The sequence below is a fragment of the Heptranchias perlo genome, unplaced genomic scaffold (genome assembly GCF_035084215.1).
Source record: "Heptranchias perlo isolate sHepPer1 unplaced genomic scaffold, sHepPer1.hap1 HAP1_SCAFFOLD_85, whole genome shotgun sequence".
In the NCBI taxonomy this organism is placed as follows: domain Eukaryota; kingdom Metazoa; phylum Chordata; class Chondrichthyes; order Hexanchiformes; family Hexanchidae; genus Heptranchias; species Heptranchias perlo.
The window spans coordinates 1237928-1309821 of NW_027139887.1; positions in this window are offsets into that span (position 1 = coordinate 1237928).

A 71894-nucleotide genomic window follows, 5' to 3' on the forward strand; every position below is an offset into this window, starting at 1 on the left:
TCTTCAAAGAAAAAAGATTTTATCTTCAAATACAAGAACTTTTCGTGGTTTTGTTGGTTTTCAGCAAATGAACATATTTCAGCGAGCTGGGAGTTTTTTCCTGAATAGAGTAAGATTTTATCTTAAAATACAAGAGCTTTTCGTGGTTCTTGTCAATTTTTGTTGGTTTTCATCTAATGAACTTATTTCAGTCAGCTAGATCTTTCTTCGTCAAAGCAAAAAGATTTTATCTTCAAATACAAGAACTTTTCGTGGTTTTGATGGTTTTCAGCAAATGAACATATTTCAGCGAGCTGGAAGTTTTTTCTTTAATAGCGTAAGATTTTATCTTAAAATACAAGAACTTTTCGTGGTTCTTGTCAATTTTTGTTGGTTTTCATCTAATGAACTTATTTCAGTCAGCTAGATCTTTCTTCTTCAAAGCAAAAAGATTTTATCTTCAAATACAAGAACTTTTCGTGGTTTTGATGGTTTTCAGCAAATGAACATATTTCAGCGAGCTGGAAGTTTTTTCCTGAATAGAGTAAGATTTTATCTTAAAATACAAGAACTTTTCGTGGTTCTTGTCAATTTTTGTTGGTTTTCATCTAATGAACTTATTTCAGTCAGCTAGATCTTTCTTCTTCAAAGCAAAAAGATTTTATCTTCAAATACAAGAACTTTTCGTGGCTTTGATGGTTTTCAGCAAATGAACAGATTTCAGTGAGCTGGAAGTTTTTTCTTTAACAGCCTAAGATTTTATCTTAAAATACAAGAACTTTTCGTGGTTCTTGTCAATTTTTGTTGGTTTTCATCGAATGAACTTATTTCAGTCAGCTGGATCTTTCTTCGTCAAAGCAAAAAGATTTTATCTTCAAATACAAGAACTTTTCGTGGTTTTGATGGGTTTCAGCAAATGAACATATTTCAGCGAGCTGGAAGTTTTTTCCTTCATAGAGTAAGATTTTATCTTAAAATACAAGAACTTTTCGTGGTTCTTGTCAATTTTTGTTGGTTTTCATCTAATGAACTTATTTCAGTCAGCTGGATCCTTCTTCTTCAAAGAAAAAAGATTTTATCTTCAAATACAAGAACTTTTCGTGGTTTTGTTGGTTTTCAGCAAATGAACATATTTCAGCGAGCTGGGAGTTTTTTCTTCAATAGCGTAAGATTTCATCTTAAAATACAAGAACTTTTCGTGGTTCTTGTCAATTTTTGTTGGTTTTCATCCAATGAACTTATTTCAGTCAGCTAGATCTTTCTTCTTCAAAGCAAAAAGATTTTATCTTCAAATACAAGAACTTTTCGTGGTTTTGATGGTTTTCAGCAAATGAACATATTTCAGCGAGCTGGAAGTTTTTTCCTGAATAGAGTAAGATTTTATCTTAAAATACAAGAACTTTTCGTGGTTCTTGTCAATTTTTGTTGGTTTTCATCTAATGAACTTATTTCAGTCAGCTGGATCTTTCTTCTTCAAAGCAAAAAGATTTTATCTTCAAATACAAGAACTTTTCGCGGTTTTGTTGTTTTTCAGCAAATGAACATATTTCAGCGAGCTGGGAGTTTTTTCTTTAATAGAGAAAGATTTTATCTTAAAATGCAAGAACTTTTCGTGGTTCTTGTCAATTTTTGTTGGTTTTCATCTAATGAACTTATTTCAGTCAGCTAGATCTTTCTTCTTCAAAGCAAAAAAGATTTTATCTTCAAATACAAGAACTTTTCGTGGTTTTGATGGTTTTCAGCAAATGAACATATTTCAGCGAGCTGCAAGTTTTTCCCTGAACAGAGTAAGATTTTATCTTAAAATACAAGAACTTTTCGTGGTTCTTGTCAATTTTTGTTGGTTTTCATCTAATGAACTTATTTCAGTCAGCTAGATCTTTCTTCTTCAAAGAAAAAAGATTTTATCTTCAAATACAAGAACTTTTCGTGGTTTTGTTGGTTTTCAGCAAATGAACATATTTCAGCGAGCTGGGAGTTTTTTCTTTAATAGCGTAAGATTTTATCTTAAAATACAAGATCTTTTCGTTTTTCTTGTCAATTTTTGTTGGTTTTCATCTCATGAACTTATTTCAGTCAGCTAGATCTTTCTTCTTCAAAGCAAAAAGATTTTCTCTTCAAATACAAGAACTTTTCGTGGTTTTGATGGTTTTCAGCAAATGAACATATTTCAGCGAGCTGGAAGTTTTTTCCTGAACAGAGTAAGATTTTATCTTAAAATACAAGAACTTTTCGTGGTTCTTGTCAATTTTTGTTGGTTTTCATCTAATGAACTTATTTCCGTCAGCTAGATCTTTCTTCTTCAAAGCAAAAAGATTTTATCTTCAAATACAAGAACTTTTCATGGCTTTGATGGTTTTCAGCAAATGAACAGATTTCAGCGAGCTGGAAGTTTTTTCTTTAATAGCCTAAGATTTTATCTTAAAATACAAGAACTTTTCGTGGTTCTTGTCAATTTTTGTTGGTTTTCATCGAATGAACTTATTTCAGTCAGCTAGATCTTTCTTCTTCAAAGCAAAAAGATTTTATCTTCAAATGCAAGAACGTTTCGTGGTTTTGATGGTTTTCAGCAAATGAACAGATTTCAGCGAGCTGGAAGTTTTTTCTTTAATAGAGTAAGATTTTATCTTAAAATACAAGAACTTTTCGTGGTTCTTGTCAATTTTTGTTGGTTTTCATCTAATGAACTTATTTCAGTCAGCTGGATCTTTCTTCTTCAAAGCAAAAAGATTTTATCTTCAAATACAAGAACTTTTCGTGGTTTTGATGGTTTTCAGCAAATGAACAGATTTCAGCGAGCTGGAAGTTTTTTCCTTAATAGAGTAAGATTTTATCTTAAAATACAAGAACTTTTCGTGGTTCTTGTCAATTTTTGTTGGTTTTCATCTAATGAACTTATTTCAGTCAGCTAGATCTTTCTTCTTCAAAGCAAAAAGATTTTATCTTCAAATACAAGAACGTTTCGTGGTTTTGATGGTTTTCAGCAAATGAACAGATTTCAGCGAGCTGGAAGTTTTTTCTTTAATAGCCTAAGATTTTATCTTAAAATACAAGAACTTTTCGTGGTTCTTGTCAATTTTTGTTGGTTTTCATCTAATGAACTTATTTCAGTCAGCTGGATCTTTCTTCTTCAAAGCAAAAAGATTTTATCTTCAAATACAAGAACTTTTTGTGATTTTGATGGTTTTCAGCAAATGAACATATTTCAGCGAGCTGGATGTTTTTTCCTGAATAGAGTAAGATTTTATCTTAAAATACAAGAACTTTTCGTGGTTCTTGTCAATTTTTGTTGGTTTTCATCTAATGAACTTATTTCAGTCAGCTAGATCTTTCTTCTTCAAAGAAAAAAGATTTTATCTTCAAATACAAGAACTTTTCGTTGTTTTGTTGGTTTTCAGCAAATGAACATATTTCAGCGAGCTGGGAGTTTTTTCTTTAATAGCGTAAGATTTTATCTTAAAATACAAGAACTTTTCGTGGTTCTTGTCAATTTTTGTTGGTTTTCATCCAATGAACTTATTTCAGTCAGCTAGATCTTTCTTCTTCAAAGCAAAAAGATTTTATCTTCAAATACAAGAACTTTTCGTGGTTTTGATGGTTTTCAGCAAATGAACATATTTCAGCGAGCTGGAAGTTTTTTCCTGAATAGAGTAAGATTTTATCTTAAAATACAAGAACTTTTCGTGGTTCTTGTCAATTTTTGTTGGTTTTCATCTAATGAACTTATTTCAGTCAGCTAGATCTTTCTTCTTCAAAGCAAAAAGATTTTATCTTCAAATACAAGAACTTTTCGCGGTTTTGTTGTTTTTCAGCAAATGAACATATTTCAGCGAGCTGGGAGTTTTTTCTTTAACAGAGTAAGATTTTATCTTAAAATACAAGAACTTTTCGTGGTTCTTGTCAATTTTTGTTGGTTTTCATCTAATGAACTTATTTCAGTCAGCTAGATCTTTCTTCTTTAAAGCAAAAAGATTTTATCTTCAAATACAAGAACTTTTCGTGGTTTTGATGGTTTTCAGCAAATGAACATATTTCAGCGAGCTGGAAGTTTTTTCCTTAATAGAGTATGATTTTATCTTAAAATACAAGAACTTTTCGTGGTTCTTGTCAATTTTTGTTGGTTTTCATCGAATGAACTTATTTCAGTCAGCTAGATCTTTCTTCTTCAAAGAAAAAAGATTTTGTCTTCAAATACAAGAACTTTTCGTGGTTTTGTTGGTTTTCAGCAAATGAACATATTTCAGCGAGCTGGGAGTTTTTTCTTTAATAGCGTAAGATTTTATCTTAAAATACAAGAACTTTTCGTGGTTCTTGTCAATTTTTGTTGGTTTTCATCGAATGAACTTATTTCAGTCAGCTAGATCTTTCTTCTTCAAAGCAAAAAGATTTTATCTTCAAATACAAGAACGTTTCGTGGTTTTGATGGTTTTCAGCAAATGAACAGATTTCAGCGAGCTGGAAGTTTTTTCTTTAATAGAGTAAGATTTTATCTTAAAATACAAGAACTTTTCGTGGTTCTTGTCAATTTTTGTTGGTTTTCATCTAATGAACTTATTTCAGTCAGCTGGATCTTTCTTCTTCAAAGCAAAAAGATTTTATCTTCAAATACAAGAACTTTTCGTGGTTTTGATGGTTTTCAGCAAATGAACAGATTTCAGCGAGCTGGAAGTTTTTTCCTTAATGGAGTAAGATTTTATCTTAAAATACAAGAACTTTTCGTGGTTCTTGTCAATTTTTGTTGGTTTTCATCTAATGAACTTATTTCAGTCAGCTAGATCTTTCTTCTTCAAAGCAAAAAGATTTTATCTTCAAATACAAGAACGTTTCGTGGTTTTGATGGTTTTCAGCAAATGAACAGATTTCAGCGAGCTGGAAGTTTTTTCTTTAATAGCCTAAGATTTTATCTTAAAATACAAGAACTTTTCGTGGTTCTTGTCAATTTTTGTTGGTTTTCATCTAATGAACTTATTTCAGTCAGCTGGATCTTTCTTCTTCAAAGCAAAAAGATTTTATCTTCAAATACAAGAACTTTTTGTGATTTTGATGGTTTTCAGCAAATGAACATATTTCAGCGAGCTGGATGTTTTTTCCTGAATAGAGTAAGATTTTATCTTAAAATACAAGAACTTTTCGTGGTTCTTGTCAATTTTTGTTGGTTTTCATCTAATGAACTTATTTCAGTCAGCTAGATCTTTCTTCTTCAAAGCAAAAAGATTTTATCTTCAAATACAAGAACTTTTCGTGGTTTTGATGGTTTTCAGCAAATGAACATATTTCAGCGAGCTGGAAGTTTTTTCCTGAATAGAGTAAGATTTTATCTTAAAATACAAGAACTTTTCGTGGTTCTTGTCAATTTTTGTTGGTTTTCATCTAATGAACTTATTTCAGTCAGCTAGATCTTTCTTCTTCAAAGAAAAAATATTTTATCTTCAAATACAAGAACTTTTCGTGGTTTTGTTGGTTTTCAGCAAATGAACATATTTCAGCGAGCTGGAAGTTTTTTCCTGAATAGAGTAAGATTTTATCTTAAAATACAAGAACTTTTCGTGGTTCTTGTCAATTTTTGTTGGTTTTCATCCAATGAACTTATTTCAGTCAGCTAGATCTTTCTTCTTCAAAGCAAAAAGATTTTATCTTCAAATACAAGAACTTTTCGCGGTTTTGTTGTTTTTCAGCAAATGAACATATTTCAGCGAGCTGGGAGTTTTTTCTTCAACAGAGTAAGATTTTATCTTAAAATACAAGAACTTTTCGTGGTTCTTGTCAATTTTTGTTGGTTTTCATCGAATGAACTTATTTCAGTCAGCTTGATCTTTCTTCTTCAAAGCAAAAAGATTTTATCTTCAAATACAAGAACGTTTCGTGGTTTTGATGGTTTTCAGCAAATGAACAGATTTCAGCGAGCTGGAAGTTTTTTCTTTAATAGAGTAAGATTTTATCTTAAAATACAAGAACTTTTCGTGGTTCTTGTCAATTTTTGTTGGTTTTCATCTAATGAACTTATTTCAGTCAGCTGGATCTTTCTTCTTCAAAGCAAAAAGATTTTATCTTCAAATACAAGAACTTTTCATGGTTTTGATGGTTTTCAGCAAATGAACAGATTTCAGCGAGCTGGAAGTTTTTTCCTTAATAGAGTAAGATTTTATCTTAAAATACAAGAACTTTTCGTGGTTCTTGTGAATTTTTGTTGGTTTTCATCGAATGAACTTATTTCAGTCAGCTGGATCTTTCTTCTTCAAAGAAAAAAGATTTTGTCTTCAAATACAAGAACTTTTCGTGGTTTTGTTGGTTTTCAGCAAATGAACATATTTCAGCGAGCTGGGAGTTTTTTCTTTAATAGCGTAAGATTTTATCTTAAAATACAAGAACTTTTCGTGGTTCTTGTCAATTTTTGTTGGTTTTCATCTAATGAACTTATTTCAGTCAGCTAGATCTTTCTTCTTCAAAGCAAAAAGATTTTATCTTCAAATACAAGAACTTTTCGCGGTTTTGTTGTTTTTCAGCAAATGAACATATTTCAGCGAGCTGGGAGTTTTTTCTTTAACAGAGTAAGATTTTATCTTAAAATACAAGAACTTTTCGTGGTTCTTGTCAATTTTTGTTGGTTTTCATCTAATGAACTTATTTTAGTCAGCTCGATCTTTCTTCTTCAAAGCAAAAAGATTTTATCTTCAAATACAAGAACTTTTCGTGGTTTTGATGGTTTTCAGCAAATGAACATATTTCAGCGAGCTGGAAGTTTTTTCCTTAATAGAGTAAGATTTTATCTTAAAATAAAAGAACTTTTCGTGGTTCTTGTCAATTTTTGTTGGTTTTCATCTAATGAACTTATTTCAGTCAGCTAGATCCTTCTTCTTCAAAGAAAAAAGATTTTATCTTCAAATACAAGAACATTTCGTGGTTTTGTTGGTTTTCAGCAAATGAACATATTTCAGCGAGCTGGGAGTTTTTTCTTTAATAGCGTAAGATTTCATCTTAAAATATAAGAACTTTTCGTGGTTCTTGTCAATTTTTGTTGGTTTTCATCTAATGAACTTATTTCAGTCAGCTAGATCTTTCTTCTTCAAAGCAAAAAGATTTTATCTTCAAATACAAGAACTTTTCGTGGTTTTGATGGTTTTCAGCAAATGAACATATTTCAGCGAGCTGGAAGTTTTTTCCTGAATAGAGTAAGATTTTATCTTAAAATACAAGAACTTTTCGTGGTTCTTGTCAATTTTTGTTGGTTTTCATCTAATGAGCTTATTTCAGTCAGCTGGATCTTTCTTCTTCAAAGCAAAAAGATTTTATCTTCAAATACAAGAACTTTTCGCGGTTTTGTTGTTTTTCAGCAAATGAACATATTTCAGCGAGCTGGGAGTTTTTTCTTTAACAGAGTAAGATTTTATCTTAAAATACAAGAACTTTTCGTGGTTCTTGTCAATTTTTGGTGGTTTTCATCTAATGAACTTATTTCAGTCAGCTGGATCTTTCTTCTTGAAAGAAAAAAGATTTTATCTTCAAACACAAGAACTTTTCGTGGTTTTGTTGGTTTTCAGCAAATGAACATATTTCAGCGAGCTGGGAGTTTTTTCTTTAATAGCGTAAGATTTTATCTTAAAATACAAGAACTTTTCGTGGTTCTTGTCAATTTTTGTTGGTTTTCATCTCATGAACTTATTTCAGTCAGCTGGATCTTTCTTCTTCAAAGCAAAAAGATTTTATCTTCAAATACAAGAACTTTTCGTGGTTTTGATGGTTTTCAGCAAATGAACATATTTCAGCGAGCTGCAAGTTTTTTCCTTAATAGAGTAAGATTTTATCTTAAAATACAAGAACTTTTCGTGGTTCTTGTCAATTTTTGTTGGTTTTCATCTAATGAACTTATTTCAGTCAGCTAGATCTTTCTTCTTCAAAGAAAAAAGATTTTATCTTCAAATACAAGAACTTTTCGTGGTTTTGTTGGTTTTCAGCAAATGAACATATTTCAGCGAGCTGGGAGTTTTTTCTTTAATAGCGTAAGATTTTATCTTAAAATACAAGAACTTTTCGTGGTTCTTGTCAATTTTTGTTGGTTTTCATCTCATGAACTTATTTCAGTCAGCTGGATCTTTCTTCTTCAAAGCAAAAAGATTTTATCTTCAAATACAAGAACTTTTCGTGGTTTTGATGGTTTTCAGCAAATGAACATATTTCAGCGAGCTGGAAGTTTTTTCCTGAATAGAGTAAGATTTTATCTTAAAATACAAGAGCTTTTCGTGGTTCTTGTCAATTTTTGTTGGTTTTCATCTAATGAACTTATTTCAGTCAGCTAGATCTTTCTTCTTCAAAGCAAAAAGATTTTATCTTCAAATACAAGAACTTTTCGTGGCTTTGGTGGTTTTCAGCAAATGAACAGATTTCAGCGAGCTGGAAGTTTTTTCTTTAATAGCCTAAGATTTTATCTTAAAATACAAGAACTTTTCGTGGTTCTTGTCAATTTTTGTTGGTTTTCATCGAATGAACTTATTTCAGTCAGCTGGATCTTTCTTCGTCAAAGCAAAAAGATTTTATCTTCAAATACAAGAACTTTTCGTGGTTTTGATGGTTTTCAGCAAATAAACATATTTCAGCGAGCTGGAAGTTTTTTCTTTAATAGCGTAAGATTTTATCTTAAAATACAAGAACTTTTCGTGGTTCTTGTCAATTTTTGTTGGTTTTCATCTAATGAACTTATTTCAGTCAGCTAGATCTTTCTTCTTCAAAGCAAAAAGATTTTATCTTCAAATACAAGAACTTTTCGTGGTTTTGATGGTTTTCAGCAAATGAACATATTTCAGCGAGCTGGAAGTTTTTTCCTGAATAGAGTAAGATTTTATCTTAAAATACAAGAACTTTTCGTGGTTCTTGTCAATTTTTGTTGGTTTTCATCTCATGAACTTATTTCAGTCAGCTAGATCTTTCTTCTTCAAAGCAAAAAGATTTTATCTTCAAATACAAGAACTTTTCGTGGCTTTGATGGTTTTCAGCAAATGAACAGATTTCAGTGAGCTGGAAGTTTTTTCTTTAATAGCCTAAGATTTTATCTTAAAATACAAGAACTTTTCGTGGTTCTTGTCAATTTTTGTTGGTTTTCATCGAATGAACTTATTTCAGTCAGCTGGATCTTTCTTCGTCAAAGCAAAAAGATTTTATCTTCAAATACAAGAACTTTTCGTGGTTTTGATGGGTTTCAGCAAATGAACATATTTCAGCGAGCTGGAAGTTTTTTCCTTAATAGAGTAAGATTTTATCTTAAAATACAAGAACTTTTCGTGGTTCTTGTCAATTTTTGTTGGTTTTCATCTAATGAACTTATTTCAGTCAGCTAGATCCTTCTTCTTCAAAGAAAAAAGATTTTATCTTCAAATACAAGAACTTTTCGTGGTTTTGTTGGTTTTCAGCAAATGAACATATTTCAGCGAGCTGGGAGTTTTTTCTTCAATAGCGTAAGATTTCATCTTAAAATACAAGAACTTTTCGTGGTTCTTGTCAATTTTTGTTGGTTTTCATCTAATGAACTTATTTCAGTCAGCTAGATCTTTCTTCTTCAAAGCAAAAAGATTTTATCTTCAAATACAAGAACTTTTCGTGGTTTTGATGGTTTTCAGCAAATGAACATATTTCAGCGAGCTGGAAGTTTTTTCCTGAATAGAGTAAGATTTTATCTTAAAATACAAGAACTTTTCGTGGTTCTTGTCAATTTTTGTTGGTTTTCATCTAATGAACTTATTTCAGTCAGCTGGATCTTTCTTCTTCAAAGCAAAAAGATTTTATCTTCAAATACAAGAACTTTTCGCGGTTTTGTTGTTTTTCAGCAAATGAACATATTTCAGTGAGCTGGGAGTTTTTTCTTTAATAGAGTAAGATTTTATCTTAAAATGCAAGAACTTTTCGTGGTTCTTGTCAATTTTTGTTGGTTTTCATCTAATGAACTTATTTCAGTCAGCTAGATCTTTCTTCTTCAAAGCAAAAAAGATTTTATCTTCAAATACAAGAACTTTTCGTGGATTTTGATGGTTTTCAGCAAATGAACATATTTCAGCGAGCTGCAAGTTTTTCCCTTAACAGAGTAAGATTTTATCTTAAAATACAAGAACTTTTCGTGGTTCTTGTCAAGTTTTGTTGGTTTTCATCTAATGAACTTATTTCAGTCAGCTAGATCTTTCTTCTTCAAAGAAAAAAGATTTTATCTTCAAATACAAGAACTTTTCGTGGTTTTGTTGGTTTTCAGCAAATGAACATATTTCAGCGAGCTGGAAGTTTTTTCCTTAATGGAGTAAGATTTTATCTTAAAATACAAGAACTTTTCGTGGTTCTTGTCAATTTTTGTTGGTTTTCATCTAATGAACTTATTTCAGTCAGCTAGATCTTTCTTCTTGAAAGAAAAAAGATTTTATCTTCAAATACAAGAACTTTTCGTGGTTTTGTTGGTTTTCAGCAAATGAACATATTTCAGCGAGCTGGGAGTTTTTTCTTTAATAGCGTAAGATTTTATCTTAAAATACAAGATCTTTTCGTGGTTCTTGTCAATTTCTGTTGGTTTTCATCTCATGAACTTATTTCAGTCAGCTCGATCTTTCTTCTTCAAAGCAAAAAGATTTTATCTTCAAATACAAGAACGTTTCGTGGTTTTGATGGTTTTCAGCAAATGAACAGATTTCAGCGAGCTGGAAGTTTTTTCTTTAATAGAGTAAGATTTTATCTTAAAATACAAGAACTTTTCGTGGTTCTTGTCAATTTTTGTTGGTTTTCATCTAATGAACTTATTTCAGTCAGCTGGATCTTTCTTCTTCAAAGCAAAAAGATTTTATCTTCAAATACAAGAACTTTTCGTGGTTTTGATGGTTTTCAGCAAATGAACAGATTTCAGCGAGCTGGAAGTTTTTTCCTTAATAGAGTAAGATTTTATCTTAAAATACAAGAACTTTTCGTGGTTCTTGTCAATTTTTGTTGCTTTTCATCCAATGAACTTATTTCAGTCAGCTGGATCTTTCTTCTTCAAAGCAAAAAGATTTTATCTTCAAATACAAGAACTTTTCGTGGTTTTGATGGTTTTCAGCAAATGAACAGATTTCAGCGAGCTGGAAGTTTTTTCCTTAATAGAGTAAGATTTTATCTTAAAATACAAGAACTTTTCGTGGTTCTTGTCAATTTTTGTTGGTTTTCATCTAATGAACTTATTTCAGTCAGCTAGATCTTTCTTCTTCAAAGAAAAAAGATTTTATCTTCAAATACAAGAACTTTTCGTGGTTTTGTTGGTTTTCTGCAAATGAACATATTTCAGCGAGCTGGGAGTTTTTTCTTTAATAGAGTAAGATTTTATCTTAAAATACAAGAACTTTTCGTGGTTCTTGTCAATTTTTGTTGGTTTTCATCTAATGAACTTATTTCAGTCAGCTGGATCTTTCTTCTTCAAAGAAAAAATATTTTATCTTCAAATACAAGAACTTTTCGTGGTTTTGTTGGTTTTCAGCAAATGAACATATTTCAGCGAGCTGGAAGTTTTTTCCTGAATAGAGTAAGATTTTATCTTAAAATACAAGAACTTTTCGTGGTTCTTGTCAATTTTTGTTGGTTTTCATCCAATGAACTTATTTCAGTCAGCTAGATCTTTCTTCTTCAAAGCAAAAAGATTTTATCTTCAAATACAAGAACTTTTCGCGGTTTTGTTGTTTTTCAGCAAATGAACATATTTCAGCGAGCTGGGAGTTTTTTCTTTAACAGAGTAAGATTTTATCTTAAAATACAAGAACTTTTCGTGGTTCTTGTCAATTTTTGTTGGTTTTCATCTAATGAACTTATTTCAGTCAGCTTGATCTTTCTTCTTCAAAGCAAAAAGATTTTATCTTCAAATACAAGAACGTTTCGTGGTTTTGATGGTTTTCAGCAAATGAACAGATTTCAGCGAGCTGGAAGTTTTTTCTTCAATAGAGTAAGATTTTATCTTAAAATACAAGACCTTTTCGTGGTTCTTGTCAATTTTTGTTGGTTTTCATCTAATGAACTTATTTCAGTCAGCTGGATCTTTCTTCTTCAAAGCAAAAAGATTTTATCTTCAAATACAAGAACTTTTCGTGGTTTTGATGGTTTTCAGCAAATGAACAGATTTCAGCGAGCTGGAAGTTTTTTCCTTAATAGAGTAAGATTTTATCTTAAAATACAAGAACTTTTCGTGGTTCTTGTGAATTTTTGTTGGTTTTCATCTAATGAACTTATTTCAGTCAGCTGGATCTTTCTTCTTCAAAGAAAAAAGATTTTGTCTTCAAATACAAGAACTTTTCGTGGTTTTGTTGGTTTTCAGCAAATGAACATATTTCAGCGAGCTGGGAGTTTTTTCTTTAATAGCGTAAGATTTTATCTTAAAATACAAGAACTTTTCGTGGTTCTTGTCAATTTTTGTTGGTTTTCATCTAATGAACTTATTTCAGTCAGCTAGATCTTTCTTCTTCAAAGCAAAAAGATTTTATCTTCAAATACAAGAACTTTTCGTGGTTTTGATGGTTTTCAGCAAATGAACATATTTCAGCGAGCTGGAAGTTTTTTCCTGAATAGAGTAAGATTTTATCTTAAAATACAAGAACTTTTCGTGGTTCTTGTCAATTTTTGTTGGTTTTCATCTAATGAACTTATTTCAGTCAGCTAGATCTTTCTTCTTCAAAGCAAAAAGATTTTATCTTCAAATACAAGAACTTTTCGCGGTTTTGTTGTTTTTCAGCAAATGAACATATTTCAGCGAGCTGGGAGTTTTTTCTTTAACAGAGTAAGATTTTATCTTAAAATACAAGAACTTTTCGTGGTTCTTGTCAATTTTTGTTGGTTTTCATCTAATGAACTTATTTTAGTCAGCTCGATCTTTCTTCTTCAAAGCAAAAAGATTTTATCTTCAAATACAAGAACTTTTCGTGGTTTTGATGGTTTTCAGCAAATGAACATATTTCAGCGAGCTGGAAGTTTTTTCCTTAATAGAGTAAGATTTTATCTTAAAATACAAGAACTTTTCGTGGTTCTTGTCAATTTTTGTTGGTTTTCATCTAATGAACTTATTTCAGTCAGCTAGATCCTTCTTCTTCAAAGAAAAAAGATTTTATCTTCAAATACAAGAACTTTTCGTGGTTTTGTTGGTTTTCAGCAAATGAACATATTTCAGCGAGCTGGGAGTTTTTTCTTTAATAGCGTAAGATTTCATCTTAAAATATAAGAACTTTTCGTGGTTCTTGTCAATTTTTGTTGGTTTTCATCTTATGAACTTATTTCAGTCAGCTAGATCTTTCTTCTTCAAAGCAAAAAGATTTTATCTTCAAATACAAGAACTTTTCGTGGTTTTGATGGTTTTCAGCAAATGAACATATTTCAGCGAGCTGGAAGTTTTTTCCTGAATAGAGTAAGATTTTATCTTAAAATACAAGAACTTTTCGTGGTTCTTGTCAATTTTTGTTGGTTTTCATCTAATGAACTTATTTCAGTCAGCTGGATCTTTCTTCTTCAAAGCAAAAAGATTTTATCTTCAAATACAAGAACTTTTCGCGGTTTTGTTGTTTTTCAGCAAATGAACATATTTCAGCGAGCTGGGAGTTTTTTCTTTAACAGAGTAAGATTTTATCTTAAAATACAAGAACTTTTCGTGGTTCTTGTCAATTTTTGTTGGTTTTCATCTAATGAACTTATTTCAGTCAGCTGGATCTTTCTTCTTGAAAGAAAAAAGATTTTATCTTCAAATACAAGAACTTTTCGTGGTTTTGTTGGTTTTCAGCAAATGAACATATTTCAGCGAGCTGGGAGTTTTTTCTTTAATGGAGTAAGATTCTATCTTAAAATGCAAGAACTTTTCGTGGTTCTTGTCAATTTTTGTTGGTTTTCATCTAATGAACTTATTTCAGTCAGCTAGATCTTTCTTCTTCAAAGCAAAAAGATTTTATCTTCAAATACAAGAACTTTTCGTGGTTTTGATGGTTTTCAGCAAATGAACATATTTCAGCGAGCTGCAAGTTTTTTCCTTAATAGAGTAAGATTTTATCTTAAAATACAAGAACTTTTCGTGGTTCTTGTCAATTTTTGTTGGTTTTCATCTAATGAACTTATTTCAGTCAGCTAGATCTTTCTTCTTCAAAGAAAAAAGATTTTATCTTCAAATACAAGAACTTTTCGTGGTTTTGTTGGTTTTCAGCAAATGAACATATTTCAGCGAGCTGGGAGTTTTTTCTTTAATAGCGTAAGATTTTATCTTAGAATACAAGAACTTTTCGTGGTTCTTGTCAATTTTTGTTGGTTTTCATCTAATGAACTTATTTCAGTCAGCTGGATCTTTCTTCTTCAAAGCAAAAAGATTTTATCTTCAAATACAAGAACTTTTCGTGGTTTTGATGGTTTTCAGCAAATGAACATATTTCAGCGAGCTGGAAGTTTTTTCCTGAATAGAGTAAGATTTTATCTTAAAATACAAGAGCTTTTCGTGGTTCTTGTCAATTTTTGTTGGTTTTCATCTAATGAACTTATTTCAGTCAGCTAGATCTTTCTTCTTCAAAGCAAAAAGATTTTATCTTCAAATACAAGAACTTTTCGTGGCTTTGATGGTTTTCAGCAAATGAACAGATTTCAGCGAGCTGGAAGTTTTTTCTTTAACAGCCTAAGATTTTATCTTAAAATACAAGAACTTTTCGTGGTTCTTGTCAATTTTTGTTGGTTTTCATCGAATGAACTTATTTCAGTCAGCTAGATCTTTCTTCGTCAAAGCAAAAAGATTTTATCTTCAAATACAAGAACTTTTCGTGGTTTTGATGGTTTTCAGCAAATGAACATATTTCAGCGAGCTGGAAGTTTTTTCTTTAATAGCGTAAGATTTTATCTTAAAATACAAGAACTTTTCGTGGTTCTTGTCAATTTTTGTTGGTTTTCATCTAATGAACTTATTTCAGTCAGCTAGATCTTTCTTCTTCAAAGCAAAAAGATTTTATCTTCAAATACAAGAACTTTTCGTGGTTTTGATGGTTTTCAGCAAATGAACATATTTCAGCGAGCTGGAAGTTTTTTCCTTAATAGAGTAAGATTTTATCTTAAAATACAAGAACTTTTCGTGGTTCTTGTCAATTTTTGTTGGTTTTCATCTAATGAACTTATTTCAGTCAGCTAGATCCTTCTTCTTCAAAGAAAAAAGATTTTATCTTCAAATACAAGAACTTTTCGTGGTTTTGTTGGTTTTCAGCAAATGAACATATTTCAGCGAGCTGGGAGTTTTTTCTTTAATAGCGTAAGATTTCATCTTAAAATATAAGAACTTTTCGTGGTTCTTGTCAATTTTTGTTGGTTTTCATCTAATGAACTTATTTCAGTCAGCTAGATCTTTCTTCTTCAAAGCAAAAAGATTTTATCTTCAAATACAAGAACTTTTCGTGGTTTTGATGGTTTTCAGCAAATGAACATATTTCAGCGAGCTGGAAGTTTTTTCCTGAATAGAGTAAGATTTTATCTTAAAATACAAGAACTTTTCGTGGTTCTTGTCAATTTTTGTTGGTTTTCATCTAATGAACTTATTTCAGTCAGCTGGATCTTTCTTCTTCAAAGCAAAAAGATTTTATCTTCAAATACAAGAACTTTTCGCGGTTTTGTTGTTTTTCAGCAAATGAACATATTTCAGCGAGCTGGGAGTTTTTTCTTTAACAGAGTAAGATTTTATCTTAAAATACAAGAACTTTTCGTGGTTCTTGTCAATTTTTGTTGGTTTTCATCTAATGAACTTATTTCAGTCAGCTGGATCTTTCTTCTTGAAAGAAAAAAGATTTTATCTTCAAATACAAGAACTTTTCGTGGTTTTGTTGGTTTTCAGCAAATGAACATATTTCAGCGAGCTGGGAGTTTTTTCTTTAATGGAGTAAGATTCTATCTTAAAATGCAAGAACTTTTCGTGGTTCTTGTCAATTTTTGTTGGTTTTCATCTAATGAACTTATTTCAGTCAGCTAGATCTTTCTTCTTCAAAGCAAAAAGATTTTATCTTCAAATACAAGAACTTTTCGTGGTTTTGATGGTTTTCAGCAAATGAACATATTTCAGCGAGCTGCAAGTTTTTTCCTTAATAGAGTAAGATTTTATCTTAAAATACAAGAACTTTTCGTGGTTCTTGTCAATTTTTGTTGGTTTTCATCTAATGAACTTATTTCAGTCAGCTAGATCTTTCTTCTTCAAAGAAAAAAGATTTTATCTTCAAATACAAGAACTTTTCGTGGTTTTGTTGGTTTTCAGCAAATGAACATATTTCAGCGAGCTGGGAGTTTTTTCTTTAATAGCGTAAGATTTTATCTTAGAATACAAGAACTTTTCGTGGTTCTTGTCAATTTTTGTTGGTTTTCATCTAATGAACTTATTTCAGTCAGCTGGATCTTTCTTCTTCAAAGCAAAAAGATTTTATCTTCAAATACAAGAACTTTTCGTGGTTTTGATGGTTTTCAGCAAATGAACATATTTCAGCGAGCTGGAAGTTTTTTCCTGAATAGAGTAAGATTTTATCTTAAAATACAAGAGCTTTTCGTGGTTCTTGTCAATTTTTGTTGGTTTTCATCTAATGAACTTATTTCAGTCAGCTAGATCTTTCTTCTTCAAAGCAAAAAGATTTTATCTTCAAATACAAGAACTTTTCGTGGCTTTGATGGTTTTCAGCAAATGAACAGATTTCAGCGAGCTGGAAGTTTTTTCTTTAACAGCCTAAGATTTTATCTTAAAATACAAGAACTTTTCGTGGTTCTTGTCAATTTTTGTTGGTTTTCATCGAATGAACTTATTTCAGTCAGCTAGATCTTTCTTCGTCAAAGCAAAAAGATTTTATCTTCAAATACAAGAACTTTTCGTGGTTTTGATGGTTTTCAGCAAATGAACATATTTCAGCGAGCTGGAAGTTTTTTCTTTAATAGCGTAAGATTTTATCTTAAAATACAAGAACTTTTCGTGGTTCTTGTCAATTTTTGTTGGTTTTCATCTAATGAACTTATTTCAGTCAGCTAGATCTTTCTTCTTCAAAGCAAAAAGATTTTATCTTCAAATACAAGAACTTTTCGTGGTTTTGATGGTTTTCAGCAAATGAACATATTTCAGCGAGCTGGAAGTTTTTTCCTGAATAGAGTAAGATTTTATCTTAAAATACAAGAACTTTTCGTGGTTCTTGTCAATTTTTGTTGGTTTTCATCTAATGAACTTATTTCAGTCAGCTAGATCTTTCTTCTTCAAAGCAAAAAGATTTTATCTTCAAATACAAGAACTTTTCGTGGCTTTGATGGTTTTCAGCAAATGAACAGATTTCAGTGAGCTGGAAGTTTTTTCTTTAACAGCCTAAGATTTTATCTTAAAATACAAGAACTTTTCGTGGTTCTTGTCAATTTTTGTTGGTTTTCATCGAATGAACTTATTTCAGTCAGCTGGATCTTTCTTCGTCAAAGCAAAAAGATTTTATCTTCAAATACAAGAACTTTTCGTGGTTTTGATGGGTTTCAGCAAATGAACATATTTCAGCGAGCTGGAAGTTTTTTCCTTCATAGAGTAAGATTTTATCTTAAAATACAAGAACTTTTCGTGGTTCTTGTCAATTTTTGTTGGTTTTCATCTAATGAACTTATTTCAGTCAGCTGGATCCTTCTTCTTCAAAGAAAAAAGATTTTATCTTCAAATACAAGAACTTTTCGTGGTTTTGTTGGTTTTCAGCAAATGAACATATTTCAGCGAGCTGGGAGTTTTTTCTTCAATAGCGTAAGATTTCATCTTAAAATACAAGAACTTTTCGTGGTTCTTGTCAATTTTTGTTGGTTTTCATCTAATGAACTTATTTCAGTCAGCTAGATCTTTCTTCTTCAAAGCAAAAAGATTTTATCTTCAAATACAAGAACTTTTCGTGGTTTTGATGGTTTTCAGCAAATGAACATATTTCAGCGAGCTGGAAGTTTTTTCCTGAATAGAGTAAGATTTTATCTTAAAATACAAGAACTTTTCGTGGTTCTTGTCAATTTTTGTTGGTTTTCATCTAATGAACTTATTTCAGTCAGCTGGATCTTTCTTCTTCAAAGCAAAAAGATTTTATCTTCAAATACAAGAACTTTTCGCGGTTTTGTTGTTTTTCAGCAAATGAACATATTTCAGCGAGCTGGGAGTTTTTTCTTTAATAGAGAAAGATTTTATCTTAAAATGCAAGAACTTTTCGTGGTTCTTGTCAATTTTTGTTGGTTTTCATCTAATGAACTTATTTCAGTCAGCTAGATCTTTCTTCTTCAAAGCAAAAAAGATTTTATCTTCAAATACAAGAACTTTTCGTGGTTTTGATGGTTTTCAGCAAATGAACATATTTCAGCGAGCTGCAAGTTTTTCCCTGAACAGAGTAAGATTTTATCTTAAAATACAAGAACTTTTCGTGGTTCTTGTCAATTTTTGTTGGTTTTCATCTAATGAACTTATTTCAGTCAGCTAGATCTTTCTTCTTCAAAGAAAAAAGATTTTATCTTCAAATACAAGAACTTTTCGTGGTTTTGTTGGTTTTCAGCAAATGAACATATTTCAGCGAGCTGGAAGTTTTTTCCTTAATGGAGTAAGATTTTATCTTAAAATACAAGAACTTTTCGTGGTTCTTGTCAATTTTTGTTGGTTTTCATCTAATGAACTTATTTCAGTCAGCTAGATCTTTCTTCTTGAAAGAAAAAAGATGTTATCTTCAAATACAAGAACTTTTCGTGGTTTTGTTGGTTTTCAGCAAATGAACATATTTCAGCGAGCTGGGAGTTTTTTCTTTAATAGCGTAAGATTTTATCTTAAAATACAAGATCTTTTCGTTTTTCTTGTCAATTTTTGTTGGTTTTCATCTCATGAACTTATTTCAGTCAGCTAGATCTTTCTTCTTCAAAGCAAAAAGATTTTCTCTTCAAATACAAGAACTTTTCGTGGTTTTGATGGTTTTCAGCAAATGAACATATTTCAGCGAGCTGGAAGTTTTTTCCTGAACAGAGTAAGATTTTATCTTAAAATACAAGAACTTTTCGTGGTTCTTGTCAATTTTTGTTGGTTTTCATCTAATGAACTTATTTCAGTCAGCTAGATCTTTCTTCTTCAAAGCAAAAAGATTTTATCTTCAAATACAAGAACTTTTCGTGGCTTTGATGGTTTTCAGCAAATGAACAGATTTCAGCGAGCTGGAAGTTTTTTCTTTAATAGCCTAAGATTTTATCTTAAAATACAAGAACTTTTCGTGGTTCTTGTCAATTTTTGTTGGTTTTCATCGAATGAACTTATTTCAGTCAGCTAGATCTTTCTTCGTCAAAGCAAAAAGATTTTATCTTCAAATACAAGAACTTTTCGTGGTTTTGATGGTTTTCAGCAAATGAACATATTTCAGCGAGCTGGAAGTTTTTTCTTTAATAGCGTAAGATTTTATCTTAAAATACAAGAACTTTTCGTGGTTCTTGTCAATTTTTGTTGGTTTTCATCGAATGAACTTATTTCAGTCAGCTAGATCTTTCTTCTTCAAAGCAAAAAGATTTTATCTTCAAATACAAGAACTTTTCGTGGTTTTGATGGTTTTCAGCAAATGAACATATTTCAGCGAGCTGGAAGTTTTTTCCTGAATAGAGTAAGATTTTATCTTAAAATACAAGAACTTTTCGTGGTTCTTGTCAATTTTTGTTGGTTTTCATCTAATGAACTTATTCAGTCAGCTAGATCTTTCTTCTTCAAAGCAAAAAGATTTTATCTTCAAATACAAGAACTTTTCGCGGTTTTGTTGTTTTTCAGCAAATGAACATATTTCAGCGAGCTGGAAGTTTTTTCCTGAACAGAGTAAGATTTTATCTTGAAATACAAGAACTTTTCGTGGTTCTTGTCAATTTTTGTTGGTTTTCATCTCATGAACTTATTTCAGTCAGCTAGATCTTTCTTCTTCAAAGCAAAAAGATTTTATCTTCAAATACAAGAACTTTTCGTGGCTTTGATGGTTTTCAGCAAATGAACAGATTTCAGCGAGCTGGAAGTTTTTTCTTTAATAGCCTAAGATTTTATCTTAAAATACAAGAACTTTTCGTGGTTCTTGTCAATTTTTGTTGGTTTTCATCGAATGAACTTATTTCAGTCAGCTAGATCTTTCTTCGTCAAAGCAAAAAGATTTTATCTTCAAATACAAGAACTTTTCGTGGTTTTGATGGTTTTCAGCAAATGAACATATTTCAGCGAGCTGGAAGTTTTTTCTTTAATAGCGTAAGATTTTATCTTAAAATACAAGAACTTTTCGTGGTTCTTGTCAATTTTTGTTGGTTTTCATCTAATGAACTTATTTCAGTCAGCTAGATCTTTCTTCTTCAAAGCAAAAAGATTTTATCTTCAAATACAAGAACTTTTCGTGGTTTTGATGGTTTTCAGCAAATGAACATATTTCAGCGAGCTGGAAGTTTTTTCCTGAATAGAGTAAGATTTTATCTTAAAATACAAGAACTTTTCGTGGTTCTTGTCAATTTTTGTTGGTTTTCATCTAATGAACTTATTTCAGTCAGCTAGATCTTTCTTCTTCAAAGCAAAAAGATTTTATCTTCAAATACAAGAACTTTTCGCGGTTTTGTTGTTTTTCAGCAAATGAACATATTTCAGCGAGCTGGGAGTTTTTTCTTTAACAGAGTAAGATTTTATCTTAAAATACAAGAACTTTTCGTGGTTCTTGTCAATTTTTGTTGGTTTTCATCTAATGAACTTATTTCAGTCAGCTCGATCTTTCTTCTTCAAAGCAAAAAGATTTTATCTTAAAATACAAGAACTTTTCGTGGTTCTTGTCAATTTTTGTTGGTTTTCAGCTAATGAACTTATTTCAGTCAGCTAGATCTTTCTTCTTCAAAGCAAAAAGATTTTATCTTCAAATACAAGAACTTTTCGTGGCTTTGATGGTTTTCAGCAAATGAACAGATTTCAGCGAGCTGGAAGTTTTTTCTTTAATAGCCTAAGATTTTATCTTAAAATACAAGAACTTTTCGTGGTTCTTGTCAATTTTTGTTGGTTTTCATCGAATGAACTGATTTCAGTCAGCTAGATCTTTCTTCGTCAAAGCAAAAAGATTTTATCTTCAAATACAAGAACTTTTCGTGGTTTTGATGGGTTTCAGCAAATGAACATATTTCAGCGAGCTGGAAGTTTTTTCCTTAATAGAGTAAGATTTTATCTTAAAATACAAGAACTTTTCGTGGTTCTTGTCAATTTTTGTTGGTTTTCATCTAATGAACTTATTTCAGTCAGCTAGATCCTTCTTCTTCAAAGAAAAAAGATTTTATCTTCAAATACAAGAACTTTTCGTGGTTTTGTTGGTTTTCAGCAAATGAACATATTTCAGCGAGCTGGGAGTTTTTTCTTTAATAGCGTAAGATTTCATCTTAAAATACAAGAACTTTTCGTGGTTCTTGTCAATTTTTGTTGGTTTTCATCTGATGAACTTATTTCAGTCAGCTAGATCTTTCTTCTTCAAAGCAAAAAGATTTTATCTTCAAACACAAGAACTTTTCGCGGTTTTGTTGTTTTTCAGCAAATGAACATATTTCAGCGAGCTGGGAGTTTTTTCTTTAACAGAGTAAGATTTTATCTTAAAATACAAGAACTTTTCGTGGTTCTTGTCAATTTTTGGTGGTTTTCATCTAATGAACTTATTTCAGTCAGCTGGATCTTTCTTCTTGAACGAAAAAAGATTTTATCTTCAAATACAAGAACTTTTCGTGGTTTTGTTGGTTTTCAGCAAATGAACATATTTCAGCGAGCTGGGAGTTTTTTCTTTAATGGAGTAAGATTTTATCTTAAAATGCAAGAACTTTTCGTGGTTCTTGTCAATTTTTGTTGGTTTTCATCTAATGAACTTATTTCAGTCAGCTAGATCTTTCTTCTTCAAAGCAAAAAGATTTTATCTTCAAATACAAGAACTTTTCGTGGTTTTGATGGTTTTCAGCAAATGAACATATTTCAGCGAGCTGCAAGTTTTTTCCTTAATAGAGTAAGATTTTATCTTAAAATACAAGAACTTTTCGTGGTTCTTGTCAATTTTTGTTGGTTTTCATCTAATGAACTTATTTCAGTCAGCTAGATCTTTCTTCTTCAAAGAAAAAAGATTTTATCTTCAAATACAAGAACTTTTCGTGGTTTTGTTGGTTTTCAGCAAATGAACATATTTCAGCGAGCTGGGAGTTTTTTCTTTAATAGCGTAAGATTTTATCTTAAAATACAAGAACTTTTCGTGGTTCTTGTCAATTTTTGTTGGTTTTCATCTAATGAACTTATTTCAGTCAGCTGGATCTTTCTTCTTCAAAGCAAAAAGATTTTATCTTCAAATACAAGAACTTTTCGTGGTTTTGATGGTTTTCAGCAAATGAACATATTTCAGCGAGCTGGAAGTTTTTTCCTGAATAGAGTAAGATTTTATCTTAAAATACAAGAACTTTTCGTGGTTCTTGTCAATTTTTGTTGGTTTTCATCTAATGAACTTATTTCAGTCAGCTAGATCTTTCTTCTTCAAAGCAAAAAGATTTTATCTTCAAATACAAGAACTTTTCGTGGCTTTGATGGTTTTCAGCAAATGAACAGATTTCAGCGAGCTGGAAGTTTTTTCTTTAATAGCCTAAGATTTTATCTTAAAATACAAGAACTTTTCGTGGTTCTTGTCAATTTTTGTTGGTTTTCATCGAATGAACTTATTTCAGTCAGCTAGATCTTTCTTCGTCAAAGCAAAAAGATTTTATCTTCAAATACAAGAACTTTTCGTGGTTTTGATGGTTTTCAGCAAATGAACATATTTCAGCGAGCTGGAAGTTTTTTCTTTAATAGCGTAAGATTTTATCTTAAAATACAAGAACTTTTCGTGGTTCTTGTCAATTTTTGTTGGTTTTCATCTAATGAACTTATTTCAGTCAGCTAGATCTTTCTTCTTCAAAGCAAAAAGATTTTATCTTCAAATACAACAACTTTTCGTGGTTTTGATGGTTTTCAGCAAATGAACATATTTCAGCGAGCTGGAAGTTTTTTCCTGAATAGAGTAAGATTTTATCTTAAAATACAAGAACTTTTCGTGGTTCTTGTCAATTTTTGTTGGTTTTCATCTCATGAACTTATTTCAGTCAGCTAGATCTTTCTTCTTCAAAGAAAAAAGATTTTGTCTTCAAATACAAGAACTTTTCGTGGTTTTGTTGGTTTTCAGCAAATGAACATATTTCAGCGAGCTGGGAGTTTTTTCTTTAATAGCGTAAGATTTTATCTTAAAATACAAGAACTTTTCGTGGTTCTTGTCAATTTTTGTTGGTTTTCATCTAATGAACTTATTTCAGTCAGCTGGATCTTTCTTCTTCAAAGCAAAAAGATTTTATCTTCAAATACAAGAACTTTTCGTGGTTTTGATGGTTTTCAGCAAATGAACATATTTCAGCGAGCTGGAAGTTTTTTCCTGAATAGAGTAAGATTTTATCTTAAAATACAAGAACTTTTCGTGGTTCTTGTCAATTTTTGTTGGTTTTCATCTAATGAACTTATTTCAGTCAGCTAGATCCTTCTTCTTCAAAGAAAAAAGATTTTATCTTCAAATACAAGAACTTTTCGTGGTTTTGTTGGTTTTCAGCAAATGAACATATTTCAGCGAGCTGGGAGTTTTTTCTTTAATAGCGTAAGATTTCATCGTAAAATACAAGAACTTTTCGTGGTTCTTGTCAATTTTTGTTGGTTTTCATCAAATGAACTTATTTCAGTCAGCTGGATCTTTCTTCTTGAAAGAAAAAAGATTTTATCTTCAAATACAAGAACTTTTCGTGGTTTTGTTGGTTTTCAGCAAATGAACATATTTCAGCGAGCTGGGAGTTTTTTCTTTAATAGAGTAAGATTTTATCTTAAAATGCAAGAACTTTTCGTGGTTCTTGTCAATTCTTGTTGGTTTTCATCGAATGAACTTATTTCAGTCAGCTAGATCTTTCTTCTTCAAAGCAAAAAGATTTTATCTTCAAATACAAGAACTTTTCGTGGTTTTGATGGTTTTCAGCAAATGAACATATTTCAGCGAGCTGCAAGTTTTTTCCTTAATAGAGTAAGATTTTATCTTAAAATACAAGAACTTTTCGTGGTTCTTGTCAATTTTTGTTGGTTTTCATCGAATGAACTTATTTCAGTCAGCTAGATCTTTCTTCTTCAAAGAAAAAAGATTTTATCTTCAAATACAAGAACTTTTCGTGGTTTTGTTGGTTTTCAGCAAATGAACATATTTCAGCGAGCTGGGAGTTTTTTCTTTAATAGCGTAAGATGTTATCTTAAAATACAAGAACTTTTCGTGGTTCTTGTCAATTTTTGTTGGTTTTCATCTAATGAACTTATTTCAGTCAGCTAGATCTTTCTTCTTCAAAGCAAAAAGATTTTCTCTTCAAATACAAGAACTTTTCGTGGTTTTGATGGTTTTCAGCAAATGAACATATTTCAGCGAGCTGGAAGTTTTTTCCTGAATAGAGTAAGATTTTATCTTAAAATACAAGAACTTTTCGTGGTTCTTGTCAATTTTTGTTGGTTTTCATCTAATGAACTTATTTCAGTCAGCTAGATCTTTCTTCTTCAAAGCAAAAAGATTTTATCTTCAAATACAAGAACTTTTCGTGGCTTTGATGGTTTTCAGCAAATGAACAGATTTCAGCGAGCTGGAAGGTTTTTCTTTAATAGCCTAAGATTTTATCTTAAAATACAAGAACTTTTCGTGGTTCTTGTCAATTTTTGTTGGTTTTCATCGAATGAACTTATTTCAGTCAGCTAGATCTTTCTTCGTCAAAGCAAAAATATTTTATCTTCAAATACAAGAACTTTTCGTGGTTTTGATGGTTTTCAGCAAATGAACATATTTCAGCGAGCTGGAAGTTTTTTCTTTAATAGCCTAAGATTTTATCTTAAAATACAAGAACTTTTCGTGGTTCTTGTCAATTTTTGTTGGTTTTCATCTAATCAACTTATTTCAGTCAGCTAGATCTTTCTTCTTCAAAGCAAAAAGATTTTATCTTCAAATACAAGAACTTTTCGTGGTTTTGATGGTTTTCAGCAAATGAACATATTTCAGCGAGCTGGAAGTTTTTTCCTGAATAGAGTAAGATTTTATCTTAAAATACAAGAACTTTTCGTGGTTCTTGTCAATTTTTGTTGGTTTTCATCGAATGAACTTATTTCAGTCAGCTGGATCTTTCTTCGTCAAAGCAAAAAGATTTTATCTTCAAATACAAGAACTTTTCGTGGTTTTGATGGGTTTCAGCAAATGAACATATTTCAGCGAGCTGGAAGTTTTTTCCTGAATAGAGTAAGATTTTATCTTAAAATACAAGAACTTTTCGTGGTTCTTGTCAATTTTTGTTGGTTTTCATCAAATGAACTTATTTCAGTCAGCTAGATCTTTCTTCTTCAAAGCAAAAAGATTTTATCTTCAAATACAAGAACTTTTCGTGGTTTTGATGGTTTTCAGCAAATGAACATATTTCAGCGAGCTGGAAGTTTTTTCCTTAATAGAGTAAGATTTTATCTTAAAATACAAGAACTTTTCGTGGTTCTTGTCAATTTTTGTTGGTTTTCATCTAATGAACTTATTTCAGTCAGCTAGATCTTTCTTCTTCAAAGCAAAAAGATTTTCTCTTCAAATACAAGAACTTTTCGTGGTTTTGATGGTTTTCAGCAAATGAACATATTTCAGCGAGCTGGAAGTTTTTTCCTTAATAGAGTAAGATTTTATCTTAAAATACAAGAACTTTTCGTGGCTCTTGTCAATTTTTGTTGGTTTTCATCTAATGAACTTATTTCAGTCAGCTAGATCTTTCTTCTTCAAAGCAAAAAGATTTTATCTTCAAATACAAGAACTTTTCGCGGTTTTGTTGTTTTTCAGCAAATGAACATATTTCACCGAGCTGGGAGTTTTTTCTTTAACAGAGTAAGATTTTATCTTAAAATACAAGAACTTTTCGTGGTTCTTGTCAATTTTTGTTGGTTTTCATCTCATGAACTTATTTCAGTCAGCGAGATCTTTCTTCTTCAAAGCAAAAAGATTTTATCTTCAAATACAAGAACTTTTCGTGGTTTTGATGGTTTTCAGCAAATGAACATATTTCAGCGAGCTGGAAGTTTTTTCCTGAATAGAGTAAGATTTTATCTTAAAATACAAGAACTTTTCGTGGTTCTTGTCAATTTTTGTTGGTTTTCATCTAATGAACTTATTTCAGTCAGCTAGATCTTTCTTCGTCAAAGCAAAAAGATTTTATCTTCAAATACAAGAACTTTTCGTGGTTTTGTTGGTTTTCAGCAAATGAACATATTTCAGCGAGCTGGAAGTTTTTTCCTTAATAGAGTAAGATTTTATCTTAAAATACAAGAACTTTTCGTGGTTCTTGTCAATTTTTGTTGGTTTTCATCTAATGAACTTATTTCAGTCAGCTAGATCTTTCTTCTTCAAAGCAAAAAGATTTTATCTTCAAATACAAGAACTTTTCGTGGTTTTGATGGTTTTCAGCAAATGAACATATTTCGGCGAACTGGAAGTTTTTTCCTTAATAGAGTAAGATTTTATCTTAAAATACAAGAACTTTTCGTGGTTCTTGTCAATTTTTGTTGGTTTTCATCTAATGAACTTATTTCAGTCAGCTAGATCTTTCTTCTTCAAAGCAAAAAGATTTTATCTTCAAATACAAGAACTTTTCGTGGTTTTGATGGTTTGCAGCAAATGAACATATTTCAGCGAGCTGCAAGTTTTTTCCTCAAGAGAGTAAGATTTTATCTTAAAATACAAGAACTTTTCGTGGTTCTTGTCAATTTTTGTTGGTTTTCATCTAATGAACTTATTTCAGTCAGCTAGATCCTTCTTCTTCAAAGAAAAAAGATTTTATCTTCAAATACAAGAACTTTTCGTGGTTTTGTTGGTTTTCAGCAAATGAACATATTTCAGCGAGCTGGGAGTTTTTTCTTTAATAGCGTAAGATTTCATCTTAAAATTCAAGAACTTTTCGTGGTTCTTGTCAATTTTTGTTGGTTTTCATCCAATGAACTTATTTCAGTCAGCTAGATCTTTCTTCTTCAAAGCAAAAAGATTTTATCTTCAAATACAAGAACTTTTCGTGGTTTTGATGGTTTTCAGCAAATGAACATATTTCAGCGAGCTGGAAGTTTTTTCCTGAATAGAGTAAGATTTTATCTTAAAATACAAGAACTTTTCGTGGTTCTTGTCAATTTTTGTTGGTTTTCATCAAATGAACTTATTTCAGTCAGCTGGATCTTTCTTCTTCAAAGCAAAAAGATTTTATCTTCAAATACAAGAACTTTTCGCGGTTTTGTTGTTTTTCAGCAAATGAACATATTTCAGCGAGCTGGGAGTTTTTTCTTTAACAGAGTAAGATTTTATCTTAAAATACAAGAACTTTTCGTGGTTCTTGTCATTTTTTGTTGGTTTTCATCTAATGAACTTATTTCAGTCAGCTGGATCTTTCTTCTTGTAAGAAAAAAGATTTTATCTTCAAATACAAGAACTTTTCGTGGTTTTGTTGGTTTTCAGCAAATGAACATATTTCAGCGAGCTGCAAGTTTTTTCCTTAATAGAGTAAGATTTTATCTTAAAATACAAGAACTTTTCGTGGTTCTTGTCAATTTTTGTTGGTTTTCATCTAATGAACTTATTTCAGTCAGCTAGATCTTTCTTCTTCAAAGAAAAAAGATTTTATCTTCAAATACAAGAACTTTTCGTGGTTTTGTTGGTTTTCAGCAAATGAACATATTTCAGCGAGCTGGGAGTTTTTTCTTTAATAGCGTAAGATTTTATCTTAAAATACAAGAACTTTTCGTGGTTCTTGTCAATTTTTGTTGGTTTTCATCTAATGAACTTATTTCAGTCAGCTAGATCTTTCTTCTTCAAAGCAAAAAGATTTTCTCTTCAAATACAAGAACTTTTCGTGGTTTTGATGGTTTTCAGCAAATGAACATATTTCAGCGAGCTGGAAGTTTTTTCCTTAATAGAGTAAGATTTTATCTTAAAATACAAGAACTTTTCGTGGTTCTTGTCAATTTTTGTTGGTTTTCATCCAATGAACTTATTTCAGTCAGCTAGATCTTTCTTCTTCAAAGCAAAAAGATTTTATCTTCAAATACAAGAACTTTTCGTGGTTTTGATGGTTTTCAGCAAATGAACATATTTCAGCGAGCTGGAAGTTTTTTCCTGAATAGAGTAAGATTTTATCTTAAAATACAAGAACTTTTCGTGGTTCTTGTCAATTTTTGTTGGTTTTCATCAAATGAACTTATTTCAGTCAGCTAGATCTTTCTTCTTCAAAGCAAAAAGATTTTATCTTCAAATACAAGAACTTTTCGCGGTTTTGTTGTTTTTCAGCAAATGAACATATTTCAGCGAGCTGGGAGTTTTTTCTTTAACAGAGTAAGATTTTATCTTAAAATACAAGAACTTTTCGTGGTTCTTGTCATTTTTTGTTGGTTTTCATCTAATGAACTTATTTCAGTCAGCTGGATCTTTCTTCTTGTAAGAAAAAAGATTTTATCTTCAAATACAAGAACTTTTCGTGGTTTTGATGGTTTTCAGCAAATGAACATATTTCAGCGAGCTGGAAGTTTTTTCCTGAATAGAGTAAGATTTTATCTTAAAATACAAGAACTTTTCGTGGTTCTTGTCAATTTTTGTTGGTTTTCATCTAATGAACTTATTTCAGTCAGCTAGATCTTTCTTCGTCAAAGCAAAAAGATTTTATCTTCAAATACAAGAACTTTTCGTGGTTTTGTTGGTTTTCAGCAAATGAACATATTTCAGCGAGCTGGAAGTTTTTTCCTTAATAGAGTAAGATTTTATCTTAAAATACAAGAACTTTTCGTGGTTCTTGTCAATTTTTGTTGGTTTTCATCTAATGAACTTATTTCAGTCAGCTAGATCTTTCTTCTTCAAAGCAAAAAGATTTTATCTTCAAATACAAGAACTTTTCGTGGTTTTGATGGTTTTCAGCAAATGAACATATTTCAGCGAACTGGAAGTTTTTTCCTTAATAGAGTAAGATTTTATCTTAAAATACAAGAACTTTTCGTGGTTCTTGTCAATTTTTGTTGGTTTTCATCTAATGAACTTATTTCAGTCAGCTAGATCTTTCTTCTTCAAAGCAAAAAGATTTTATCTTCAAATACAAGAACTTTTCGTGGTTTTGATGGTTTGCAGCAAATGAACATATTTCAGCGAGCTGCAAGTTTTTTCCTCAATAGAGTAAGATTTTATCTTAAAATACAAGAACTTTTCGTGGTTCTTGTCAATTTTTGTTGGTTTTCATCTAATGAACTTATTTCAGTCAGCTGGATCCTTCTTCTTCAAAGAAAAAAGATTTTATCTTCAAATACAAGAACTTTTCGTGGTTTTGTTGGTTTTCAGCAAATGAACATATTTCAGCGAGCTGGGAGTTTTTTCCTGAATAGAGTAAGATTTTATCTTAAAATACAAGAACTTTTCGTGGTTCTTGTCAATTTTTGTTGGTTTTCATCTAATGAACTTATTTCAGTCAGCTAGATCTTTCTTCGTCAAAGCAAAAAGATTTTATCTTCAAATACAAGAACTTTTCGTGGTTTTGTTGGTTTTCAGCAAATGAACATATTTCAGCGAGCTGGAAGTTTTTTCCTTAATAGAGTAAGATTTTATCTTAAAATACAAGAACTTTTCGTGGTTCTTGTCAATTTTTGTTGGTTTTCATCTAATGAACTTATTTCAGTCAGCTAGATCTTTCTTCTTCAAAGCAAAAAGATTTTATCTTCAAATACAAGAACTTTTCGTGGTTTTGATGGTTTTCAGCAAATGAACATATTTCAGCGAACTGGAAGTTTTTTCCTTAATAGAGTAAGATTTTATCTTAAAATACAAGAACTTTTCGTGGTTCTTGTCAATTTTTGTTGGTTTTCATCTAATGAACTTATTTCAGTCAGCTAGATCTTTCTTCTTCAAAGCAAAAAGATTTTATCTTCAAATACAAGAACTTTTCGTGGTTTTGATGGTTTGCAGCAAATGAACATATTTCAGCGAGCTGCAAGTTTTTTCCTCAATAGAGTAAGATTTTATCTTAAAATACAAGAACTTTTCGTGGTTCTTGTCAATTTTTGTTGGTTTTCATCTAATGAACTTATTTCAGTCAGCTGGATCCTTCTTCTTCAAAGAAAAAAGATTTTATCTTCAAATACAAGAACTTTTCGTGGTTTTGTTGGTTTTCAGCAAATGAACATATTTCAGCGAGCTGGGAGTTTTTTCTTTAATAGCGTAAGATTTCATCTTAAAATACAAGAACTTTTCGTGGTTCTTGTCAATTTTTGTTGGTTTTCATCCAATGAACTTATTTCAGTCAGCTAGATCTTTCTTCTTCAAAGCAAAAAGATTTTATCTTCAAATACAAGAACTTTTCGTGGTTTTGATGGTTTTCAGCAAATGAACATATTTCAGCGAGCTGGAAGTTTTTTCCTGAATAGAGTAAGATTTTATCTTAAAATACAAGAACTTTTCGTGGTTCTTGTCAATTTTTGTTGGTTTTCATCAAATGAACTTATTTCAGTCAGCTGGATCTTTCTTCTTCAAAGCAAAAAGATTTTATCTTCAAATACAAGAACTTTTCGCGGTTTTGTTGTTTTTCAGCAAATGAACATATTTCAGCGAGCTGGGAGTTTTTTCTTTAACAGAGTAAGATTTTATCTTAAAATACAAGAACTTTTCGTGGTTCTTGTCATTTTTTGTTGGTTTTCATCTAATGAACTTATTTCAGTCAGCTGGATCTTTCTTCTTGTAAGAAAAAAGATTTTATCTTCAAATACAAGAACTTTTCTGGTTTTGTTGGTTTTCAGCAAATGAACATATTTCAGCGAGCTGCAAGTTTTTTCCTTAATAGAGTAAGATTTTATCTTAAAATACAAGAACTTTTCGTGGTTCTTGTCAATTTTTGTTGGTTTTCATCTAATGAACTTATTTCAGTCAGCTAGATCTTTCTTCTTCAAAGCAAAAAGATTTTCTCTTCAAATACAAGAACTTTTCGTGGTTTTGATGGTTTTCAGCAAATGAACATATTTCAGCGAGCTGGAAGTTTTTTCCTTAATAGAGTAAGATTTTATCTTAAAATACAAGAACTTTTCGTGGTTCTTGTCAATTTTTGTTGGTTTTCATCCAATGAACTTATTTCAGTCAGCTAGATCTTTCTTCTTCAAAGCAAAAAGATTTTATCTTCAAATACAAGAACTTTTCGTGGTTTTGATGGTTTTCAGCAAATGAACATATTTCAGCGAGCTGGAAGTTTTTTCCTGAATAGAGTAAGATTTTATCTTAAAATACAAGAACTTTTCGTGGTTCTTGTCAATTTTTGTTGGTTTTCATCTAATGAACTTATTTCAGTCAGCTAGATCTTTCTTCTTCAAAGAAAAAAGATTTTATCTTCAAATACAAGAACTTTTCGTGGTTTTGTTGGTTTTCAGCAAATGAACATATTTCAGCGAGCTGGGAGTTTTTTCTTTAATAGCGTAAGATTTTATCTTAAAATACAAGAACTTTTCGTGGTTCTTGTCATTTTTTGTTGGTTTTCATCTAATGAACTTATTTCAGTCAGCTGGATCTTTCTTCTTGTAAGAAAAAAGATTTTATCTTCAAATACAAGAACTTTTCTGGTTTTGTTGGTTTTCAGCAAATGAACATATTTCAGCGAGCTGCAAGTTTTTTCCTTAATAGAGTAAGATTTTATCTTAAAATACAAGAACTTTTCGTGGTTCTTGTCAATTTTTGTTGGTTTTCATCTAATGAACTTATTTCAGTCAGCTAGATCTTTCTTCTTCAAAGCAAAAAGATTTTCTCTTCAAATACAAGAACTTTTCGTGGTTTTGATGGTTTTCAGCAAATGAACATATTTCAGCGAGCTGGAAGTTTTTTCCTTAATAGAGTAAGATTTTATCTTAAAATACAAGAACTTTTCGTGGTTCTTGTCAATTTTTGTTGGTTTTCATCCAATGAACTTATTTCAGTCAGCTAGATCTTTCTTCTTCAAAGCAAAAAGATTTTATCTTCAAATACAAGAACTTTTCGTGGTTTTGATGGTTTTCAGCAAATGAACATATTTCAGCGAGCTGGAAGTTTTTTCCTGAATAGAGTAAGATTTTATCTTAAAATACAAGAACTTTTCGTGGTTCTTGTCAATTTTTGTTGGTTTTCATCAAATGAACTTATTTCAGTCAGCTAGATCTTTCTTCTTCAAAGCAAAAAGATTTTATCTTCAAATACAAGAACTTTTCGCGGTTTTGTTGTTTTTCAGCAAATGAACATATTTCAGCGAGCTGGGAGTTTTTTCTTTAACAGAGTAAGATTTTATCTTAAAATACAAGAACTTTTCGTGGTTCTTGTCATTTTTTGTTGGTTTTCATCTAATGAACTTATTTCAGTCAGCTGGATCTTTCTTCTTGTAAGAAAAAAGATTTTATCTTCAAATACAAGAACTTTTCGTGGTTTTGTTGGTTTTCAGCAAATGAACATATTTCAGCGAGCTGCAAGTTTTTTCCTTAATAGAGTAAGATTTTATCTTAAAATACAAGAACTTTTCGTGGTTCTTGTCAATTTTTGTTGGTTTTCATCTAATGAACTTATTTCAGTCAGCTAGATCCTTCTTCTTCAAAGAAAAAAGATTTTATCTTCAAATACAAGAACTTTTCGTGGTTTTGTTGGTTTTCAGCAAATGAACATATTTCAGCGAGCTGGGAGTTTTTTCTTTAATAGCGTAAGATTTCATCTTAAAATTCAAGAACTTTTCGTGGTTCTTGTCAATTTTTGTTGGTTTTCATCCAATGAACTTATTTCAGTCAGCTAGATCTTTCTTCTTCAAAGCAAAAAGATTTTATCTTCAAATACAAGAACTTTTCGTGGTTTTGATGGTTTTCAGCAAATGAACATATTTCAGCGAGCTGGAAGTTTTTTCCTGAATAGAGTAAGATTTTATCTTAAAATACAAGAACTTTTCGTGGTTCTTGTCAATTTTTGTTGGTTTTCATCAAATGAACTTATTTCAGTCAGCTGGATCTTTCTTCTTCAAAGCAAAAAGATTTTATCTTCAAATACAAGAACTTTTCGCGGTTTTGTTGTTTTTCAGCAAATGAACATATTTCAGCGAGCTGGGAGTTTTTTCTTTAACAGAGTAAGATTTTATCTTAAAATACAAGAACTTTTCGTGGTTCTTGTCATTTTTTGTTGGTTTTCATCTAATGAACTTATTTCAGTCAGCTGGATCTTTCTTCTTGTAAGAAAAAAGATTTTATCTTCAAATACAAGAACTTTTCGTGGTTTTGTTGGTTTTCAGCAAATGAACATATTTCAGCGAGCTGCAAGTTTTTTCCTTAATAGAGTAAGATTTTATCTTAAAATACAAGAACTTTTCGTGGTTCTTGTCAATTTTTGTTGGTTTTCATCTAATGAACTTATTTCAGTCAGCTAGATCTTTCTTCTTCAAAGAAAAAAGATTTTATCTTCAAATACAAGAACTTTTCGTGGTTTTGTTGGTTTTCAGCAAATGAACATATTTCAGCGAGCTGGGAGTTTTTTCTTTAATAGCGTAAGATTTTATCTTAAAATACAAGAACTTTTCGTGGTTCTTGTCAATTTTTGTTGGTTTTCATCTAATGAACTTATTTCAGTCAGCTAGATCTTTCTTCTTCAAAGCAAAAAGATTTTCTCTTCAAATACAAGAACTTTTCGTGGTTTTGATGGTTTTCAGCAAATGAACATATTTCAGCGAGCTGGAAGTTTTTTCCTTAATAGAGTAAGATTTTATCTTAAAATACAAGAACTTTTCGTGGTTCTTGTCAATTTTTGTTGGTTTTCATCCAATGAACTTATTTCAGTCAGCTAGATCTTTCTTCTTCAAAGCAAAAAGATTTTATCTTCAAATACAAGAACTTTTCGTGGTTTTGATGGTTTTCAGCAAATGAACATATTTCAGCGAGCTGGAAGTTTTTTCCTGAATAGAGTAAGATTTTATCTTAAAATACAAGAACTTTTCGTGGTTCTTGTCAATTTTTGTTGGTTTTCATCAAATGAACTTATTTCAGTCAGCTAGATCTTTCTTCTTCAAAGCAAAAAGATTTTATCTTCAAATACAAGAACTTTTCGTGGTTTTGATGGTTTTCAGCAAATGAACATATTTCAGCGAGCTGGAAGTTTTTTCCTGAATAGAGTAAGATTTTATCTTAAAATACAAGAACTTTTCGTGGTTCTTGTCAATTTTTGTTGGTTTTCATCTAATGAACTTATTTCAGTCAGCTAGATCTTTCTTCGTCAAAGCAAAAAGATTTTATCTTCAAATACAAGAACTTTTCGTGGTTTTGTTGGTTTTCAGCAAATGAACATATTTCAGCGAGCTGGAAGTTTTTTCCTTAATAGAGTAAGATTTTATCTTAAAATACAAGAACTTTTCGTGGTTCTTGTCAATTTTTGTTGGTTTTCATCTAATGAACTTATTTCAGTCAGCTAGATCTTTCTTCTTCAAAGCAAAAAGATTTTATCTTCAAATACAAGAACTTTTCGTGGTTTTGATGGTTTTCAGCAAATGAACATATTTCAGCGAACTGGAAGTTTTTTCCTTAATAGAGTAAGATTTTATCTTAAAATACAAGAACTTTTCGTGGTTCTTGTCAATTTTTGTTGGTTTTCATCTAATGAACTTATTTCAGTCAGCTAGATCTTTCTTCGTCAAAGCAAAAAGATTTTATCTTCAAATACAAGAACTTTTCGTGGTTTTGTTGGTTTTCAGCAAATGAACATATTTCAGCGAGCTGGAAGTTTTTTCCTTAATAGAGTAAGATTTTATCTTAAAATACAAGAACTTTTCGTGGTTCTTGTCAATTTTTGTTGGTTTTCATCTAATGAACTTATTTCAGTCAGCTAGATCTTTCTTCTTCAAAGCAAAAAGATTTTATCTTCAAATACAAGAACTTTTCGTGGTTTTGATGGTTTTCAGCAAATGAACATATTTCAGCGAACTGGAAGTTTTTTCCTTAATAGAGTAAGATTTTATCTTAAAATACAAGAACTTTTCGTGGTTCTTGTCAATTTTTGTTGGTTTTCATCTAATGAACTTATTTCAGTCAGCTAGATCTTTCTTCTTCAAAGCAAAAAGATTTTATCTTCAAATACAAGAACTTTTCGTGGTTTTGATGGTTTGCAGCAAATGAACATATTTCAGCGAGCTGCAAGTTTTTTCCTCAATAGAGTAAGATTTTATCTTAAAATACAAGAACTTTTCGTGGTTCTTGTCAATTTTTGTTGGTTTTCATCTAATGAACTTATTTCAGTCAGCTGGATCCTTCTTCTTCAAAGAAAAAAGATTTTATCTTCAAATACAAGAACTTTTCGTGGTTTTGTTGGTTTTCAGCAAATGAACATATTTCAGCGAGCTGGGAGTTTTTTCTTTAATAGCGTAAGATTTCATCTTAAAATACAAGAACTTTTCGTGGTTCTTGTCAATTTTTGTTGGTTTTCATCCAATGAACTTATTTCAGTCAGCTAGATCTTTCTTCTTCAAAGCAAAAAGATTTTATCTTCAAATACAAGAACTTTTCGTGGTTTTGATGGTTTTCAGCAAATGAACATATTTCAGCGAGCTGGAAGTTTTTTCCTGAATAGAGTAAGATTTTATCTTAAAATACAAGAACTTTTCGTGGTTCTTGTCAATTTTTGTTGGTTTTCATCAAATGAACTTATTTCAGTCAGCTGGATCTTTCTTCTTCAAAGCAAAAAGATTTTATCTTCAAATACAAGAACTTTTCGCGGTTTTGTTGTTTTTCAGCAAATGAACATATTTCAGCGAGCTGGGAGTTTTTTCTTTAACAGAGTAAGATTTTATCTTAAAATACAAGAACTTTTCGTGGTTCTTGTCATTTTTTGTTGGTTTTCATCTAATGAACTTATTTCAGTCAGCTGGATCTTTCTTCTTGTAAGAAAAAAGATTTTATCTTCAAATACAAGAACTTTTCTGGTTTTGTTGGTTTTCAGCAAATGAACATATTTCAGCGAGCTGCAAGTTTTTTCCTTAATAGAGTAAGATTTTATCTTAAAATACAAGAACTTTTCGTGGTTCTTGTCAATTTTTGTTGGTTTTCATCTAATGAACTTATTTCAGTCAGCTAGATCTTTCTTCTTCAAAGCAAAAAGATTTTCTCTTCAAATACAAGAACTTTTCGTGGTTTTGATGGTTTTCAGCAAATGAACATATTTCAGCGAGCTGGAAGTTTTTTCCTTAATAGAGTAAGATTTTATCTTAAAATACAAGAACTTTTCGTGGTTCTTGTCAATTTTTGTTGGTTTTCATCCAATGAACTTATTTCAGTCAGCTAGATCTTTCTTCTTCAAAGCAAAAAGATTTTATCTTCAAATACAAGAACTTTTCGTGGTTTTGATGGTTTTCAGCAAATGAACATATTTCAGCGAGCTGGAAGTTTTTTCCTGAATAGAGTAAGATTTTATCTTAAAATACAAGAACTTTTCGTGGTTCTTGTCAATTTTTGTTGGTTTTCATCTAATGAACTTATTTCAGTCAGCTAGATCTTTCTTCTTCAAAGAAAAAAGATTTTATCTTCAAATACAAGAACTTTTCGTGGTTTTGTTGGTTTTCAGCAAATGAACATATTTCAGCGAGCTGGGAGTTTTTTCTTTAATAGCGTAAGATTTTATCTTAAAATACAAGAACTTTTCGTGGTTCTTGTCATTTTTTGTTGGTTTTCATCTAATGAACTTATTTCAGTCAGCTGGATCTTTCTTCTTGTAAGAAAAAAGATTTTATCTTCAAATACAAGAACTTTTCTGGTTTTGTTGGTTTTCAGCAAATGAACATATTTCAGCGAGCTGCAAGTTTTTTCCTTAATAGAGTAAGATTTTATCTTAAAATACAAGAACTTTTCGTGGTTCTTGTCAATTTTTGTTGGTTTTCATCTAATGAACTTATTTCAGTCAGCTAGATCTTTCTTCTTCAAAGCAAAAAGATTTTCTCTTCAAATACAAGAACTTTTCGTGGTTTTGATGGTTTTCAGCAAATGAACATATTTCAGCGAGCTGGAAGTTTTTTCCTTAATAGAGTAAGATTTTATCTTAAAATACAAGAACTTTTCGTGGTTCTTGTCAATTTTTGTTGGTTTTCATCCAATGAACTTATTTCAGTCAGCTAGATCTTTCTTCTTCAAAGCAAAAAGATTTTATCTTCAAATACAAGAACTTTTCGTGGTTTTGATGGTTTTCAGCAAATGAACATATTTCAGCGAGCTGGAAGTTTTTTCCTGAATAGAGTAAGATTTTATCTTAAAATACAAGAACTTTTCGTGGTTCTTGTCAATTTTTGTTGGTTTTCATCAAATGAACTTATTTCAGTCAGCTAGATCTTTCTTCTTCAAAGCAAAAAGATTTTATCTTCAAATACAAGAACTTTTCGCGGTTTTGTTGTTTTTCAGCAAATGAACATATTTCAGCGAGCTGGGAGTTTTTTCTTTAACAGAGTAAGATTTTATCTTAAAATACAAGAACTTTTCGTGGTTCTTGTCATTTTTTGTTGGTTTTCATCTAATGAACTTATTTCAGTCAGCTGGATCTTTCTTCTTGTAAGAAAAAAGATTTTATCTTCAAATACAAGAACTTTTCGTGGTTTTGTTGGTTTTCAGCAAATGAACATATTTCAGCGAGCTGCAAGTTTTTTCCTTAATAGAGTAAGATTTTATCTTAAAATACAAGAACTTTTCGTGGTTCTTGTCAATTTTTGTTGGTTTTCATCTAATGAACTTATTTCAGTCAGCTAGATCTTTCTTCTTCAAAGAAAAAAGATTTTATCTTCAAATACAAGAACTTTTCGTGGTTTTGTTGGTTTTCAGCAAATGAACATATTTCAGCGAGCTGGGAGTTTTTTCTTTAATAGCGTAAGATTTTATCTTAAAATACAAGAACTTTTCGTGGTTCTTGTCAATTTTTGTTGGTTTTCATCTAATGAACTTATTTCAGCGAGCTGGAAGTTTTTTCCTTAATAGAGTAAGATTTTATCTTAAAATACAAGAACATTTCGTGGCTCTTGTCAATTTTTATTGGTTTTCATCTCATGAACTTATTTCAGTCAGCTGGATCTTTCTTCTTCAAAGCAAAAAGATTTTATCTTAAAATACAAGAACTTTTCGCGGTTTTGTTGTTTTTCAGCAAATGAACATATTTCACCGAGCTGGGAGTTTTTTCTTTAACAGAGTAAGATTTTATCTTAAAATACAAGAACTTTTCGTGGTTCTTGTCAATTTTTGTTGGTTTTCATCTAATGAACTTATTTCAGTCAGCGAGATCTTTCTTCTTCAAAGCAAAAAGATTTTATCTTCAAATACAAGAACTTTTCGTGGTTTTGATGGTTTTCAGCAAATGAACATATTTCAGCGAGCTGGAAGTTTTTTCCTGAATAGAGTAAGATTTTATCTTAAAATACAAGAACTTTTCGTGGTTCTTGTCAATTTTTGTTGGTTTTCATCGAATGAACTTATTTCAGTCAGCTGGATCTTTCTTCGTCAAAGCAAAAAGATTTTATCTTCAAATACAAGAACTTTTCGTGGTTTTGATGGTTTTCAGCAAATGAACATATTTCAGCGAGCTGGAAGTTTTTTCTTTAATAGCGTAAGATTTTATCTTAAAATACAAGAACTTTTCGTGGTTCTTGTCAATTTTTGTTGGTTATCATCTAATGAACTTATTTCAGTCAGCTGGATCTTTCTTCTTGTAAGAAAAAAGATTTTATCTTCAAATACAAGAACTTTTCGTGGTTTTGTTGGTTTTCAGCAAATGAACATATTTCAGCGAGCTGGAAGTTTTTTCCTTAATAGAGTAAGATTTTATCTTAAAATACAAGAACTTTTCGTGGTTCTTGTCAATTTTTGTTGGTTTTCATCTAATGAACTTATTTCAGTCAGCTAGATCTTTCTTCTTCAAAGAAAAAAGATTTTATCTTCAAATACAAGAACTTTTCGTGGTTTTGTTGGTTTTCAGCAAATGAACATATTTCAGCGAGCTGGAAGTTTTTTCTTTAATAGCGTAAGATTTTATCTTAAAATACAAGAACTTTTCGTGGTTCTTGTCAATTTTTGTTGGTTTTCATCTAATGAACTTATTTCAGTCAGCTAGATCTTTCTTCTTCAAAGCAAAAAGATTTTCTCTTCAAATACAAGAACTTTTCGTGGTTTTGATGGTTTTCAGCAAATGAACATATTTCAGCGAGCTGGAAGTTTTTTCCTTAATAGAGTAAGATTTTATCTTAAAATACAAGAACTTTTCGTGGTTCTTGTCAATTTTTGTTGGTTTTCATCCAATGAACTTATTTCAGTCAGCTAGATCTTTCTTCTTAAAAGCGAAAAGATTTTATCTTCAAATACAAGAACTTTTCGTGGTTTTGATGGTTTTCAGCAAATGAACATATTTCAGCGAGCTGGAAGTTTTTTCCTGAATAGAGTAAGATTTTATCTTAAAATACAAGAACTTTTCGTGGTTCTTGTCAATTTTTGTTGGTTTTCATCAAATGAACTTATTTCAGTCAGCTGGATCTTTCTTCTTCAAAGCAAAAAGATTTTATCTTAAAATACAAGAACTTTTCGTGGTTCTTGTCATTTTTTGTTGGTTTTCATCTAATGAACTTATTTCAGTCAGCTGGATCTTTCTTCTTGTAAGAAAAAAGATTTTATCTTCAAATACAAGAACTTTTCGTGGTTTTGTTGGTTTTCAGCAAATGAACATATTTCAGCGAGCTGCAAGTTTTTTCCTTAATAGAGTAAGATTTTATCTTAAAATACAAGAACTTTTCGTGGTTCTTGTCAATTTTTGTTGGTTTTCATCTAATGAACTTATTTCAGTCAGCTAGATCTTTCTTCTTCAAAGAAAAAAGATTTTATCTTCAAATACAAGAACTTTTCGTGGTTTTGTTGGTTTTCAGCAAATGAACATATTTCAGCGAGCTGGGAGTTTTTTCTTTAATAGCGTAAGATTTTATCTTAAAATACAAGAACTTTTCGTGGTTCTTGTCAATTTTTGTTGGTTTTCATCGAATGAACTTATTTCAGTCAGCTGGATCTTTCTTCTTCAAAGCAAAAAGATTTTCTCTTCAAATACAAGAACTTTTCGTGGTTTTGATGGTTTTCAGCAAATGAACATATTTCAGCGAGCTGGAAGTTTTTTCCTTAATAGAGTAAGATTTTATCTTAAAATACAAGAACTTTTCGTGGCTCTTGTCAATTTTTATTGGTTTTCATCTAATGAACTTATTTCAGTCAGCTAGATCTTTCTTCTTCAAAGCAAAAAGATTTTATCTTAAAATACAAGAACTTTTCGCGGTTTTGTTGTTTTTCAGCAAATGAACATATTTCATCGAGCTGGGAGTTTTTTCTTTAACAGAGGAAGATTTTATCTTAAAATACAAGAACTTTTCGTGGTTCTTGTCAATTTTTGTTGGTTTTCATCTAATGAACTTATTTCAGTCAGCGAGATCTTTCTTCTTCAAAGCAAAAAGATTTTATCTTCAAATACAAGAACTTTTCGTGGTTTTGATGGTTTTCAGCAAATGAACATATTTCAGCGAGCTGGAAGTTTTTTCCTGAATAGAGTAAGATTTTATCTTAAAATACAAGAACTTTTCGTGGTTCTTGTCAATTTTTGTTGGTTTTCATCGAATGAACTTATTTCAGTCAGCTGGATCTTTCTTCGTCAAAGCAAAAAGATTTTATCTTCAAATACAAGAACTTTTCGTGGTTTTGATGGTTTTCAGCAAATGAACATATTTCAGCGAGCTGGAAGTTTTTTCTTTAATAGCGTAAGATTTTATCTTAAAATACAAGAACTTTTCGTGGTTCTTGTCAATTTTTGTTGGTTTTCATCTAATGAACTTATTTCAGTCAGCTAGATCTTTCTTCTTCAAAGCAAAAAGATTTTATCTTCAAATACAAGAACTTTTCGTGGTTTTGATGGTTTTCAGCAAATGAACATATTTCAGCGAGCTGGAAGTTTTTTCCTGAATAGAGTAAGATTTTATCTTAAAATACAAGAACTTTTCGTGGTTCTTGTCAATTTTTGTTGGTTTTCATCTAATGAACTTATTTCAGTCAGCTAGATCTTTCTTCTTCAAAGCAAAAAGATTTTATCTTCAAATACAAGAACTTTTCGTGGCTTTGATGGTTTTCAGCAAATGAACAGATTTCAGTGAGCTGGAAGTTTTTTCTTTAATAGCCTAAGATTTTATCTTAAAATACAAGAACTTTTCGTGGTTCTTGTCAATTTTTGTTGGTTTTCATCGAATGAACTTATTTCAGTCAGCTGGATCTTTCTTCGTCAAAGCAAAAAGATTTTATCTTCAAATACAAGAACTTTTCGTGGTTTTGATGGGTTTCAGCAAATGAACATATTTCAGCGAGCTGCAAGTTTTTTCCTTAATAGAGTAAGATTTTATCTTAAAATACAAGAACTTTTCGTGGTTCTTGTCAATTTTTGTTGGTTTTCATCAAATGAACTTATTTCAGTCAGCTCGATCTTTCTTCTTCAAAGAAAAAAGATTTTATCTTCAAATACAAGAACTTTTCGTGGTTTTGATGGTTTTCAGCAAATGAACATATTTCAGCGAGCTGGAAGTTTTTTCCTTAATAGAGTAAGATTTTATCTTAAAATACAAGAACTTTTCGTGGTTCTTGTCAATTTTTGTTGGTTTTCATCTAATGAACTTATTTCAGTCAGCTAGATCTTTCTTCTTCAAAGCAAAAAGATTTTCTCTTCAAATACAAGAACTTTTCGTGGTTTTGATGGTTTTCAGCAAATGAACATATTTCAGCGAGCTGGAAGTTTTTTCCTTAATAGAGTAAGATTTTATCTTAAAATACAAGAACTTTTCGTGGCTCTTGTCAATTTTTGTTGGTTTTCATCTAATGAACTTATTTCAGTCAGCTAGATCTTTCTTCTTCAAAGCAAAAAGATTTTATCTTCAAATACAAGAACTTTTCGCGGTTTTGTTGTTTTTCAGCAAATGAACATATTTCACCGAGCTGGGAGTTTTTTCTTTAACAGAGTAAGATTTTATCTTAAAATACAATAACTTTTCGTGGTTCTTGTCAATTTTTGTTGGTTTTCATCTAATGAACTTATTTCAGTCAGCGAGATCTTTCTTCTTCAAAGCAAAAAGATTTTATCTTCAAATACAAGAACTTTTAGTGGTTTTGATGGTTTTCAGCAAATGAACATATTTCAGCGAGCCAGAAGTTTTTTCCTGAATAGAGTAAGATTTTATCTTAAAATACAAGAACTTTTCGTGGTTCTTGTCAATTTTTGTTGGTTTTCATCTAATGAACTTATTTCAGTCAGCTAGATCTTTCTTCTTCAAAGCAAAAAGATTTTATCTTCAAATACAAGAACTTTTCGTGGTTTTGATGGTTTTCAGCAAATGAACATATTTCAGCGAACTGGAAGTTTTTTCCTTAATAGAGTAAGATTTTATCTTAAAATACAAGAACTTTTCGTGGTTCTTGTCAATTTTTGTTGGTTTTCATCTAATGAACTTATTTCAGTCAGCTAGATCTTTCTTCTTCAAAGCAAAAAGATTTTATCTTCAAATACAAGAACTTTTCGTGGTTTTGATGGTTTGCAGCAAATGAACATATTTCAGCGAGCTGCAAGTTTTTTCCTCAATAGAGTAAGATTTTATCTTAAAATACAAGAACTTTTCGTGGTTCTTGTCAATTTTTGTTGGTTTTCATCTAATGAACTTATTTCAGTCAGCTAGATCCTTCTTCTTCAAAGAAAAAAGATTTTATCTTCAAATACAAGAACTTTTCGTGGTTTTGTTGGTTTTCAGCAAATGAACATATTTCAGTGAGCTGGGAGTTTTTTCTTTAATAGCGTAAGATTTCATCTTAAAATACAAGAACTTTTCGTGGTTCTTGTCAATTTTTGTTGGTTTTCATCCAATGAACTTATTTCAGTCAGCTAGATCTTTCTTCTTCAAAGCAAAAAGATTTTATCTTCAAATACAAGAACTTTTCGTGGTTTTGATGGTTTTCAGCAAATGAACATATTTCAGCGAGCTGGAAGTTTTTTCCTGAATAGAGTAAGATTTTATCTTAAAATACAAGAACTTTTCGTGGTTCTTGTCATTTTTTGTTGGTTTTCATCTAATGAACTTATTTCAGTCAGCTGGATCTTTCTTCTTCAAAGAAAAAAGATTTTATCTTCAAATACAAGAACTTTTCGTGGTTTTGTTGGTTTTCAGCAAATGAACATATTTCAGCGAGCTGGGAGTTTTTTCTTTAATAGCGTAAGATTTTATCTTAAAATACAAGAACTTTTCGTGGTTCTTGTCAATTTTTGTTGGTTTTCATCCAATGAACTTATTTCAGTCAGCTAGATCTTTCTTCTTCAAAGCAAAAAGATTTTATCTTCAAATACAAGAACTTTTCGTGGTTTTGATGGGTTTCAGCAAATGAACATATTTCAGCGAGCTGGAAGTTTTTTCCTTAATAGAGTAAGATTTTATCTTAAAATACAAGAACTTTTCGTGGTTCTTGTCAATTTTTGTTGGTTTTCATCTAATGAACTTATTTCAGTCAGCTAGATCTTTCTTCTTCAAAGCAAAAAGATTTTATCTTCAAATACAAGAACTTTTCGTGGTTTTGATGGTTTTCAGCAAATGAACATATTTCAGCGAACTGGAAGTTTTTTCCTTAATAGAGTAAGATTTTATCTTAAAATACAAGAACTTTTCGTGGTTCTTGTCAATTTTTGTTGGTTTTCATCTAATGAACTTATTTCAGTCAGCTAGATCTTTCTTCTTCAAAGCAAAAAGATTTTATCTTCAAATACAAGAACTTTTCGTGGTTTTGATGGTTTGCAGCAAATGAACATATTTCAGCGAGCTGCAAGTTTTTTCCTCAATAGAGTAAGATTTTATCTTAAAATACAAGAACTTTTCGTGGTTCTTGTCAATTTTTGTTGGTTTTCATCTAATGAACTTATTTCAGTCAGCTAGATCTTTCTTCTTCAAAGCAAAAAGATTTTATCTTCAAATACAAGAACTTTTCGTGGCTTTGATGGTTTTCAGCAAATGAACAGATTTCAGTGAGCTGGAAGTTTTTTCTTTAATAGCCTAAGATTTTATCTTAAAATACAAGAACTTTTCGTGGTTCTTGTCAATTTTTGTTGGTTTTCATCGAATGAACTTATTTCAGTCAGCTGGATCTTTCTTCGTCAAAGCAAAAAGATTTTATCTTCAAATACAAGAACTTTTCGTGGTTTTGATGGGTTTCAGCAAATGAACATATTTCAGCGAGCTGCAAGTTTTTTCCTTAATAGAGTAAGATTTTATCTTAAAATACAAGAACTTTTCGTGGTTCTTGTCAATTTTTGTTGGTTTTCATCAAATGAACTTATTTCAGTCAGCTCGATCTTTCTTCTTCAAAGAAAAAAGATTTTATCTTCAAATACAAGAACTTTTCGTGGTTTTGATGGTTTTCAGCAAATGAACATATTTCAGCGAGCTGGAAGTTTTTTCCTTAATAGAGTAAGATTTTATCTTAAAATACAAGAACTTTTCGTGGTTCTTGTCAATTTTTGTTGGTTTTCATCTAATGAACTTATTTCAGTCAGCTAGATCTTTCTTCTTCAAAGCAAAAAGATTTTCTCTTCAAATACAAGAACTTTTCGTGGTTTTGATGGTTTTCAGCAAATGAACATATTTCAGCGAGCTGGAAGTTTTTTCCTTAATAGAGTAAGATTTTATCTTAAAATACAAGAACTTTTCGTGGCTCTTGTCAATTTTTGTTGGTTTTCATCTAATGAACTTATTTCAGTCAGCTAGATCTTTCTTCTTCAAAGCAAAAAGATTTTATCTTCAAATACAAGAACTTTTCGCGGTTTTGTTGTTTTTCAGCAAATGAACATATTTCACCGAGCTGGGAGTTTTTTCTTTAACAGAGTAAGATTTTATCTTAAAATACAATAACTTTTCGTGGTTCTTGTCAATTTTTGTTGGTTTTCATCTAATGAACTTATTTCAGTCAGCGAGATCTTTCTTCTTCAAAGCAAAAAGATTTTATCTTCAAATACAAGAACTTTTAGTGGTTTTGATGGTTTTCAGCAAATGAACATATTTCAGCGAGCCAGAAGTTTTTTCCTGAATAGAGTAAGATTTTATCTTAAAATACAAGAACTTTTCGTGGTTCTTGTCAATTTTTGTTGGTTTTCATCTAATGAACTTATTTCAGTCAGCTAGATCTTTCTTCTTCAAAGCAAAAAGATTTTATCTTCAAATACAAGAACTTTTCGTGGTTTTGATGGTTTTCAGCAAATGAACATATTTCAGCGAACTGGAAGTTTTTTCCTTAATAGAGTAAGATTTTATCTTAAAATACAAGAACTTTTCGTGGTTCTTGTCAATTTTTGTTGGTTTTCATCTAATGAACTTATTTCAGTCAGCTAGATCTTTCTTCTTCAAAGCAAAAAGATTTTATCTTCAAATACAAGAACTTTTCGTGGTTTTGATGGTTTGCAGCAAATGAACATATTTCAGCGAGCTGCAAGTTTTTTCCTCAATAGAGTAAGATTTTATCTTAAAATACAAGAACTTTTCGTGGTTCTTGTCAATTTTTGTTGGTTTTCATCTAATGAACTTATTTCAGTCAGCTAGATCCTTCTTCTTCAAAGAAAAAAGATTTTATCTTCAAATACAAGAACTTTTCGTGGTTTTGTTGGTTTTCAGCAAATGAACATATTTCAGTGAGCTGGGAGTTTTTTCTTTAATAGCGTAAGATTTCATCTTAAAATACAAGAACTTTTCGTGGTTCTTGTCAATTTTTGTTGGTTTTCATCCAATGAACTTATTTCAGTCAGCTAGATCTTTCTTCTTCAAAGCAAAAAGATTTTATCTTCAAATACAAGAACTTTTCGTGGTTTTGATGGTTTTCAGCAAATGAACATATTTCAGCGAGCTGGAAGTTTTTTCCTGAATAGAGTAAGATTTTATCTTAAAATACAAGAACTTTTCGTGGTTCTTGTCATTTTTTGTTGGTTTTCATCTAATGAACTTATTTCAGTCAGCTGGATCTTTCTTCTTCAAAGAAAAAAGATTTTATCTTCAAATACAAGAACTTTTCGTGGTTTTGTTGGTTTTCAGCAAATGAACATATTTCAGCGAGCTGGGAGTTTTTTCTTTAATAGCGTAAGATTTTATCTTAAAATACAAGAACTTTTCGTGGTTCTTGTCAATTTTTGTTGGTTTTCATCCAATGAACTTATTTCAGTCAGCTAGATCTTTCTTCTTCAAAGCAAAAAGATTTTATCTTCAAATACAAGAACTTTTCGTGGTTTTGATGGGTTTCAGCAAATGAACATATTTCAGCGAGCTGGAAGTTTTTTCCTTAATAGAGTAAGATTTTATCTTAAAATACAAGAACTTTTCGTGGTTCTTGTCAATTTTTGTTGGTTTTCATCTAATGAACTTATTTCAGTCAGCTAGATCTTTCTTCTTCAAAGCAAAAAGATTTTATCTTCAAATACAAGAACTTTTCGTGGTTTTGATGGTTTTCAGCAAATGAACATATTTCAGCGAACTGGAAGTTTTTTCCTTAATAGAGTAAGATTTTATCTTAAAATACAAGAACTTTTCGTGGTTCTTGTCAATTTTTGTTGGTTTTCATCTAATGAACTTATTTCAGTCAGCTAGATCTTTCTTCTTCAAAGCAAAAAGATTTTATCTTCAAATACAAGAACTTTTCGTGGTTTTGATGGTTTGCAGCAAATGAACATATTTCAGCGAGCTGCAAGTTTTTTCCTCAATAGAGTAAGATTTTATCTTAAAATACAAGAACTTTTCGTGGTTCTTGTCAATTTTTGTTGGTTTTCATCTAATGAACTTATTTCAGTCAGCTAGATCCTTCTTCTTCAAAGAAAAAAGATTTTATCTTCAAATACAAGAACTTTTCGTGGTTTTGTTGGTTTTCAGCAAATGAACATATTTCAGCGAGCTGGGAGTTTTTTCTTTAATAGCGTAAGATTTCATCTTAAAATACAAGAACTTTTCGTGGTTCTTGTCAATTTTTGTTGGTTTTCATCCAATGAACTTATTTCAGTCAGCTAGATCTTTCTTCTTCAAAGCAAAAAGATTTTATCTTCAAATACAAGAACTTTTCGTGGTTTTGATGGTTTGCAGCAAATGAACATATTTCAGCGAGCTGCAAGTTTTTTCCTCAATAGAGTAAGATTTTATCTTAAAATACAAGAACTTTTCGTGGTTCTTGTCAATTTTTGTTGGTTTTCATCTAATGAACTTATTTCAGTCAGCTAGATCCTTCTTCTTCAAAGAAAAAAGATTTTATCTTCAAATACAAGAACTTTTCGTGGTTTTGTTGGTTTTCAGCAAATGAACATATTTCAGCGAGCTGGGAGTTTTTTCTTTAATAGCGTAAGATTTCATCTTAAAATACAAGAACTTTTCGTGGTTCTTGTCAATTTTTGTTGGTTTTCATCCAATGAACTTATTTCAGTCAGCTAGATCTTTCTTCTTCAAAGCAAAAAGATTTTATCTTCAAATACAAGAACTTTTCGTGGTTTTGATGGTTTTCAGCAAATGAACATATTTCAGCGAGCTGGAAGTTTTTTCCTGAATGGAGTAAGATTTTATCTTAAAATACAAGAACTTTTCGTGGTTCTTGTCATTTTTTGTTGGTTTTCATCTAATGAACTTATTTCAGTCAGCTAGATCTTTCTTCTTCAAAGAAAAAAGATTTTATCTTCAAATACAAGAACTTTTCGTGGTTTTGTTGGTTTTCAGCAAATGAACATATTTCAGCGAGCTGGGAGTTTTTTCTTTAATAGCGTAAGATTTTATCTTAAAATACAAGAACTTTTCGTGGTTCTTGTCAATTTTTGTTGGTTTTCATCCAATGAACTTATTTCAGTCAGCTAGATCTTTCTTCTTCAAAGCAAAAAGATTTTATCTTCAAATACAAGAACTTTTCGTGGTTTTGATGGTTTTCAGCAAATGAACATATTTCAGCGAACTGGAAGTTTTTTCCTTAATAGAGTAAGATTTTATCTTAAAATACAAGAACTTTTCGTGGTTCTTGTCAATTTTTGTTGGTTTTCATCTAATGAACTTATTTCAGTCAGCTAGATCTTTCTTCTTCAAAGCAAAAAGATTTTATCTTCAAATACAAGAACTTTTCGTGGTTTTGATGGTTTTCAGCAAATGAACATATTTCAGCGAGCTGGAAGTTTTTTCCTGAATAGAGTAAGATTTTATCTTAAAATACAAGAACTTTTCGTGGTTCTTGTCAATTTTTGTTGGTTTTCATCTAATGAACTTATTTCAGTCAGCTAGATCTTTCTTCTTCAAAGCAAAAAGATTTTATCTTCAAATACAAGAACTTTTCGTGGCTTTGATGGTTTTCAGCAAATGAACAGATTTCAGTGAGCTGGAAGTTTTTTCTTTAATAGCCTAAGATTTTATCTTAAAATACAAGAACTTTTCGTGGTTCTTGTCAATTTTTGTTGGTTTTCATCGAATGAACTTATTTCAGTCAGCTGGATCTTTCTTCGTCAAAGCAAAAAGATTTTATCTTCAAATACAAGAACTTTTCGTGGTTTTGATGGGTTTCAGCAAATGAACATATTTCAGCGAGCTGCAAGTTTTTTCCTTAATAGAGTAAGATTTTATCTTAAAATACAAGAACTTTTCGTGGTTCTTGTCAATTTTTGTTGGTTTTCATCAAATGAACTTATTTCAGTCAGCTCGATCTTTCTTCTTCAAAGAAAAAAGATTTTATCTTCAAATACAAGAACTTTTCGTGGTTTTGTTGGTTTTCATCTAATGAACTTATTTCAGTCAGCTAGATCTTTCTTCTTCAAAGCAAAAAGATTTTATCTTCAAATACAAGAACTTTTCGTGGTTTTGATGGTTTGCAGCAAATGAACATATTTCAGCGAGCTGCAAGTTTTTTCCTCAATAGAGTAAGATTTTATCTTAAAATACAAGAACTTTTCGTGGTTCTTGTCAATTTTTGTTGGTTTTCATCTAATGAACTTATTTCAGTCAGCTAGATCCTTCTTCTTCAAAGAAAAAAGATTTTATCTTCAAATACAAGAACTTTTCGTGGTTTTGTTGGTTTTCAGCAAATGAACATATTTCAGCGAGCTGGGAGTTTTTTCTTTAATAGCGTAAGATTTCATCTTAAAATACAAGAACTTTTCGTGGTTCTTGTCAATTTTTGTTGGTTTTCATCCAATGAACTTATTTCAGTCAGCTAGATCTTTCTTCTTCAAAGCAAAAAGATTTTATCTTCAAATACAAGAACTTTTCGTGGTTTTGATGGTTTGCAGCAAATGAACATATTTCAGCGAGCTGCAAGTTTTTTCCTCAATAGAGTAAGATTTTATCTTAAAATACAAGAACTTTTCGTGGTTCTTGTCAATTTTTGTTGGTTTTCATCTAATGAACTTATTTCAGTCAGCTAGATCCTTCTTCTTCAAAGAAAAAAGATTTTATCTTCAAATACAAGAACTTTTCGTGGTTTTGTTGGTTTTCAGCAAATGAACATATTTCAGCGAGCTGGGAGTTTTTTCTTTAATAGCGTAAGATTTCATCTTAAAATACAAGAACTTTTCGTGGTTCTTGTCAATTTTTGTTGGTTTTCATCCAATGAACTTATTTCAGTCAGCTAGATCTTTCTTCTTCAAAGCAAAAAGATTTTATCTTCAAATACAAGAACTTTTCGTGGTTTTGATGGTTTTCAGCAAATGAACATATTTCAGCGAGCTGGAAGTTTTTTCCTGAATAGAGTAAGATTTTATCTTAAAATACAAGAACTTTTCGTGGTTCTTGTCATTTTTTGTTGGTTTTCATCTAATGAACTTATTTCAGTCAGCTAGATCTTTCTTCTTCAAAGAAAAAAGATTTTATCTTCAAATACAAGAACTTTTCGTGGTTTTGTTGGTTTTCAGCAAATGAACATATTTCAGCGAGCTGGGAGTTTTTTCTTTAATAGCGTAAGATTTTATCTTAAAATACAAGAACTTTTCGTGGTTCTTGTCAATTTTTGTTGGTTTTCATCCAATGAACTTATTTCAGTCAGCTAGATCTTTCTTCTTCAAAGCAAAAAGATTTTATCTTCAAATACAAGAACTTTTCGTGGTTTTGATGGTTTTCAGCAAATGAACATATTTCAGCGAACTGGAAGTTTTTTCCTTAATAGAGTAAGATTTTATCTTAAAATACAAGAACTTTTCGTGGTTCTTGTCAATTTTTGTTGGTTTTCATCTAATGAACTTATTTCAGTCAGCTAGATCTTTCTTCTTCAAAGCAAAAAGATTTTATCTTCAAATACAAGAACTTTTCGTGGTTTTGATGGTTTGCAGCAAATGAACATATTTCAGCGAGCTGCAAGTTTTTTCCTCAATAGAGTAAGATTTTATCTTAAAATACAAGAACTTTTCGTGGTTCTTGTCAATTTTTGTTGGTTTTCATCTAATGAACTTATTTCAGTCAGCTAGATCCTTCTTCTTCAAAGAAAAAAGATTTTATCTTCAAATACAAGAACTTTTCGTGGTTTTGTTGGTTTTCAGCAAATGAACATATTTCAGCGAGCTGGGAGTTTTTTCTTTAATAGCGTAAGATTTCATCTTAAAATACAAGAACTTTTCGTGGTTCTTGTCAATTTTTGTTGGTTTTCATCCAATGAACTTATTTCAGTCAGCTAGATCTTTCTTCTTCAAAGCAAAAAGATTTTATCTTCAAATACAAGAACTTTTCGTGGTTTTGATGGTTTTCAGCAAATGAACATATTTCAGCGAGCTGGAAGTTTTTTCCTGAATAGAGTAAGATTTTATCTTAAAATACAAGAACTTTTCGTGGTTCTTGTCAATTTTTGTTGGTTTTCATCAAATGAACTTATTTCAGTCAGCTGGATCTTTCTTCTTCAAAGCAAAAAGATTTTATCTTCAAATACAAGAACTTTTCGCGGTTTTGTTGTTTTTCAGCAAATGAACATATTTCAGCGAGCTGGGAGTTTTTTCCTTAATAGAGTAAGATTTTATCTTAAAATACAAGAACTTTTCGTGGTTCTTGTCATTTTTTGTTGGTTTTCATCTAATGAACTTATTTCAGTCAGCTGGATCTTTCTTCTTGTAAGAAAAAAGATTTTATCTTCAAATACAAGAACTTTTCGTGGTTTTGTTGGTTTTCAGCAAATGAACATATTTCAGCGAGCTGCAAGTTTTTTCCTTAATAGAGGAAGATTTTATCTTAAAATACAAGAACTTTTCGTGGTTCTTGTCAATTTTTGTTGGTTTTCATCTAATGAACTTATTTCAGTCAGCTCGATCTTTCTTCTTCAAAGAAAAAAGATTTTATCTTCAAATACAAGAACTTTTCGTGGTTTTGTTGGTTTTCAGCAAATGAACATATTTCAGCGAGCTGGGAGTTTTTTCTTTAATAGCGTAAGATTTTATCTTAAAATACAAGAACTTTTCGTGGTTCTTGTCAATTTTTGTTGGTTTTCATCTAATGAACTTATTTCAGTCAGCTAGATCTTTCTTCTTCAAAGCAAAAAGATTTTCTCTTCAAATACAAGAACTTTTCGTGGTTTTGATGGTTTGCAGCAAATGAACATATTTCAGCGAGCTGCAAGTTTTTTCCTCAATAGAGTAAGATTTTATCTTAAAATACAAGAACTTTTCGTGGTTCTTGTCAATTTTTGTTGGTTTTCATCTAATGAACTTATTTCAGTCAGCTAGATCCTTCTTCTTCAAAGAAAAAAGATTTTATCTTCAAATACAAGAACTTTTCGTGGTTTTGTTGGTTTTCAGCAAATGAACATATTTCAGCGAGCTGGGAGTTTTTTCTTTAATAGCGTAAGATTTCATCTTAAAATACAAGAACTTTTCGTGGTTCTTGTCAATTTTTGTTGGTTTTCATCCAATGAACTTATTTCAGTCAGCTAGATCTTTCTTCTTCAAAGCAAAAAGATTTTATCTTCAAATACAAGAACTTTTCGTGGTTTTGATGGTTTTCAGCAAATGAACATATTTCAGCGAGCTGGAAGTTTTTTCCTGAATAGAGTAAGATTTTATCTTAAAATACAAGAACTTTTCGTGGTTCTTGTCATTTTTTGTTGGTTTTCATCTAATGAACTTATTTCAGTCAGCTAGATCTTTCTTCTTCAAAGAAAAAAGATTTTATCTTCAAATACAAGAACTTTTCGTGGTTTTGTTGGTTTTCAGCAAATGAACATATTTCAGCGAGCTGGGAGTTTTTTCTTTAATAGCGTAAGATTTTATCTTAAAATACAAGAACTTTTCGTGGTTCTTGTCAATTTTTGTTGGTTTTCATCCAATGAACTTATTTCAGTCAGCTAGATCTTTCTTCTTCAAAGCAAAAAGATTTTATCTTCAAATACAAGAACTTTTCGTGGTTTTGATGGTTTTCAGCAAATGAACATATTTCAGCGAACTGGAAGTTTTTTCCTTAATAGAGTAAGATTTTATCTTAAAATACAAGAACTTTTCGTGGTTCTTGTCAATTTTTGTTGGTTTTCATCTAATGAACTTATTTCAGTCAGCTAGATCTTTCTTCTTCAAAGCAAAAAGATTTTATCTTCAAATACAAGAACTTTTCGTGGTTTTGATGGTTTGCAGCAAATGAACATATTTCAGCGAGCTGCAAGTTTTTTCCTCAATAGAGTAAGATTTTATCTTAAAATACAAGAACTTTTCGTGGTTCTTGTCAATTTTTGTTGGTTTTCATCTAATGAACTTATTTCAGTCAGCTAGATCCTTCTTCTTCAAAGAAAAAAGATTTTATCTTCAAATACAAGAACTTTTCGTGGTTTTGTTGGTTTTCAGCAAATGAACATATTTCAGCGAGCTGGGAGTTTTTTCTTTAATAGCGTAAGATTTCATCTTAAAATACAAGAACTTTTCGTGGTTCTTGTCAATTTTTGTTGGTTTTCATCCAATGAACTTATTTCAGTCAGCTAGATCTTTCTTCTTCAAAGCAAAAAGATTTTATCTTCAAATACAAGAACTTTTCGTGGTTTTGATGGTTTTCAGCAAATGAACATATTTCAGCGAGCTGGAAGTTTTTTCCTGAATAGAGTAAGATTTTATCTTAAAATACAAGAACTTTTCGTGGTTCTTGTCAATTTTTGTTGGTTTTCATCAAATGAACTTATTTCAGTCAGCTGGATCTTTCTTCTTCAAAGCAAAAAGATTTTATCTTCAAATACAAGAACTTTTCGCGGTTTTGTTGTTTTTCAGCAAATGAACATATTTCAGCGAGCTGGGAGTTTTTTCCTTAATAGAGTAAGATTTTATCTTAAAATACAAGAACTTTTCGTGGTTCTTGTCATTTTTTGTTGGTTTTCATCTAATGAACTTATTTCAGTCAGCTGGATCTTTCTTCTTGTAAGAAAAAAGATTTTATCTTCAAATACAAGAACTTTTCGTGGTTTTGTTGGTTTTCAGCAAATGAACATATTTCAGCGAGCTGCAAGTTTTTTCCTTAATAGAGGAAGATTTTATCTTAAAATACAAGAACTTTTCGTGGTTCTTGTCAATTTTTGTTGGTTTTCATCTAATGAACTTATTTCAGTCAGCTCGATCTTTCTTCTTCAAAGAAAAAAGATTTTATCTTCAAATACAAGAACTTTTCGTGGTTTTGTTGGTTTTCAGCAAATGAACATATTTCAGCGAGCTGGGAGTTTTTTCTTTAATAGCGTAAGATTTTATCTTAAAATACAAGAACTTTTCGTGGTTCTTGTCAATTTTTGTTGGTTTTCATCTAATGAACTTATTTCAGTCAGCTAGATCTTTCTTCTTCAAAGCAAAAAGATTTTCTCTTCAAATACAAGAACTTTTCGTGGTTTTGATGGTTTTCAGCAAATGAACATATTTCAGCGAGCTGGAAGTTTTTTCCTGAATAGAGTAAGATTTTATCTTAAAATACAAGAACTTTTCGTGGTTCTTGTCAATTTTTGTTGGTTTTCATCTAATGAACTTATTTCAGTCAGCTAGATCTTTCTTCTTCAAAGCAAAAAGATTTTATCTTCAAATACAAGAACTTTTCGTGGTTTTGATGGGTTTCAGCAAATGAACATATTTCAGCGAGCTGGAAGTTTTTTCTTTAATAGCGTAAGATTTTATCTTAAAATACAAGAACTTTTCGCGGTTTTGTTGTTTTTCAGCAAATGAACATATTTCACCGAGCTGGGAGTTTTTTCTTTAATAGCGTAAGATTTTATCTTAAAATACAAGAACTTTTCGTGGTTCTTGTCAATTTTTGTTGGTTTTCATCTAATGAACTTATTTCAGTCAGCGAGATCTTTCTTCTTCAAAGCAAAAAGATTTTATCTTCAAATACAAGAACTTTTCGTGGTTTTGATGGTTTTCAGCAAATGAACATATTTCAGCGAGCTGGAAGTTTTTTCCTGAATAGAGTAAGATTTTATCTTAAAATACAAGAACTTTTCGTGGTTCTTGTCAATTTTTGTTGGTTTTCATCGAATGAACTTATTTCAGTCAGCTGGATCTTTCTTCGTCAAAGCAAAAAGATTTTATCTTCAAATACAAGAACTTTTCGTGGTTTTGATGGTTTTCAGCAAATGAACATATTTCAGCGAGCTGGAAGTTTTTTCTTTAATAGCGTAAGATTTTATCTTAAAATACAAGAACTTTTCGTGGTTCTTGTCAATTTTTGTTGGTTTTGATCTAATGAACTTATTTCAGTCAGCTAGATCTTTCTTCTTCAAAGCAAAAAGATTTTATCTTCAAATACAAGAACTTTTCGTGGTTTTGATGGTTTTCAGCAAATGAACATATTTCAGCGAGCTGGAAGTTTTTTCCTGAATAGAGTAAGATTTTATCTTAAAATACAAGAACTTTTCGTGGTTCTTGTCAATTTTTGTTGGTTTTCATCTAATGAACTTATTTCAGTCAGCTATATCTTTCTTCTTCAAAGCAAAAAGATTTTATCTTCAAATACAAGAACTTTTCGTGGCTTTGATGGTTTTCAGCAAATGAACAGATTTCAGTGAGCTGGAAGTTTTTTCTTTAATAGCCTAAGATTTTATCTTAAAATACAAGAACTTTTCGTGGTTCTTGTCAATTTTTGTTGGTTTTCATCGAATGAACTTATTTCAGTCAGCTGGATCTTTCTTCGTCAAAGCAAAAAGATTTTATCTTCAAATACAAGAACTTTTCGTGGTTTTGATGGGTTTCAGCAAATGAACATATTTCAGCGAGCTGCAAGTTTTTTCCTCAATAGAGTAAGATTTTATCTTAAAATACAAGAACTTTTCGTGGTTCTTGTCAATTTTTGTTGGTTTTCATCAAATGAACTTATTTCAGTCAGCTCGATCTTTCTTCTTCAAAGAAAAAAGATTTTATCTTCAAATACAAGAACTTTTCGTGGTTTTGATGGTTTTCAGCAAATGAACATATTTCAGCGAGCTGGAAGTTTTTTCCTTAATAGAGTAAGATTTTATCTTAAAATACAAGAACTTTTCGTGGTTCTTGTCAATTTTTGTTGGTTTTCATCTAATGAACTTATTTCAGTCAGCTAGATCTTTCTTCTTCAAAGCAAAAAGATTTTCTCTTCAAATACAAGAACTTTTCGTGGTTTTGATGGTTTTCAGCAAATGAACATATTTCAGCGAGCTGGAAGTTTTTTCCTTAATAGAGTAAGATTTTATCTTAAAATACAAGAACTTTTCGTGGCTCTTGTCAATTTTTGTTGGTTTTCATCTAATGAACTTATTTCAGTCAGCTAGATCTTTCTTCTTCAAAGCAAAAAGATTTTATCTTCAAATACAAGAACTTTTCGCGGTTTTGTTGTTTTTCAGCAAATGAACATATTTCACCGAGCTGGGAGTTTTTTCTTTAACAGAGTAAGATTTTATCTTAAAATACAATAACTTTTCGTGGTTCTTGTCAATTTTTGTTGGTTTTCATCGAATGAACTTATTTCAGTCAGCGAGATCTTTCTTCTTCAAAGCAAAAAGATTTTATCTTCAAATACAAGAACTTTTCGTGGTTTTGATGGTTTTCAGCAAATGAACATATTTCAGCGAGCCAGAAGTTTTTTCCTGAATAGAGTAAGATTTTATCTTAAAATACAAGAACTTTTCGTGGTTCTTGTCAATTTTTGTTGGTTTTCATCTAATGAACTTATTTCAGTCAGCTAGATCTTTCTTCGTCAAAGCAAAAAGATTTTATCTTCAAATACAAGAACTTTTCGTGGTTTTGTTGGTTTTCAGCAAATGAACATATTTCAGCGAGCTGGAAGTTTTTTCCTTAATAGAGTAAGATTTTATCTTAAAATACAAGAACTTTTCGTGGTTCTTGTCAATTTTTGTTGGTTTTCATCTAATGAACTTATTTCAGTCAGCTAGATCTTTCTTCTTCAAAGCAAAAAGATTTTATCTTCAAATACAAGAACTTTTCGTGGTTTTGATGGTTTTCAGCAAATGAACATATTTCAGCGAACTGGAAGTTTTTTCCTTAATAGAGTAAGATTTTATCTTAAAATACAAGAACTTTTCGTGGTTCTTGTCAATTTTTGTTGGTTTTCATCTAATGAACTTATTTCAGTCAGCTAGATCTTTCTTCTTCAAAGCAAAAAGATTTTATCTTCAAATACAAGAACTTTTCGTGGTTTTGATGGTTTGCAGCAAATGAACATATTTCAGCGAGCTGCAAGTTTTTTCCTCAATAGAGTAAGATTTTATCTTAAAATACAAGAACTTTTCGTGGTTCTTGTCAATTTTTGTTGGTTTTCATCTAATGAACTTATTTCAGTCAGCTAGATCCTTCTTCTTCAAAGAAAAAAGATTTTATCTTCAAATACAAGAACTTTTCGTGGTTTTGTTGGTTTTCAGCAAATGAACATATTTCAGCGAGCTGGGAGTTTTTTCTTTAATAGCGTAAGATTTCATCTTAAAATACAAGAACTTTTCGTGGTTCTTGTCAATTTTTGTTGGTTTTCATCCAATGAACTTATTTCAGTCAGCTAGATCTTTCTTCTTCAAAGCAAAAAGATTTTATCTTCAAATACAAGAACTTTTCGTGGTTTTGATGGTTTTCAGCAAATGAACATATTTCAGCGAGCTGGAAGTTTTTTCCTGAATAGAGTAAGATTTTATCTTAAAATACAAGAACTTTTCGTGGTTCTTGTCATTTTTTGTTGGTTTTCATCTAATGAACTTATTTCAGTCAGCTGGATCTTTCTTCTTGTAAGAAAAAAGATTTTATCTTCAAATACAAGAACTTTTCGTGGTTTTGTTGGTTTTCAGCAAATGAACATATTTCAGCGAGCTGCAAGTTTTTTCCTTAATAGAGTAAGATTTTATCTTAAAATACAAGAACTTTTCGTGGTTCTTGTCAATTTTTGTTGGTTTTCATCTAATGAACTTATTTCAGTCAGCTAGATCTTTCTTCTTCAAAGAAAAAAGATTTTATCTTCAAATACAAGAACTTTTCGTGGTTTTGATGGTTTTCAGCAAATGAACATATTTCAGCGAACTGGAAGTTTTTTCCTTAATAGAGTAAGATTTTATCTTAAAATACAAGAACTTTTCGTGGTTCTTGTCAATTTTTGTTGGTTTTCATCTAATGAACTTATTTCAGTCAGCTAGATCTTTCTTCTTCAAAGCAAAAAGATTTTATCTTCAAATACAAGAACTTTTCGTGGTTTTGATGGTTTGCAGCAAATGAACATATTTCAGCGAGCTGCAAGTTTTTTCCTCAATAGAGTAAGATTTTATCTTAAAATACAAGAACTTTTCGTGGTTCTTGTCAATTTTTGTTGGTTTTCATCTAATGAACTTATTTCAGTCAGCTAGATCCTTCTTCTTCAAAGAAAAAAGATTTTATCTTCAAATACAAGAACTTTTCGTGGTTTTGTTGGTTTTCAGCAAATGAACATATTTCAGCGAGCTGGGAGTTTTTTCTTTAATAGCGTAAGATTTCATCTTAAAATACAAGAACTTTTCGTGGTTCTTGTCAATTTTTGTTGGTTTTCATCCAATGAACTTATTTCAGTCAGCTAGATCTTTCTTCTTCAAAGCAAAAAGATTTTATCTTCAAATACAAGAACTTTTCGTGGTTTTGATGGTTTTCAGCAAATGAACATATTTCAGCGAGCTGGAAGTTTTTTCCTGAATAGAGTAAGATTTTATCTTAAAATACAAGAACTTTTCGTGGTTCTTGTCAATTTTTGTTGGTTTTCATCAAATGAACTTATTTCAGTCAGCTGGATCTTTCTTCTTCAAAGCAAAAAGATTTTATCTTCAAATACAAGAACTTTTCGCGGTTTTGTTGTTTTTCAGCAAATGAACACATTTCAGCGAGCTGGGAGTTTTTTCCTTAATAGAGTAAGATTTTATCTTAAAATACAAGAACTTTTCGTGGTTCTTGTCATTTTTTGTTGGTTTTCATCTAATGAACTTATTTCAGTCAGCTGGATCTTTCTTCTTGTAAGAAAAAAGATTTTATCTTCAAATACAAGAACTTTTCGTGGTTTTGTTGGTTTTCAGCAAATGAACATATTTCAGCGAGCTGCAAGTTTTTTCCTTAATAGAGTAAGATTTTATCTTAAAATACAAGAACTTTTCGTGGTTCTTGTCAATTTTTGTTGGTTTTCATCTAATGAACTTATTTCAGTCAGCTCGATCTTTCTTCTTCAAAGAAAAAAGATTTTATCTTCAAATACAAGAACTTTTCGTGGTTTTGTTGGTTTTCAGCAAATGAACATATTTCAGCGAGCTGGGAGTTTTTTCTTTAATAGCGTAAGATTTTATCTTAAAATACAAGAACTTTTCGTGGTTCTTGTCAATTTTTGTTGGTTTTCATCGAATGAACTTATTTCAGTCAGCTAGATCTTTCTTCTTCAAAGCAAAAAGATTTTCTCTTCAAATACAAGAACTTTTCGTGGTTTTGATGGTTTTCAGCAAATGAACATATTTCAGCGAGCTGGAAGTTTTTTCCTGAATAGAGTAAGATTTTATCTTAAAATACAAGAACTTTTCGTGGTTCTTGTCAATTTTTGTTGGTTTTCATCTAATGAACTTATTTCAGTCAGCTAGATCTTTCTTCTTCAAAGCAAAAAGATTTTATCTTCAAATACAAGAACTTTTCGTGGTTTTGATGGGTTTCAGCAAATGAACATATTTCAGCGAGCTGGAAGTTTTTTCCTTAAGAGAGTAAGATTTTATCTTAAAATACAAGAACTTTTCGTGGTTCTTGTCAATTTTTGTTGGTTTTCATCTAATGAACTTATTTCAGTCAGCTAGATCTTTCTTCTTCAAAGAAAAAAGATTTTATCTTCAAATACAAGAACTTTTCGTGGTTTTGATGGTTTTCAGCAAATGAACATATTTCAGCGAGCTGGAAGTTTTTTCCTTCATAAAGTAAGATTTTATCTTAAAATACAAGAACTTTTCGTGGTTCTTGTCAATTTTTGTTGGTTTTCATCTAATGAACTTATTTCAGTCAGCTAGATCTTTCTTCTTCAAAGCAAAAAGATTTTATCTTCAAATACAAGAACTTTTCGTGGTTTTGATGGTTTTCAGCAAATGAACATATTTCAGCGAGCTGGAAGTTTTTTCCTGAATAGAGTAAGATTTTATCTTAAAATACAAGAACTTTTCGTGGTTCTTGTCAATTTTTGGTGGTTTTCATCTAATGAACTTATTTCAGTCAGCTAGATCTTTCTTCTTGAAAGAAAAAAGATTTTATCTTCAAATACAAGAACTTTTCGTGGTTTTGTTGGTTTTCAGCAAATGAACATATTTCAGCGAGCTGCAAGTTTTTTCTTTAATAGAGTAAGATTTTATCTTAAAATACAAGAACTTTTCGTGGTTCTTGTCAATTTTTGTTGGTTTTCATCTAATGAACTTATTTCAGTCAGCTAGATCTTTCTTCTTCAAAGAAAAAAGATTTTATCTTCAAATACAAGAACTTTTCGTGGTTTTGTTGGTTTTCAGCAAATGAACATATTTCAGCGAGCTGGGAGTTTTTTCTTTAATAGCGTAAGATTTTATCTTAAAATACAAGAACTTTTCGTGGTTCTTGTCAATTTTTGTTGGTTTTCATCTAATGAACTTATTTCAGTCAGCTAGATCTTTCTTCTTCAAAGCAAAAAGATTTTATCTTCAAATACAAGAACTTTTCGTGGTTTTGATGGTTTTCAGCAAATGAACATATTTCAGCGAGCTGGAAGTTTTTTCCTTAATACAGTAAGATTTTATCTTAAAATACAAGAACTTTTCGTGGTTCTTGTCAATTTTTGTTGGTTTTCATCTAATGAACTTATTTCAGTCAGCTAGATCTTTCTTCTTCAAAGCAAAAAGATTTTATCTTCAAATACAAGAACTTTTCGTGGTTTTGATGGTTTTCAGCAAATGAACATATTTCAGCGAGCTGGAAGTTTTTTCCTTAATAGAGTAAGATTTTATCTTAAAATACAAGAACTTTTCATGGTTCTTGTCAATTTTTGTTGGTTTTCATCTAATGAACTTATTTCAGTCAGCTAGATCTTTCTTCTTCAAAGCAAAAAGATTTTATCTTCAAATACAAAAACTTTTCGTGGTTTTGATGGTTTTCAGCAAATGAACAGATTTCAGCGAGCTGGAAGTTTTTTCTTTAATAGACTAAGATTTTATCTTAAAATACAAGAACTTTTCGTGGTTCTTGTCAATTTTTGTTGGTTTTCATCTGATGAACTTATTTCAGTCAGCTGGATCTTTCTTCTTCAAAGAAAAAAGATTTTATCTTCAAATACAAGAACTTTTCGTGGTTTTGTTGGTTTTCAGCAAATGAACATATTTCAGCGAGCTGGAAGTTTTTTCCTGAATAGAGTAAGATTTTATCTTAAAATACAAGAACTTTTCGTGGTTCTTGTCAATTTTTGTTGGTTTTCATCTAATGAACTTATTTCAGTCAGCTAGATCTTTCTTCTTCAAAGCAAAAAGATTTTATCTTCAAATACAAGAACTTTTCGTGGCTTTGATGGTTTTCAGCAAATGAACAGATTTCAGCGAGCTGGAAGTTTTTTCTTTAATAGCCTAAGATTTTATCTTAAAATACAAGAACTTTTCGTGGTTCTTGTCAATTTTTGTTGGTTTTCATCGAATGAACTTATTTCAGTCAGCTAGATCTTTCTTCGTCAAAGCAAAAAGATTTTATCTTCAAATACAAGAACTTTTCGTGGTTTTGATGGTTTTCAGCAAATGAACATATTTCAGCGAGCTGGAAGTTTTTTCCTTAATAGAGTAAGATTTTATCTTAAAATACAAGAACTTTTCGTGGTTCTTGTCAATTTTTGTTGGTTTTCATCTAATGAACTTATTTCAGTCAGCTAGATCTTTCTTCTTCAAAGCAAAAAGATTTTATCTTCAAATACAAGAACTTTTCGTGGTTTTGATGGTTTTCAGCAAATGAACATATTTCAGCGAGCTGCAAGTTTTTTCCTTAATAGAGTAAGATTTTATCTTAAAATACGAGAACTTTTCGTGGTTCTTGTCAATTTTTGTTGGTTTTCATCTAATGAACTTATTTCAGTCAGCTAGATCTTTCTTCTTCAAAGCAAAAAGATTTTATCTTCAAATACAAGAACTTTTCGTGGTTTTGATGGTTTTCAGCAAATGAACATATTTCAGCGAGCTGCAAGTTTTTTCCTTAATAGAGTAAGATTTTATCTTAAAATACAAGAACTTTTCGTGGTTCTTGTCAATTTTTGTTGGTTTTCATCTAATGAACTTATTTCAGTCAGCTAGATCTTTCTTCTTCAAAGAAAAAAGATTTTATCTTCAAATACAAGAACTTTTCGTGGTTTTGTTGGTTTTCAGCAAATGAACATATTTCAGCGAGCTGGGAGTTTTTTCTTTAATAGCGTAAGATTTTATCTTAAAATACAAGAACTTTTCGTGGTTCTTGTCAATTTTTGTTGGTTTTCATCTAATGAACTTATTTCAGTCAGCTAGATCTTTCTTCTTCAAAGCAAAAAGATTTTATCTTCAAATACAAGAACTTTTCGTGGTTTTGATGGTTTTCAGCAAATGAACATATTTCAGCGAGCTGGAAGTTTTTTCCTGAATAGAGTAAGATTTTATCTTAAAAGACAAGAACTTTTCGTGGTTCTTGTCAATTTTTGGTGGTTTTCATCTAATGAACTTATTTCAGTCAGCTGGATCTTTCTTCTTGAAAGAAAAAAGATTTTATCTTCAAATACAAGAACTTTCCGTGGTTTTGTTGGTTTTCAGCAAATGAACATATTTCAGCGAGCTGGGAGTTTTTTCTTTAATAGAGTAAGATTTTATCTTAAAATACAAGAACTTTTCGTGGTTCTTGTCAATTTTTGTTGGTTTTCATCGAATGAACTTATTTCAGTCAGCTAGATCTTTCTTCTTCAAAGCAAAAAGATTTTATCTTCAAATACAAGAACTTTTCGTGGTTTTGATGGTTTTCAGCAAATGAACATATTTCAGCGAGCTGCAAGCTTTTTCCTTAATAGAGTAAGATTTTATCTTAAAATACAAGAACTTTTCGTGGTTCTTGTCAATTTTTGTTGGTTTTCATCTAATGAACTTATTTCAGTCAGCTAGATCTTTCTTCTTCAAAGAAAAAAGATTTTATCTTCAAATACAAGAACTTTTCGTGGTTTTGTTGGTTTTCAGCAAATGAACATATTTCAGCGAGCTGGAAGTTTTTTCCTGAATAGAGTAAGATTTTATCTTAAAATACAAGAACTTTTCGTGGTTCTTGTCAATTTTTGTTGGTTTTCAGCTAATGAACTTATTTCAGTCAGCTAGATCTTTCTTCTTCAAAGCAAAAAGATTTTATCTTCAAATACAAGAACTTTTCGTGGCTTTGATGGTTTTCAGCAAATGAACAGATTTCAGCGAGCTGGAAGTTTTTTCTTTAATAGCCTAAGATTTTATCTTAAAATACAAGAACTTTTCGTGGTTCTTGTCAATTTTTGTTGGTTTTCATCGAATGAACTGATTTCAGTCAGCTAGATCTTTCTTCGTCAAAGCAAAAAGATTTTATCTTCAAATACAAGAACTTTTCGTGGTTTTGATGGGTTTCAGCAAATGAACATATTTCAGCGAGCTGGAAGTTTTTTCCTTAATAGAGTAAGATTTTATCTTAAAATACAAGAACTTTTCGTGGTTCTTGTCAATTTTTGTTGGTTTTCATCGAATGAACTTATTTCAGTCAGGTAGATCTTTCTTCTTCAAAGCAAAAAGATTTTATCTTCAAATACAAGAACTTTTCGTGGTTTTGATGGTTTTCAGCAAATGAACATATTTCAGCGAGCTGGAAGTTTTTTCCTTAATAGAGTAAGATTTTATCTTAAAATACAAGAACTTTTCGTGGTTCTTGTCAATTTTTGTTGGTTTTCATCTAATGAACTTATTTCAGTCAGCTAGATCTTTCTTCTTCAAAGCAAAAAGATTTTATCTTCAAATACAAGAACTTTTCGTGGTTTTGATGGTTTTCAGCAAATGAACATATTTTAGCGAGCTGGGAGTTTTTTCTTTTATAGCGTAAGATTTTATCTTAAAATACAAGAACTTTTCGTGGTTCTTGTCAATTTTTGTTGGTTTTCATCTAATGAACTTATTTCAGTCAGCTAGATCTTTCTTCTTCAAAGCAAAAAGATTTTATCTTCAAATACAAGAACTTTTCGTGGCTTTGATGGTTTTCAGCAAATGAACATATTTCAGTGAGCTGGAAGTTTTTTCCTGAATAGAGTAAGATTTTATCTTAAAATACAAGAACTTTTCGTGGTTCTTGTCAATTTTTGTTGGTTTTCATCTGATGAACTTATTTCAGTCAGCTAGATCTTTCTTCTTCAAAGCAAAAAGATTTTATCTTCAAATACAAGAACTTTTCGTGGTTTTGATAGTTTTCAGCAAACGAACATATTTCAGCGAGCTGGAAGTTTTGTCCTGAATAGAGTAAGATTTTATCTTAAAATACAAGAACTTTTCGTGGTTGTTGTCAATTTTTGTTGGTTTTCATCTCATGAACTTATTTCAGTCAGCTCGATCTTTCTTCTTCAAAGCAAAAAGATTTTATCTTCAAATACAAGAACTTTTCGTGGCTTTGATGGTTTTCAGCAAATGAACAGATTTCAGCGAGCTGGAAGTTTTTTCTTTAATAGCCTAAGATTTTATCTTAAAATACAAGAACTTTTCGTGGTTCTTGTCAATTTTTGTTGGTTTTCATCGAATGAACTTATTTCAGTCAGCTGGATCTTTCTTCGTCAAAGCAAAAAGATTTTATCTTCAAATACAAGAACTTTTCGTGGTTTTGATGGTTTTCAGCAAATGAACATATTTCAGCGAGCTGGAAGTTTTTTCTTTAATAGCGTAAGATTTTATCTTAAAATACAAGAACTTTTCGTGGTTCTTGTCAATTTTTGTTGGTTTTCATCTAATGAACTTATTTCAGTCAGCTAGATCTTTCTTCTTCAAAGCAAAAAGATTTTATCTTCAAATACAAGAACTTTTCGTGGTTTTGATGGTTTTCAGCAAATGAACATATTTCAGCGAGCTGGAAGTTTTTTCCTGAATAGAGTAAGATTTTATCTTAAAATACAAGAACTTTTCGTGGTTCTTGTCAATTTTTGTTGGTTTTCATCCAATGAACTTATTTCAGTCAGCTAGATCTTTCTTCGTCAAAGCAAAAAGATTTTATCTTCAAATACAAGAACTTTTCGCGGTTTTGTTGTTTTTCAGCAAATGAACATATTTCAGCGAGCTGGGAGATTTTTTCTTTAATAGAGTAAGATTTTATCTTAAAATGCAAGAACTTTTCGTGGTTCTTGTCAATTTTTGTTGGTTTTCATCTCATGAACTTATTTCAGTCAGCTAGATCTTTCTTCTTCAAAGCAAAAAAGATTTTATCTTCAAATACAAGAACTTTTCGTGGTTTTGATGGTTTTCAGCAAATGAACATATTTCAGCGAGCTGCAAGTTTTTTCCTTAATCGAGTAAGATTTTATCTTAAAATACAAGAACTTTTCGTGGTTCTTGTCAATTTTTGTTGGTTTTCATCGAATGAACTTATTTCAGTCAGCCAGATCTTTCTTCTTCAAAGAAAAAAGATTTTATCTTCAAATACAAGAACTTTTCGTGGTTTTGTTGGTTTTCAGCAAATGAACATATTTCAGCGAGCTGGAAGTTTTTTCTTTAATAGCGTAAGATTTTATCTTAAAATACAAGAACTTTTCGTGGTTCTTGTCAATTTTTGTTGGTTTTCATCCAATGAACTTATTTCAGTCAGCTGGATCTTTCTTCTTCAAAGCAAAAAGATTTTATCTTCAAACACAAGAACTTTTCGTGGTTTTGATGGTTTTCAGCAAATGAACAGATTTCAGCGAGCTGGAAGTTTTTTCCTTAATAGAGTAAGATTTTATCTTAAAATACAAGAACTTTTCGTGGTTCTTGTGAATTTTTGTTGGTTTTCATCCAATGAACTTATTTCAGTCAGCTGGATCTTTCTTCTTCAAAGAAAAAAGATTTTGTCTTCAAATACAAGAACTTTTCGTGGTTTTGTTGGTTTTCAGCAAATGAACATATTTCAGCGAGCTGGGAGTTTTTTCTTTAATAGCGTAAGATTTTATCTTAAAATACAAGAACTTTTCGTGGTTCTTGTCAATTTTTGTTGGTTTTCATCTAATGAACTTATTTCAGTCAGCTAGATCTTTCTTCTTCAAAGAAAAAAGATTTTATCTTCAAATACAAGAACTTTTCGTGGTTTTGTTGGTTTTCAGCAAATGAACATATTTCAGCGAGCTGGGAGTTTTTTCTTTAATAGCGTAAGATTTTATCTTAAAATACAAGAACTTTTCGTGGTTCTTGTCAATTTTTGTTGGTTTTCATCGAATGAACTTATTTCAGTCAGCTAGATCTTTCTTCGTCAAAGCAAAAAGATTTTATCTTCAAATACAAGAACTTTTCGTGGTTTTGATGGTTTTCAGCAAATGAACATATTTCAGCGAGCTGGAAGTTTTTTCTTTAATAGCGTAAGATTTTATCTTAAAATACAAGAACTTTTCGTGGTTCTTGTCAATTTTTGTTGGTTTTCATCTAATGAACTTATTTCAGTCAGCTGGATCTTTCTTCTTCAAAGCAAAAAGATTTTATCTTCAAATACAAGAACTTTTCGTGGTTTTGATGGTTTTCAGCAAATGAACATATTTCAGCGAGCTGGAAGTTTTTTCCTGAATAGAGTAAGATTTTATCTTAAAATACAAGAACTTTTCGTGGTTCTTGTCAATTTTTGTTGGTTTTCATCTAATGAACTTATTTCAGTCAGCTGGATCCTTCTTCTTCAAAGAAAAAAGATTTTATCTTCAAATACAAGAACTTTTCGTGGTTTTGTTGGTTTTCAGCAAATGAACATATTTCAGCGAGCTGGGAGTTTTTTCTTCAATAGCGTAAGATTTCATCTTAAAATACAAGAACTTTTCGTGGTTCTTGTCAATTTTTGTTGGTTTTCATCTAATGAACTTATTTCAGTCAGCTAGATCTTTCTTCTTCAAAGCAAAAAGATTTTATCTTCAAATACAAGAACTTTTCGTGATTTTGATGGTTTTCAGCAAATGAACATATTTCAGCGAGCTGGAAGTTTTTTCCTGAATAGAGTAAGATTTTATCTTAAAATACAAGAACTTTTCGTGGTTCTTGTCAATTTTTGTTGGTTTTCATCTAATGAACTTATTTCAGTCAGCTGGATCTTTCTTCTTCAAAGAAAAAAGATTTTATCTTCAAATACAAGAACTTTTCGCGGTTTTGTTGTTTTCAGCAAATGAACATATTTCAGCGAGCTGGGAGTTTTTTCTTTAATAGAGTAAGATTTTATCTTAAAATGCAAGAACTTTTCGTGGTTCTTGTCAATTTTTGTTGGTTTTCATCAAATGAACTTATTTCAGTCAGCTAGATCTTTCTTCTTCAAAGCAAAAAAGATTTTATCTTCAAATACAAGAACTTTTCGTGGTTTTGATGGTTTTCAGCAAATGAACATATTTCAGCGAGCTGCAAGTTTTTTCCTTAATAGAGTAAGATTTTATCTTAAAATACAAGAACTTTTCGTGGTTCTTGTCAATTTTTGTTGGTTTTCATCTAATGAACTTATTTCAGTCAGCTAGATCTTTCTTATTCAAAGAAAAAAGATTTTATCTTCAAATACAAGAACTTTTCGTGGTTTTGTTGGTTTTCAGCAAATGAACATATTTCAGCGAGCTGGAAGTTTTTTCCTTAATGGAGTAAGATTTTATCTTAAAATACAAGATCTTTTCGTGGTTCTTGTCAATTTTTGTTGGTTTTCATCTCATGAACTTATTTCAGTCAGCGAGATCTTTCTTCTTCAAAGAAAAAAGATTTTATCTTCAAACACAAGAACTTTTCGTGGTTTTGTTGGTTTTCAGCAAATGAACATATTTCAGCGAGCTGGGAGTTTTTTCTTTAATAGCGTAAGATTTTATCTTAAAATACAAGATCTTTTCGTGGTTCTTGTCAATTTTTGTTGGTTTTCATCTCATGAACTTATTTCAGTCAGCTCGATCTTTCTTCTTCAAAGCAAAAAGATTTTATCTTCAAATACAAGAACGTTTCGTGGTTTTGATGGTTTTCAGCAAATGAACAGATTTCAGCTAGCTGGAAGTTTTTTCTTTAATAGAGTAAGATTTTATCTTAAAATACAAGAACTTTTCGTGGTTCTTGTCAATTTTTGTTGGTTTTCATCCAATGAACTTATTTCAGTCAGCTGGATCTTTCTTCTTCAAAGCAAAAAGATTTTATCTTCAAATACAAGAACTTTTCGTGGTTTTGATGGTTTTCAGCAAATGAACAGATTTCAGCGAGCTGGAAGTTTTTTCCTTAATAGAGCAAGATTTTATCTTAAAATACAAGAACTTTTCGTGGTTCTTGTGAATTTTTGTTGGTTTTCATCTAATGAACTTATTTCAGTCAGCTGGATCTTTCTTCTTCAAAGAAAAAAGATTTTGTCTTCAAATACAAGAACTTTTCGTGGTTTTGTTGGTTTTCAGCAAATGAACATATTTCAGCGAGCTGGGAGTTTTTTCTTTAATAGCGTAAGATTTTATCTTAAAATACAAGAACTTTTCGTGGTTCTTGTCAATTTTTGTTGGTTTTCATCTAATGAACTTATTTCAGTCAGCTAGATCTTTCTTCTTCAAAGAAAAAAGATTTTATCTTCAAATACAAGAACTTTTCGTGGTTTTGTTGGTTTTCAGCAAATGAACATATTTCAGCGAGCTGGGAGTTTTTTCTTTAATAGCGTAAGATTTTATCTTAAAATACAAGAACTTTTCGTGGTTCTTGTCAATTTTTGTTGGTTTTCATCTAATGAACTTATTTCAGTCAGCTAGATCTTTCTTCTTCAAAGCAAAAAGATTTTATCTTCAAATACAAGAACGTTTCGTGGTTTTGATGGTTTTCAGCAAATGAACAGATTTCAGCGAGCTGGAAGTTTTTTCTTTAATAGAGTAAGATTTTATCTTAAAATACAAGAACTTTTCGTGGTTCTTGTCAATTTTTGTTGGTTTTCATCTAATGAACTTATTTCAGTCAGCTGGATCTTTCTTCTTCAAAGCAAAAAGATTTTATCTTCAAATACAAGAACTTTTCGTGGTTTTGATGGTTTTCAGCAAATGAACAGATTTCAGCGAGCTGGAAGTTTTTTCCTTAATAGAGTAAGATTTTATCTTAAAATACAAGAACTTTTCGTGGTTCTTGTGAATTTTTGTTGGTTTTCATCTAATGAACTTATTTCAGTCAGCTGGATCTTTCTTCTTCAAAGAAAAAAGATTTTGTCTTCAAATACAAGAACTTTTCGTGGTTTTGTTGGTTTTCAGCAAATGAACATATTTCAGCGAGCTGGGAGTTTTTTCTTTAATAGCGTAAGATTTTATCTTAAAATACAAGAACTTTTCGTGGTTCTTGTCAATTTTTGTTGGTTTTCATCTAATGAACTTATTTCAGTCAGCTAGATCTTTCTTCTTCAAAGCAAAAAGATTTTATCTTCAAATACAAGAACTTTTCGCGGTTTTGTTGTTTTTCAGCAAATGAACATATTTCAGCGAGCTGGGAGTTTTTTCTTTAACAGAGTAAGATTTTATCTTAAAATACAAGAACTTTTCGTGGTTCTTGTCAATTTTTGTTGGTTTTCATCGAATGAACTTATTTCAGTCAGCTCGATCTTTCTTCTTCAAAGCAAAAAGATTTTATCTTCAAAGACAAGAACTTTTCGTGGTTTTGTTGGTTTTCAGCAAATGAACATATTTCAGCGAGCTGGAAGTTTTTTCCTTAATAGAGTAAGATTTTATCTTAAAATACAAGAACTTTTCGTGGTTCTTGTCATATTTTGTTGGTTTTCATCTCATGAACTTATTTCAGTCAGCTAGATCCTTCTTCTTCAAAGAAAAAAGATTTTATCTTCAAATACAAGAACTTTTCGTGGTTTTGTTGGTTTTCAGCAAATGAACATATTTCAGCGAGCTGGGAGTTTTTTCTTTAATAGCGTAAGATTTCATCTTAAAATACAAGAACTTTTCGTGGTTCTTGTCAATTTTTGTTGGTTTTCATCTAATGAACTTATTTCAGTCAGCTGGATCTTTCTTCTTCAAAGCAAAAAGATTTTATCTTCAAATACAAGAACTTTTCGCGGTTTTGTTGTTTTTCAGCAAATGAACATATTTCAGCGAGCTGGAAGTTTTTTCTTCAACAGAGTAAGATTTTATCTTAAAATACAAGAACTTTCCGTGGTTCTTGTCAATTTTTGGTGGTTTTCATCTAATGAACTTATTTCAGTCAGCTGGATCTTTCTTCTTGAAAGAAAAAAGATTTTATCTTCAAATACAAGAACTTTTCGTGGTTTTGATGGTTTTCAGCAAATGAACATATTTCAGCGAGCTGGAAGTTTTTTCCTGAATAGAGTAAGATTTTATCTTAAAATACAAGAACTTTTCGTGGTTCTTGTCAATTTTTGTTGGTTTTCATCCAATGAACTTATTTCAGTCAGCTAGATCTTTCTTCTTCAAAGCAAAAAGATTTTATCTTCAAATACAAGAACTTTTCGTGGCTTTGATGGTTTTCAGCAAATGAACAGATTTCAGCGAGCTGGAAGTTTTTTCTTTAATAGCCTCAGATTTTATCTTAAAATACAAGAACTTTTCGTGGTTCTTGTCAATTTTTGTTGGTTTTCATCGAATGAACTCATTTCAGTCAGCTAGATCTTTCTTCGTCAAAGCAAAAAGATTTTATCTTCAAATACAAGAACTTTTCGTGGTTTTGATGGTTTTCAGCAAATGAACATATTTCAGCGAGCTGGAAGTTTTTTCTTCAATAGCGTAAGATTTTATCTTAAAATACAAGAACTTTTCGTGGTTCTTGTCAATTTTTGTTGGTTTTCATCTAATGAACTTATTTCAGTCAGCTAGATCTTTCTTCTTCAAAGCAAAAAGATTTTATCTTCAAATACAAGAACTTTTCGTGGTTTTGATGGTTTTCAGCAAATGAACATATTTCAGCGAGCTGGAAGTTTTTTCCTGAATAGAGTAAGATTTTATCTTAAAATACAAGAACTTTTCGTGGTTCTTGTCAATTTTTGTTGGTTTTCATCTAATGAACTTATTTCAGTCAGCTAGATCTTTCTTCTTCAAAGCAAAAAGATTTTATCTTCAAATACAAGAACTTTTCGCGGTTTTGTTGTTTTTCAGCAAATGAACATATTTCAGCGAGCTGGGAGTTTTTTCTTTAACAGAGTAAGATTTTATCTTAAAATACAAGAACTTTTCGTGGTTCTTGTCAATTTTTGTTGGTTTTCATCTAATGAACTTATTTCAGTCAGCTCGATCTTTCTTCTTCAAAGCAAAAAGATTTTATCTTCAAATACAAGAACTTTTCGTGGTTTTGATGGTTTTCAGCAAATGAACATATTTCAGCGAGCTGGAAGTTTTTTCCTTAATAGAGTAAGATTTTATCTTAAAATACAAGAACTTTTCGTGGTTCTTGTCAATTTTTGTTGGTTTTCATCTAATGAACTTATTTCAGTCAGCTAGATCCTTCTTCTTCAAAGAAAAAAGATTTTATCTTCAAATACAAGAACTTTTCGTGGTTTTGTTGGTTTTCAGCAAATGAACATATTTCAGCGAGCTGGGAGTTTTTTCTTTAATAGCGTAAGATTTCATCTTAAAATACAAGAACTTTTCGTGGTTCTTGTCAATTTTTGTTGGTTTTCATCTGATGAACTTATTTCAGTCAGCTAGATCTTTCTTCTTCAAAGCAAAAAGATTTTATCTTCAAATACAAGAACTTTTCGTGGTTTTGATGGTTTTCAGCAAATGAACATATTTCAGCGAGCTGGAAGTTTTTTCCTGAATAGAGTAAGATTTTATCTTAAAATACAAGAACTTTTCGTGGTTCTTGTCAATTTTTGTTGGTTTTCATCTAATGAACTTATTTCAGTCAGCTGGATCTTTCTTCTTCAAAGCAAAAAGATTTTATCTTCAAATACAAGAACTTTTCGCGGTTTTGTTGTTTTTCAGCAAATGAACATATTTCAGCGAGCTGGGAGTTTTTTCTTTAACAGAGTAAGATTTTATCTTAAAATACAAGAACTTTTCGTGGTTCTTGTCAATTTTTGTTGGTTTTCATCGAATGAACTTATTTCAGTCAGCTCGATCTTTCTTCTTCAAAGCAAAAAGATTTTATCTTCAAATACAAGAACTTTTCGTGGTTTTGATGGTTTTCAGCAAATGAACATATTTCAGCGAGCTGGAAGTTTTTTCCTGAATAGAGTAAGATTTTATCTTAAAATACAAGAACTTTTCGTGGTTCTTGTCAATTTTTG